The sequence below is a fragment of the Oncorhynchus mykiss genome, chromosome 9 (genome assembly GCF_013265735.2).
Source record: "Oncorhynchus mykiss isolate Arlee chromosome 9, USDA_OmykA_1.1, whole genome shotgun sequence".
In the NCBI taxonomy this organism is placed as follows: Eukaryota; Metazoa; Chordata; class Actinopteri; order Salmoniformes; family Salmonidae; genus Oncorhynchus; species Oncorhynchus mykiss.
The window spans coordinates 49,867,442-49,939,530 of record NC_048573.1 but is presented as its reverse complement, the minus strand read 5'-3'; the positions used below and the strand labels follow the sequence as shown (position 1 = coordinate 49,939,530).

Genomic DNA, 72,089 nt, shown 5'->3' with positions numbered 1-72,089 from the left:
TGACAGACTAACCAGGGTAGGCCCAGCACCACAAGAAACGCAGGAGAGTCAATGAGAAAGAGACTCTCCGTAAGACCCCCCTGCATCACCATACCCAAAGGCGACCTCCCTAATCACTCCTGACCCTAATGGTCGACTATCTAAGGCGCAAATGGGGAATCGCATATCCACAGGAAACATTGTGATTCCTAATCTATGAGCTGACGCTCTATCAGTAAAATTCCAAGCTGCGCCTGAATCTACGAGCGCCTTATGCTGGGAATATGGGGAAAACTCAGGAAAAGTGACAGACACAAACATATGTGCAACAGAGGGCTGTGGTTGAGAATGGTGCCGGCTCACCTGGGGTGACGCCAGAGCACCCTGCCTGCTGCCTCGATTCCCAGGGGAAAAAACCCGGCACCGACCGGCAGTGTGTCCTCTGCGGCCACAGATGGTGCACGAACTGGAACCTCCTCCGGTCTTCCTACGCACCGCCCCTCTCAGCTCCATAGGTTCAGGAGTGGGGGTGCGAGGGGATGGAACCACCAGACCCCAATCTGAATGTCCGCGGGTAGCCAGCAGGTTGTCCAGCCGGATGGACAGGTCCATCAGCTGATCCAACGTGAGAGTGGTGTCTCTGCATGCCAGCTCCAGACCACTTCCTCACACAGACTGCAATGATAATGGTTGATCAGGGCCCGACCTTTCCAACCTGCGCCAGCAGCCAGGTTCCTAAACTCCAGGGTGAACTCCTGGGCGCTCCTCGTCTCCTGCCTCAGATGGTAGAGGCGTTCATCCGCCGCTCTACCCTCGGGCGGATGGTCGAAGACTGCCCGTAAATGGAGGGTGAACTCCTCAAACTGGTCCAATGCCGCATCTCCCTCTCTCCACATGGCGTTGGCCCATTCCAGAGCTCTCCCGATGAGGCACGAGACTAGGGCGGACACCTTCTCATGGTCCGATGGAGCCGGGTGGACGGTGGCCAGATAAAGGTTCAACTGCAACAAAAAACCCTGGCAGGTCGCAGCCCTCCGGTCGAACTCCTAGGGTAAGGAGAGACGGATTCCACTTGGTTCAGGCAGGAAAGGGGCGCTCAAAAGAGACCCCGGTTTGGCTGGTGGAGGCGCTGGAAAAACTCCCTGTCTCTCCCAGCGGTCCATATTTTGGACAACGCGGTCCATGGCGGTGCTAAGTTGGTAAAGCATTACTGCATGCTCCTGGACGCTCTCCTCCAACTCAATGGTCGGGGTATCCTCTCCTGCTGACTCCATAGTGTGGTCAGAGATTCTGTAATGCGGTGCGTGCTGGTGGCAGGGAAGTCAGGCGCAGGAGAATGAACTTGGTAAAAACGGAGCTGTTTAATAAAAAAAAAAATTTAACTCTGAAAAGCAAAGTATACAAAAATAACATAATCGGGTGCAAAACCCGTCGCACACCAGAACAAAATACAAACCTACACACAACAAACAATCTCTGACAAGGACATTAGGGAAAACAGAGGGTTAAATACACAACATGTAATGAATGGTATTGGAACTAGGTGTGTAGGAAGACAACACAAAACCAATGGAAAATGACAAATTGATCAATCATGGCTAGAAGGTCGGTGACGTCGACCGCCGAACACCACCCGAACAAGGAGAGGGACCGACTTCAGCGGAAGTCGTGACACGTTGAGACTTGTGTTTTGTGGGTACTACCACAGTTGCGGAAGAAAACAATATGAAAGTACACATTTACCAGTGTAAACAAAATATTGGTTCATTTTTCAGTTGAAGTCAGTTGAAGTCGAAAGTTTACATACACCTTAGCCAATTACATTTAAACTCAGTTTTTCACAATTCCTGATATTTAATCCTAGTAAAAATTCCCTGGCATATGTCAATTAGAATTACCACTTAACTTTAAGATTGTGAAATGTCAGAATAATAGTAGAGAGAATGATTTATACCAGCTTTTATTTATTCGATCACATTCCCAGTGGGTAAGAAGTTTACATACACTCAATTAGTATTTGGTAGCATTGCCTTTAAATTGTTTAACTTGGGTCAAACGTTTTGGGTAGCCTTCCACAAGCTTCCTACAATAAGTTGGGTGAATTTTAGCCCATTCCTCCTGACAGAGCTGGTGTAACTGAGTCAGGTTTGTAGGCCTCCTTGCTCGCACATGCTTTTTCAGTTCTGCCCACAAATTTTCTATAGAATTGGGGTCAGGGCTTTGTGATGGCCACTCCGATACTTTGACTTTGTTGTCCTTAAGCCATTTTGTCACAACTTTGGTAGTATGCTTGGGGTTATTGTCCATTTGGAAGACCCATTTGCGACCAAGCTTTAACTTCTTGACTGATGTCTTGAGATGTTGCTTCATTATATCCACATAATTGTCCTCCCTCATGATGCCATCTATTTTGTGAAGTGCATCAGTCCCTCCTGCAGCACAGCACCCCCACCTGCCACCCCGTGCTTCATGGTTGGGATGGTGTTCTTCTAATTGCAAGCCTCCCCCTTTTCCGTCCAAACATAACGATGGTCATTATGGCCAAACTGTTCTATTTTTGTTTCATCAGACCAGAGGACATTTCTCCCAAAAGTACGATCTTTGTCCCCATGTGCAGTTGCAAACCGTAGGCTGGCTTTTTTATGGCGGTTTTGGAGCAGTGGCTTCATCCTTGCTGAGCGGCCTTTCAGGTTTTCTCGATATAGGACTCGTTTTACTATGGATATAGATCATTTTGTACCTGTTTCCTCCAGCATCTTCACAAGGTCCTTTGCTGTTGTTCTGGGATTGATTTCCACTTTTTCGCATCCACGTTCATCTCTAGGAAACACAACACGTCTCCTTCCTGAGCGGTATGACAGCTGTGTTGTCCCATGGTGTTTATACTTCCATACTATTGTTTGTACAGATGAATGTGGTACCTTCATGCATTTGGAAATTGCTCCCAAGGATGAACCAATACTTGTGGAGGTCTACAATTTGTTTTCTGAGATCTTGGCTGATTTCTCTTGATTTTCCCATGATGTCAAGCAAAGAGACACCGAGTTTGATGGTAGGCCTTGAAACACATTCACAGGTACACCTCCAATTGACTCAAATTATGTCAATTAGCCTATCAGAAGCTTCTAAATCCATGACATAATTTTCTGGAATTTTCCAAGCTGTTTAAAGTCACATTCAACTTAAGTGTATGTAAACTTCTGACCCACTGGAATTGTGATGCAGTGAATTATAAGTGAAATAATCTGTCTAAACAATTGTTGGAAAAATTACTTGTGTCATGCACAAAGTAGATGTCCTAAACGACATGCCAAAACTATAGTTTGCTAACAAGAAATTTGTGGAGTAGTTGAAAAACGAGTTTTAATGACTCCAACCTAAGTGTATGTACACTTCTGACTTCAACTGTAATTTATACATTCTCATCATTTGGTTGCTAGAGATGCGACACAGTCAATTAGTTAGATATTTACAGACGCAACACAGTCGTTCGTTCTTTGTGTTCCATTGCCATGCTCAGAGGCAACGTTCTTATCTCTTGCTTGCTGCTAGCTAGCCAACTACGGCTACACTGTCACTGCCTCTAATGTAATAGTTTAAGCTGTTTATCAGTGATGTAAAGTACTTAAGTAATAATACTTTAAAGTACTACTTATGTAGGTTTTTGGCGTATCTGTACTTTACTTTCCTATTTATATTTTCTTGCCAACTTTTACTTTTACTTCACTACGTTTCTAAAGAAAATTATGTACTTTTTACTCCAAACATTTTCCCTGACACTGAACAGTACTCGTTACATTTTGACAGCAAAATGGTCCAATTCACACACAAGAGAACATCCATGGTCATTCCTACTGCCTCACTCAACAAAAATTGGCGGACTCACTCAACAAAAATGATTAATTTGTAAATGATGTCTGAGTGTTGGAGTGTGCCCCTGGCAATCCGTCAATACATTTAAAAAAAAAAATTGTGCTGTCTGGTTTGCATAATATAAGGAATTTGAACTGGTTTATACTTTTACTTTTGATACTTAAGTATATTTAAAACCAAATACTTGTATACTTTTACTCAAGTATTATTTTACTAGGTGGCTTTCACTTTTACTTGAGGCATTTAATATTAATGTATCTTTACTTTTACTCAAGAATAACAATTGAGTACTTTTTCCACCAGTGCTGTTTATCCTGCTTATACCACAATTGCCAAAGAAAACAATACTAAGTACATATTTACCGATAGAAAAAAAAAAAAAATGTGTTGATATTTTCATTTATATAAGCTAATTCATACTTGCTCATCTTTTGGTTGCTAGAGACGCGACCCAGTCGTTCATTCGATTAGTTCAATATTTATGGACGCGACCCAGTCGTTCATTCTTTATGTTCTGTTGCCATGCTGTTGCCATGCTCGCTGGCAATATTCTCATCCTTTGCTTGCTAGATAGCCAGCTGGTTATGGCTAACACAATCACAACCTCTGCAGCCAGAATAACAGCAAAGTAGCTGTTTTCTACTAACATTAATTTGGATACATCCATAACAATGAGCTGATAATGCAAGGTTTTGCCTAGCATAGCTAGAAAAGTTATTCTCGTCAGGACACTCGTCAGCACTGACTGTTAATTACGAGGGGATCGCATTGCAAATCAGATGCAAGTATGTCTGCAAAAACAAATCAATGCTAGCTAGCTAAGTTTTTCCACGTTGGACCTGTGTTTACAATGCATTCAATTTCAGTTTGTGTGGTTGTTGGTTTAGATTTCTGTAACTTTGTTGCGCGTATGGTCTTCATGTCTTCATGTGTAGGAGCATATTCCCGATATCTTTTCCAACTTTACCGATATCTTTTCCAACTGTTCTGTTATCTTTTTTTAATGTCCATTCTAGAATGCCCTTCTAGCCAGTCAGAAACGAGTATTCAACCATGTTAGGGTATACATGTGTATTAAAGTAGTAAAAAGTTAAGTATTTGGTCGAATATTCATAGTCCGTTGTTGGATGCATTTGCTGTTTGTTTTGGTTGTGTTTCAGATAATTTCTTGCCCAATAGAAATTAATGGTAAATAAGGTATTGTATCATTTTGGAGACATTTTTTTGTAAATAAGAATAGAATATGTTTCTAAAAATGTCTACATTAATGTGGATGCTACCATGATTAAGGATAATTCTGATTTAATCGTGAATAATGAGGAGTGAGAAAGTTGCAGACACACATTAGTAACTTTCTCACTAATGTTCTTCGGGATCGGTGTCCCATCGGGATGGTTTAGCTAACGTAGGCTAATGAGATTAGCATGAGGTTGTAAGTAACAATAACATTTCCCAGGACATAGACATATCTAATTTTGGCAGAAAGCTTAAATTCTTGTTAATCTAACTGCACTGTCCAATTTACAGTAGCTATTACAGTGAAAGAATAGCATGCAATTGTTTGAGGAGGGTGCATCATTTTGAACATGAAAAGTTATTAATAAACATATTAGGCACATTTGGGCAGTCTTGACACAACATTTTCAACAGAAATGCAATGTTTCATTAGATCAGTCTAAAACTTTCCACATACACTGCTGCCATCTAGTGGCCAAAATCTAAATTGCACCTGGGCTGGAATAATATATTATGGCCTGTCTATTGCATTTCAAAGATGATGGTACAAAATAATGTTTTTTTTTTCATTGTATTATCTTTTACCAGATCTATTGTGTTATATTCTCCTACATTCCTTTCACATTTCCACAACGTTTCCTTTCAAATGGTATAAAGAATATGCATATCCTTTCTTTCTTCTGTCATTTTAGGTGAAAATTGAACAAAAGGGGCATATCCTTAAAAGGTTTTAAAGGTCTTACTCACATCGGCTCCAGAGAGCGTGATCAAACACTCATCTGAAACAGCTGGTAATCTCACACATGGTTCAGTGTTGCTTTCCTCAAATAAAGCATAGAAGGTACAATATTTAGCTTGTCTGGTAGGCTTGCGTCACTGGACAGCTCGCAGCTGGCTTTCCCTTTGTGATAGTTTGCAAGCTGTTTGATGGTTTGTCGGAGGGTGTAGCAGGATTTTTTATAGGCGTCCAGATTATTGCCCCACTCCTTGAAAGCAGCAGCTCTAGCCTTTAGCTTAGTGTGGATATTGCCTGTAATACATGGCTTCTGGTTGGGATATGTACGTACGGTCACTGTGGGGATGATGTCGTCGATGCACTTATTAATGAAGCCGGTGTCTAAATTCCTAAATGCCATCGGATGAATTGTGGCACATATTCCAGTCTGTGCTAGCAAAACAGTCTTATAGCTTAGCATCCGCATCATCGGACCACTTCCGTATTGAGCGTGTCACTGGTACTTCCTGTTTAAGCTTTTGTTTGTAAGCAGGAATCAGGAGGATATATTTATGGTCAGACTTGCCAAATTGGAGGACGAGGGAGAGCTTTGTATGCATATCTGTGTGCGGAGTAAAGGTGACCAAAAGGTTTTTTTTCACCTCCAGTTGCACAGGTTGGTAGAAATGAGGTAAAATGGATTTCAGTTTTCCTGCATTAAAATCACCGGTCACTAGGAGCGCCACCTCTGTGTGAGCATTTTCTTATTTGCTTATGGCCCTATACATCTCGTTTTAATAAAATAAATGGAAAATAATACAAAATAATAACCTTGAACAATGCACAGACAAGAAACAGAAACAGAAAGAATGACGAGCGGGGAAGAAACCAAAGGGAGTGACAAGGGCAGGTAATCAAGGAGGTGATGGAGTTCAGGTAAGTGTCATTATGCACCCAACGCTGGTGAAAGGTGTGCACCCTAACGAGCAGCCTGGTGACCTAGAGGCCGGAGAGGGAGCACACGTGACAGTACAATTTCCCCGACGCACAGCTCCAGCCGCAGGACGATCCCGGGGTACAGGAGCTGACCGGTCACCTCTGCTAAGGCATGGGAACTTGTCGATCCAGCTGAGGCATGGGAGCATGACGACCTAGAGCACCGGAGAGAGAGCATATGTGACAGTACCCCCTCCCTGGCACGTTCGGCTCCAGCCGCAGGATGCCAACCACAGGGACGATCCCGGGGATCCGGAGCGGAACCAGGCTCGGAAACCTGACGAACCGGCTGAGGAGTAAGAGCCCGATGAGCCGGCTGAGACCCCCCCGGTTGCCTCGGCTGAGGCACTGGAACCTGTTCATCCAGCTTAGGCATGGGAGCCTATCCAACCCGCTAAGGCATGGGAGCCTACAAACCGGCTGAGGCCTCCCGGTAGCTCCGCTCCAACACCCGGACCCACATCACCCCCAACACAATTTTTTTTAAATTATTACAAAAAACACTCCCTGATGCTCCCCTTTGTTGAGTCGTCAGTCTGTAACGAGTACGCTAAGAGTCGAGAAGCAAGTTCAGGGAGTGAATACATTTAAAAAATAAATGAACAAAATAAGAAACACAAACAGGGCATCAACATGAAACAGGTACCGAAACAATGCCAACTGGGGAAGAAACCAAGGGAGAGTGACATATAAAGGGCAGGTAATCAAGGAGGTGATTACAGGTGTGCACCATAACGAGCAGCCTGGAGGCCGGAGAGGGAGGACACGTGATAGTCCTCTCCTTCTTCCTCTGAGGAGCCTCCACTGGTACAAAAAAAGTTACAATCAGAGCAACAAAAAAAAAACCAAAATAGCACAATTGGTCAGGAGCCCGTAAAACGGCTGTTATTCCCTCCAGCGTCATTCTGGCCCTCTTTTTTTAATTACATTCTAATTTAAAAATCGTTAAGTTATGGAATTGGAATTTAATTGGAATTAGACTGTTTGGACATTTTGAATAGGAATTTAATTGGAATTGTAAAAATAACAACGGCTGTCGTCAAACCATGTGTTTGGTGTATTTAATACCGTACCACTTATTCCGCTCCAGCCATTACCACGAGTCCGTCCTCCCCAATTAAGGTGCCACCAATCTCCTGTGTTTTACAGTTCCCAGTTGATACAATTAATGCAGATAGAATCAATTTAATGTAGGATTTGTTTCAACCTGTGTTCCTGTATTTCCAGTATAGCTATGCTGTGTGAACAGTAACATGATCAGCCTGAAAGCCTGAGGGAATTTAATTTTAATTAGAATCTTAGGAATTGCTGGGGATAATATTGAATCTGGAATATAATTATTGGAATTCAACTAGCATTGGATTTCAGAGGAATATAATTATCTCTGAATTCAAAGACTGACAGGGAATTTGAATTGAATTAAATTTAATTTACAGGGAGAGAGAATTGAATTAGAATTGAATTTGTGGAATTGACCCAACCCTGACTTGTGAATACCATTTTTATGTCTCTGTACAGTATAAAGGAAGTTAGAGGTCGCTTTGTGAGCCAATGCTAACTAGCATTAGTACAATGACTGGAGGTCTACAGGTACGCTAGTTCATCTGACTGTGAGTAAGTATAAAAAATTGCTTAGCTGCCAGAATCTTGCAGTATTCCTTTAATACCAAGACACAATAATGGCCAATTCATGGCCAGTCAATTTAAATCTCAATCTTTCTGGTCATATTCATTCCTGGTTTTAATGAGTGTAGAATAGGCTAGGTTACAGAGGAAAGCCTGCTGAGAGTGGAGATTGGCTGGTAGTTCAAACCGACTCTCTGTGAAAGGAACTGTGTGTGGCAGTGGCAACAGCAGCTATCTGAGACCATTCTCCTCAGCAGGCTTTGTATTAGATCCAAGGCGAGCAAGTTCACAGAGACAGACCCTGGAGAAGGGGAGGGAAAACTGGTCTGGACAGGGTTTTTTTTCAAAGGCAATTCCAGCATTTGGATGCCCATCGTGATTCACGCATGCAGCAGTGGATTCAAAAGATGCAGAAATGTCTTTTGTTCACCAGCTCTCCTTTAGAACTGATTCCTTTAGTGCAGTTTTAAAACAGCAGTCTCTCTTCTTTATAACGGCAGCCTTTCATTTAGAAATGTTAATGCAACAAAGATGTCTCAAATGAATGTGTAGTTGTACTCTTATAAGATGTTATGCATATTTATGGTGGTTCATCTCAGATAAGAGCCTGGTGCCCATGAGTTCATGTAATTGTATCCTCCTACCCTGTGTTTAGAGGATATGGATTTGTCCCCCCCCCCCCCCCCACCTTCCTTTCCCACTCACTGAGCTATCCGGTTACATAAAACATTTATTGCTATTTCCCTTTCAATAAAAAATAAGTCCTCATAAAATACACATCACATTGGCTAATGCTCCATTTAGCTTTCCCAATAATAAAGACCCTCTTGAAATAGTAACAGAGAGCTGATCCCAGTTTGCATTATCGTCTGGCTTGGTATCATAAGTGTCCCTTATTGAATCTCCTCCATTAGCAGACTGGAAATGGGGGAGCCTTTTCCTCTCACACAGATGCTATTTTGTACACAATTTCAAGCAACTAGAGCCGTACATACTGTATACCAAGATATTGCATCTAAAGTGTTTAATGACCTCCTTGGCATGTTCACTTGTTGCTAATGACTGGTGAAGCATTAAGATTAAGATGGGAAGCATTTACTCCTGCATTCCTCGGTTCTCCATTAATGTCCTAATCAATCACAGGAGCGGCTCTAACAGTCTGCCCTCCTTTCCGTTCCTCAGGCTTGGGTTGGGTTCTGGCTATGTACGCTGCTGACCTTGGGGAAGAAGAGAGAGGAGTCCTCTAGGCACAGTGCTGCTCAGTGGAGCTGATAAAACCTTTGTCTTGTTTCGAGGAAATGCTGATGGACATACTGGGACACTGGCAACACAGGAAGCAGAATGAGGATAATAGAACCAACACGGCTAACCTTTCTTCCACGCTGCCGCTGGGAGGCTGAGGGGCCATGGCTCGCCACTCAACACTCCCCAGTCCCCACTGCCTGGGAGAGGTAGGGGAGGGGCCGTGTGGAGGGTGAGGGGATGGTTCTCATAGCTCTCTTTCTCTCCCTTACAGGATTCCTTTCCTGCCACTTCACTCCCCAATCTTGTTTCACGGCCAGTGGGTCTCAATGGCCGGCTCTGAAGGGGGGTTGAGGGGGGACAAGCAGGGCCACGGGGGACTGTTGCAGAGTGAATAGGTGTATTTGGACTGTAGGTTCTGGGTTTGAGGGGTTCACAGAGAGCTGAGCTACAGGGGGGCTTCATTCTCTTTTCACTCAAAGTGGGTCAGGTGCTCGCTGTGTGAAAGTCTGGGAAAACTAAAAGAAAGTTCAGTGCAAATAAAAAATTTTACGACAATGCTAACTGGATGTAGGAAACAATAACATTGCGGACTATATTGCATGTCTGGTTGCCATGGAGATGGATGAGACGACTTTCTGGATAAAAAATTCAAATGAACGTAACTGTTACAGTCTTATTTATTTAGAACTGTCTTTAAAAAAAATGTTTTATACATTATGTTGATTTCAATTGATTTCTTGAAAAGAGTGTGATTAAGCAGCTTCTGGGATTGGATCCTCAGACCACCATGATTATCCATTACTTCCTACATATTTTATGATTATCTGATGCCTAGAAAGCTCAGTGCTCCAACATGCTGATAGGCCATGCACTCACTGCACTCACATTAGTGCTGATGACCAACCTGCTGCACTACAGCTTCCATCCTTCGTCAAACAAAGGGAAAACCATATTTTTTAAGACAGGCCTTTGAACTCTCCGTCTGCCTAACATTCTGCACTGCTGCCAATGGTCAGAGATTGAAGAGAAAGAGGAATGGGGTCACAGATCATTTAACTGGTCACATTAACTTGAAAAAATGTGTATGTGAAGTGCTTAACCCACAGCTAGCCCTCTGTGGCACCATTCTGTGACATAAATCACCCTTTAGTAGGCATTTGTCAGAGACTGGGCTTATGGACAATGAGCTGGTCTTAATGAGGGTGAAAGGGACAGAGTCAACGGATGACCGGAATATGAAGGAGGGAGATGGTTTTCCTTCTGAGGGGCCCTGCCCTGTCTGTAACGTTTCTTTACATGAGTGAATGTCTAGCAGAGATACAAGGCCCTGTTTGGTTTTGATTATTATCGGAGACTTTGTAAGAATGTTATATAGTTAAGCAAGCATAGAGACACAATCATTTCAAGATGGTGTATGTTATAGTAATTACCGAAATATACTTGTCAGTTGTGAAAAGGAGATAATTGTGAAATTACTGACCAGGGTAGATTATGTTCATTCCATAAGGAATCATGTCTACATATTCGTTTTATAATTTATCAACGTATTGTCTTATTAATGTATATGCTGTATGTTGGGAATAATATTCGACATTTATCAGAATTACTAACACACAAACTACTCCCACAGAGCATTAAAACCAATTTGCTTATCTCCTGTAATCAAATATATTTAATAACAGCATGTGATAAATACAGTACGTTTGTAGCTGCCTCTCATTAATTCATCATTTAATAATTGGGTATGAATTAATAAGAGTATCTGTTAAGTATTTATTTGTGTGCATGTATAAAACATACACCCATGATGTATACGTTTGTCTGGTTGGCAAACTAATGATGATTGTGTTAGACTGTGAGGGGCTCCCAGTCTTCAGTCTTCCGCCATAGTGTGGTCCTGCAGTAGTAATCATGCGGTGTTGCGGTGTTGTAACGAACAGGAAGCAACGGGTATACTCCAGTGGGGGATGGCTACAAACCAGCAGTGGGATGCAGTGTGCTATGTTGGTGGAATGAATCTGCCAAAAATGTGCAACTGGACAAAAGGCAGCGAAAGCAAAGGTCATGGTAACGTAACCATACTGTATATAGGGAAAATGACAGAAAAGAGGCAGGCGTTTTATTTGATTGCGTTATGATAAAAAAAAATGTGTTCACTGAATTATATATATTTTTTTACACCCATTTACAATTCATTTTCTCTCACATAAAAAAATATTGCAATATTTTGTTTTGCTATAAGTACGTTTGAGTTAATGCTTTGTGTAACCGGTGTGAAATGGCTAGCTAGTTAGCGGGGAACACGCTAATAGCGTTTCAATCAAAACTTTCACGTGAGAATCGGATGGGCAGTTTTTCACATGTGGAATTGCAAGTTCACATGTGAAAAACAATCACATGTAAAAAAACTCCCTTTCACACGTGGAATTACAATTTCATGTGAAAAACACTCACTTTAATGTTTTTCAAATATGAATTAGCAAATTGCATTTTATTTTAACATGAGATTGTTTTTCACATGTGAACTTGCAATTCCACATGTGAAAACTGCCCATCCGATTCTCACGTGAAAGTTTTTAAGATGTGAAAACTGCAATTTTCACATGTAAAACTGCAATTCACGTGAGTTGAAAACATGTTATTTTCCTAATGTCAAAAGGTGGTGTTAACATGTGAACTTTAAATATAATACATGTGAAAATATGGTTTCACATGTGAAATTTAAGCTCAACATGTGGAAACAGCTACTTCACATATGAAAATGCGATTTCACATGTGAAACTGGAAATTCAACATATTTTTTTGTACGGGTGTCTGGGCTGAACAGAACAGACCCCATAAACCTCTGGACTCCATTAACCACACAGGTCCATGCTGGTCACCCTGGGGCCTGTAGAGGTGGGGGTAGTAGGGGGCTGGGAGCGGGGATAGGAGAGACACACAAAAAGGCCCTTGAAGAGGCCTTTCCTGTGCTACGTGTCAGATGAGCCTCAGGGTATCACAGTCTGTACACACTCTCATTCAACACTAATCATGTGGATGTGTTGTACACAATGTTGGGCTCTCAATCCGTTTGGTACATTGGAAGTGTTGAGACTGTGTGTGGCTTAGAGCGTTGGGGTGATAGACTGTACTGTACAAACCTCACATTTATATTTGCTAACTTTAACTTCCTGACTGATGTCTTGAGATGTTGCTTCAATATATCCACATAATTGTCCTGCCTCATGATGCCATCTATTTTGTGAAGTGCACCAGTCCCTCCTGCAGCAAAGCACCCCCACAAAATGATGCTGCCACCCCAGTGCTTCAAGGTTGGGATGGTGTTCTTCTAATTGCAAGCCTCCCCCTTTTTCCTCCAAACATTGGGATTGTGTTCTGGGATGGTGTTCTTCGGGTTGCAAGCCTCCCCCTTTTTTCTCCAAAAAGTGCAATCTTTGTCCCCATGTGCAGTTGCGAACCGTAGTCTAGCTTTTTTATGGCGGTTTTAGAGCAGTGGCTTCATCCTTGCTGTGGATATAGATACTTTTGTACCTGTTACCTCCAGCATATTCACAAGGTCCTTTCCTGTTGTTCTGGGATTGATTTGCACTTTTCGCACCAAAGTACGTTCATCTCTAGGAGACAGAATGTTTCTCCTTCCTGAGCGGTATGACGGCTGCGTGGTCCCATGGTGTTTATACTTGCGTACTATTGTTTGTACAGATGAACGTGGTACCTTTCATTCGTTTGGAAATTGCTCCCAAGGATGAAGCAGACTTGTGGAGGTCTACAATTTTTTTCAGAGGTCTTGGCTGATTTCTTTTGATTTTAACATGATGTCAAGCAAAGAGGCACTGAGTTTGAAGGTAGGCCTTGAAATACATCCACAGGTACACCTCCAATAGACTCAAATGATGTCAATTAGCCTATCAGAAGCTTCTAAAGCTATGACATCATTTTCTGGAATTTTCCAAACTGTTTAAAGGCACAGTCAACTTAGTGTGTGTAAACTTCTGACCCACTGGAATTGTGATACTGTGAATTATAAGTTAAATAATCTGTCTGTAAACAATTGTTGGAAAAATACTTTTTTTCTGGGCCTTTACTAGTCCTGTATTAGTGGACCGATATAGCAGTCTATAGCGCTTCAACAAACAATTCTCAGCAATCATACCGACCCCTTAACATCTTCCCGTGGCTATGACTGGAATCCGTATGAAGAACATTTTTCTGGGTATGAGAACAATCTCAGAAAGGCTGTAGAATGTGTAATCTCTTGCTGATGTGTTTGACAGAGTGGCACCTCAGTCTCTGCCTCTGATATCAGCAGGGATTACATTTACAGGTGTGCAGAATGGCAATAACGACATTAAGACGTGCCCTTTGTACGCTCATGTAATTAGCCATGCGTCTACTACTGTTGTATTTGTCCATTTGAACCTGCTCATCTTCTCTATGTTCACCAATCAGCCCAAAGCTCAACGGGTTCACTATCATCCTCCCGTCACAATGCAGGCCTGTTCACCCAGCAACACCTGGTCAAGTCCTACCACAGCCTAACACGCTTCATAGACAACCCAGGTCTACAGTAACATCTCCACACTCAAACACATGTGTTCCTTATCTAATTGAAATTTGGAAAAGAGTAAGTGCATTCATGCCATTTGCCATGATATGTGACTACATCTTACAAAGGTGGAATTCTCTGTGTATTTGGCATACAGTCTGCTATCGCCACTTATCTCTCCAGCCCTGCCTGTCCCAACATGGACCCATCAGGAGATCCCAGGGTGGACGGAGAACAGGTCTCACTCATAGCCCTGTAATTTAATTGTAATTGAATTAGAAATGATGCATGGCGTTAAACCTGGTGTCAGATCTATGGAGCAAAGGAGTGGGTAAGTTACAGTGGGGCAGGCAGGAGCATAGGGAACCGGCTGCCATTTGGGACCCAGCCCTTGTCGTTAATACCCTAGCTACAGAGTCCTGGTCTTCCTGATAGAGGCAGCTGGTCCTGCTGTTACGGAGCTGATCCAGGGAGAGGAGGGGGAGACACACCCCGGTCATTTAAACCCTGCTCAGCTCAGCTCATTTTCAAATACAATTATTGTGGCGTCGTGTTTGATTTGAGTCTAAAGGATTTAATATGACTGTTTGTATGCGTATGGTATGACTGTGGGCTGAGGTTAAGTGTTACTCTCTAGTATTGTGTAGGACCAGGATGTTTGTTTTTAGTGAGAGGATAATGGTTTGTAGATATATCAACAGCAGCAGCAGTTCTAATTCCCCAGATTAGTCATGTGAGAAATGGGAACATGAGGCTCCTCACGAGAGGGTTAATGGGAAGTGCCCTTCACATGATTTTGTAGCCATGGAATGTAGTTGGAGAATCCTGTTGGCAGGTGCAGGGGAATGAGGTTACCATGGAAACCGGTGTTAAGGTACATAGGCGTGTGGGGCACAGTTGTCATCACATCGTTTGAACTGATTGACCTCCTGCTAACTCAGGAAAGGACCTCAATGCCACCAGTTACTCTGTGTGCTCGATTTTGTGTTCAAAGTTCAAGGGACTCAACACACTAAATCCAGTGTTTAAAATGCAGCCATTCCGTTATTTATTCCTGTGTTTTTCTACTTGCTTGGTGGTCTGATGGCTGTCGTCATTTGATCAGCACATCACAGGACTAAAGCAGCAAATCAGTGCCAGACTAAATGTTCCTTAGTTCTATGGCATCAAATCAGTCTCTAAAGTCTATTGCGAGCAAGATGGCACTGTCAAGCGAGATTAGACATCATTGAGCAAGCAAACACGAAGTCGAGAGCGCAGAGGATGGGCCCTGCAAGCAGAGGATGATGCGGCTAGCACACAGACAAGTCGAGAGCACAGAAATTTGGTTGAGAGAGCAGACAGACAGGATGTGTCCAGCGAGCAGACAGGCCAGTGGAGAGAGCAGAGAGTGTGTCCAGCGAGCAGACAGGCCAGTGGCGAGAGCAGAGGATGTGTATAGCGAGCAGACAGGCCGGTGGAGAGAGCAGACAGGCCAGTGGAGAGAGCAAGCAGGCCAGTGGAGAGAGCAGACAGGCCAGTGGAGAGAGCAGAGGATGTGTCAGAGAGCAGACAGGCCGGTGGAGAGAGCAGACAGGCTAGTGGAGAGAGCAAACAGGCCAGTGGAGAGAGCAGACAGGCCAGTGGAGAGAGCAGAGGATGTGTCAGATAGCAGACAGGCCAGTGGAGAGAGCAGACAGGCCAGTGGAGATAGCAGAGGATGTGTCAGAGAGCAGACAGGCCAGTGGAGAGAGCAGACAGGCCAGTGGAGAGAGCAGAGGATGTGTCAGATAGCAGACAGGCCAAACTTGAGAGCTGGCACGTGTGACTTTGGGCGAGCAGAACATCATCGCTGCAAATCAAAAAGCAAAATGTCTTAATCACAAAATGTAGAACCGTAAGCAAAGAACCATGGTTCAAACACGGAAACAATACATTTGAAAGCATCAAGTTGTCCACCAACAATAGTTAAATGTCTTTGTCAAGTTTTCACTCTCAATATCTCAAGTTGCTCTCTCTCAAGTCTGGGCATCTTTAGGTTTCAATTTATGTTTTTTCTCGATTGGATTTCAGGCTGGTGGGGGGTGCGTGTCTATAAACCTTACTTTCACTTTCACTGGGGTGATGGAAAAACTAACAAATGCTTGCCCTTGATCAGTCCAGTGTTGGGTCGTGTGATTGGCTGAGTATTCTTGGTGTCAAACAGATGCGTTTCAGAGATTCAGAGCCGTCTGTTTAGCTTGTTAACTTGTTAAGCTTGAACAGGTAGCACCGAATGACTTGGGAAACCCAGCTTCAACTTGATACATAAGCAAAGTAATTGGGAAATAAATGAAATAGCTATACTATACCTTGAGCTAAGTGGAATCTACTTGCTAAAGTAATTTATTTAATTACTTGTTAGCTAGCAACGTTCGTCTGTAAGATGAAAAGCTGACAGTCGGCTCTAGACAATTGTCTTTCTTCACCTTTCCACAAAGTGTCTGGTGTGTGTTTGCTTGATATGAGCTAGTTAACCCCAATGTACACTACATGACCAAAAGTATGCGTACACCTGCTTTTCGAACATCTCATTCCAAAGTCATGGGCATTAATATGGACTTGGTCCCCCCTTTGCTGCTATAACTGCCTCCACTCTTCTGGGAAGGTTTTCCACTAGATGTTGGAACATTACTGCAGGGACTTGCTTCCATTCAGCCACAAGAGTATTAGTGAGGTCGGGCACTGATGTTGGGCGATTAGGCCTGGCTCACAGTCAGCGTTCCAATTCATCACAAAGGTGTTCGATGCTGTTGAGGTCAGGGCTCTGTGAAGACCAGTCAAGTTCTTCCACACCGATCTCGACAAACCATTTGGGCCTTGCTTTGTCATTGTCATGCTGAAACAGGAAAGGGCCATCCCCAAACTGTTGCCACGAAGTTGGAAGTGCAGAATCGTCTAGAATGAATGTCATTGTATGCTGTCGCGTTAAGATTTCCCTTCACTGAAACTAATGAGTCTGAACCATGAAAAACAGCCCCAGACCACTATTCCTCCTCCACCAAACTTTACAGTTGGCACTATGCATTTGGGCAGGTATCATTCTCCTGGCATCCACCCAACCCAGATTCGTACGTCAGACTGCAAAATGGTGAAGTGTGAGTCATCAAGTGTGAGTCCAATGGCGGCAAGCTTTACACCACTCCAGCCGACGCTTGGCATTGCGCATGGTGATCATAGGCTTGTGTGCATGGTGATCATGAAGCTCCTGACGAACAGTTATTGTGCTGATGTTTGGAACTCGATGCTGAATGTTGCTAAGCGATTCAGCCCTCGCGGTTCTCTTCTGTGAGATTCTGTGGCCTACCGCTTCGCGGCTGAGCCGTTGTTGCTCCTAGATGGTTCCACTTCACAATAACAGCACTTACAGTTGACCGGGGCAGCCCTAGCAGGGCAGAGATTTGACAAACTGACTTGTTGGAAAGGTGGCATCCTATGACGGTGCCATGTTGAAAGTTACTGAGCTCTTCAGTACGGGCAATTCTACTGCCAATGCATGGCTATGTGCTCGATTTTGGCTATGTGTTCGATTTTGTGCTATGTGCTCGATTTTGTACACCTGTCAGCAACTGGTTTTGCATAATTTCCAGTCACAACTTGTAGACTTGTTTACATGTTGCTATGCGGTTAGTTGCAAAACTTACTTTGCTACCTGCCAAACTTACGGTTTTGACTTTTTAGTATTTTGTCCCTGGCTCAACTTTTTTTCTTTTAACTTTTTCACTCCGGTCGCTTTATCTGACTGGGGTCTCACAACTCAATCACCGGTTGAAAACTGTTTTCTGCCCCTCCCAAAAGATAGAATTTGTAGATAACTGGCCCTCTTTCTGGGACTCACCCACAAACAGGACCAAGCCTGGCCTGCTGAGGAGTGACTGACTCCATCCTAGCTGGAGGGGTGCTCTCATCTTATCTACGAACATAGACAGGGCTCTAACTCCCCTAGCTCCACAATGAGATAGGGTCCAGGCCAGGCAGCAGGCTGTTAGCCAGCCTGCCAGCTTAGTGGAGTCTGCCACTAGCACAGTCAGTGTAGTCAGCTCAGCTATCCCCATTGAGACCGTGTCTGTACCTCGACCTAGGTTGGGCAAAACTAAACATGGCGGTGTTCGCCTTAGCAATCTCACTGGAATAAAGACCTCCTCCATTCCTGTCATTATTGAAAGAGATTGTGATATCTCACATCTCAAAATAGGGCTACTTAATGTTAGATCCCTCACTTCCAAGGCAGATATGGTCAATGACTGATCATAATCTTGATGTGATGGGCCTGACTGAAACATGGCTTAAGCCTGATGAATTTACTGTGTTAAATGAGACCTCTCCTCATGGTTACACTAGTGACTGTATCCCCTGCGCATCCCGCAAAGGTGGAGGTTTGCTAACATTTACGATAGCAAATTTAAATGTACAAAAACCACACCGACTGCGTTTTCGTCGGAATCACTTTTTATAGCTACAGTTTACAGGCCTCCTGGGCCATATACAGCATTCCTCACTGAGTTCCCTGAATTCCTATTGGATCTTGTAGTCATGGCAGACAATATTCCAATTTTTGGTGATTTTAATATTCACATGGAAAAGTCCACAGACCCACTCCAAAATGTTGTGGATCTTAATGTTTTTCCTCATAATCCTGGACTATTGGACCACCATTTTATTATGTTTGCAATTGCAACAAATAATCTGCTCAGACCCCAACCAAGGATCATCAAAAGCTGTGTTATAAATTCTCGGACAACCCAAAGATTCCTAGATGCCCTTCCAGACTCACTCCACCGACCCAAGGATGTCAGAGTACAAAAAACAGTTAACCACCTAACTGAGGAACTCAAATGAACCTTGCGTAATACCCTAGATGCAGTCACACCCCTAAAAACTAAAACCTTTGTCATAAAAAGCTACCTGGTATACAGAAAATACCCGAGCCCTGAATCAAGCTTCCAGAAAATTGGAACAGAAATTGCGCTACACTAAACTAGTCTTCCGACTAGCTTGGAAAGACAGTACCGTGCAGTATCGAAACGTGCTTTGGTAAAGTGGATGGGGTTATATCCTGCCTGTTTGGCCCTGGGGTATCGTCGGACGGGCCCACAGTGTCTCCCGACCCCTCCTGTCTCAGCCTCCAGTATTTATGCTGCAATAGTTTATGTGTCGGGGGCTAGGGTCAGTCTGTTATATCTGGAGTATTTCTCCTGTCTTATCCGATGTCCTGTGTGAATTTAAGGATACTCTCTCTAATTCTCTCTCTCTCTTTCTCTCTGAGGACCTGAGCCCTAGGACCATGCCTCAGGACTACCTGGCCTGATGACTCCTTGCTGTCCCCAGTCCACCTGGTCGTGCTGCTGCTCCAGTTTCAACGGTTCTGCCTGCGGCTATGGAACCCTGACCTGCTATCTTGTCCCAGACTGTTGTTTTCAACTCTCTAGAGACAGCAGGTACGGCAGAGATACTCTGAATGATCAGCTATGAAAAGCCAACTGACATTTACTCCTGAGGTGCTGACCTGTTGCACCCTCTACAAACACTGTGATTATTATTATCTGACCCTGCTGGTCAACTATGAACATTTGAACATCTTGGCCATGTTCTCTAATAATCTCCACCCTGCACAGCCAGAAGAGGACTGGCCACCCCTCATAGCCTGGTTCCTCTCTAGGTTTCTTCCTAGGTTCCGGCCTTTCTAGGGAGTTTTTCCTAGCCGCCGTGCTTCTATACCTGCATTGCTTGCTGTTTGGGGTTTTAGGCTGGGTTTCTGTACAGCACTTTGTGTCATCAACTGATGTAAGAAGGGCTTTATAAATACATTTGATTGATTGATTGATTGATTGAGGGGTGGTTGAAAAAGCCAAGTCCACTCATTTGAAGGGGAGTCCACATACTTTGGAGTATGGGCATAATGTGGCTGTGATTTAACAAGTTCATTCATCATACACTTGGTCATGGCCATCATTTAATATAGTTAAACATAATGACTCCATTGTTGGGAATAACATGTAGGGTACACACATAATAATGTCATAAAGCTGATAACATTGAAAAAAATGAAGGACTAGTTGGCTAGTTAAGCGAGTGCAGGAATTGAGGCAAGATTCAATGCTTAGGGTATTTATCAAGCCCAAGGGCACACACACACGCGACACAGGGGGGTTAAGAATTATATGGAGACAGAAAGGGGAGGACCTGCTACATTAACAGTACATAACCAGGGCCAAATAATAGACTGTAAACTGACATGAATATGATTAACCAGCTAAACTCATGTTAACATGTCATAATGGTACACACAACATTCAAAGGAGGACTGAGGACAAAGCAATGTCAAACAGATTTGCTTCATATTTTTTTATTTAGATTCATTTTAATTGTCTGATTGATAACTACCATTGTCTTTCAAATTACAGTGACAAATGATTTCAACTTGGCATTGGACATTTTATTGAGTACAGGAGTCAAAACCCATATGGATTCTCATCAGATCAGACGTTATCAGCAAGCCAGAGCCATCTGTTGAAAGAGCACAAGTAGAACAAAGACATCCGTGCAAACACACAACACATTAATTACATTTTAGTAATTTAGCAGACACTCTTATCCAGAGCAACTAACAGTAGTGAGTGCATACATTTTCATACAGGTCCCACTTGGGAATCAAACCCACAATCCTGGCATTGCAACACCCATGCGCTACCAACTGAGCCATATGGGGCCTGTATCATTCCCATGTATCATTTAACCAAATATTCATGCGCTTGGTCCCAAATGATCTCAGCTCAACTCCTCACTTCCTTTCTACATCCCTTTCAAAACCTATTGGAGGAGGTCTCCTTTGATAGGGGGTTTAGAAGGATGAAAGGAAAGATAATCAAATCAAATCAAATGTTATTGGTCACATACACATGGTTAGCAGATGTTTTTGCGAGTGTAGCGAAATGCTTGTTCTTCTAGTTACGACAGTGCAGCAATATCTAACAAGTAATATCTAACAATTCCACAACAAATACCTAATACACACAAATCTAAGGAAAGGAATGGAATAATAATATATAAATATATGGAGTGGCATAGGTTAAGATGCAATAGATAGTATAGAATACAGTATATACATATGAGATGAGTAATGCAAAATATGTAAACATTATATAAAGTGACATTATTAAAGTGACAAGTGTTCCATTTATTAAAGTGGCCAATGATTTGAAGTCTGTATGGCTGTTTAACAGTCTGATGGCCTTGAGATAGAAGCTGTTTTTCAGTCTCTCGGTCCTAGCTTTGATGCACCTGTACTGACCTCGCCTTCTGGATGGTAGCAGGGTGGTTGTTGTCCTTGATGATCTTTTTGGCCTTGCTGTAGGTGTCCTAGAGGGCAGGTAGTTTGCTCCCGGTGATGCGTTGTGCAGACCCCACCACCCTCTGGAGAGCTCTGCCATTGTCGGTGGTGCAGTTGCCGTACCAGGCGGTGATTCAGCCCGACAGGATGCTCTCAATTGTGCATCTGTAAAAGTTTGTGAGGGTTTTAGGTGACAAGCCACATTTCTTAATCCTCCTGACATTGCACCTTCTTTACCACACTGTCTGTGTGGGTGGACAATTTCAGTTTCTTAGTGATGTGTACACCGAGGAACTTAAAACTTTCCACCTTCTCCACTGCAGTCCTGTTGATGTGGATAGGGAGGTGCTCCCTCTGCTGTTTCCTGAAGTCCACAATCATCTCCTTTGTTTTGTTGACGTTGAGTGAGAGGTTATTTTCCTGACACCACACTCCGAAAGCCCTCACCTCCTCCCTCTAGGCTGTCTCATCATTGTTGGTAATCAAGCCTACTACTGTTGTGTTGTCTGAAAACTTGACACAGAGCTGTTGCACGTTTATCTCAATATGTTATGGCAGAAGTCACTATGTGGGACTAAGCAGAGGTGTAAGTCTTCAACCCACGCCATTCATCAGTATTATTAAGCCATAAGAAACCTCCCTTAGGGATGGTCCACCTCAAGGTGTCATTAAAATAATCCCCTTGTACTGTAAAATAAATTGAACACCCTCCCCCTCATAGAATGAACTCAAAATAAGGTTTACAACCACAAATAACAATAACTCTGTGTTTATAAATTTGGATATCGACATTGCCACTTCAGCATGCTTTTGTGGCACAGTCGATGTCACGCAGGACTACAGGCCAGAAAGTTGAGGGTTCGCCGACAAGCACAGCTCATTCTCCCTGCCTCTTTCATTACACTATGATCAGAGCTGGCTGCAGACAATAATCAGCTAAGGGGAAATCAGATTTTCTACATTTTGAGGTTATTTATAATTTCTAAAATGCATGCAACAAATTTTCCAACAACAGGTTTATGTGCCAATGCACGACACAACCAGTAAAAAAAGATACCGACTTCGGGCACTTCAATATCATGGTTTCCGTTTTCAACACCACCATAAATAGATCATGTCAATCTCGACAAATAGAAAATACATCCCTCCCTACCTTGTAGGCTTACCCAGTATCGAAGGCTTGGCTTGACAATCTCCGAATGTCATTCAACTTTTTGGTGTTTTGTAACAGATTCATCAATTAATTTGCTGCTGCACAGTTTGATTGATTTTATTTGTCAGTTAAAAATAAATATATATAATTTTTGTTAAGTAACCGGGATTGCACAATACATTTGGGGACCTATTTCCATTGTGATCCCTATTTTAAACATAAATATATACACAATTACATAGATACAGACACATTACAGAGATAGATGAAAAATGCTCAACCTCAGATGAGTATGAGGGGTGGTAGCTTATTCTTTAGACGTTTGGGGCTGCTGGTGAACCATGATGTGCAGATGTAATCAAAGTGACACTGGACTAGCACACTTGCCAGAGTCTTTAGGGTGTATGTGGAGTGGGTCTTGACTATGCTCTGGCTGTTCTCCAGACAGCGGTAATGCTGGAACATGTCCCAGGCACGATTGGTGGCCAATTCGCCTCCCTCAGAACCAGTGAAGATATCCATGTTCCTACTGTAATGGGAATTTTAATGTTTGTGCTTTTCTTGTAACTAATTTCTGTGTTCTATTCATGTGCTGTTCTATAAACCAATATCTGTGTTCATTCAAGTGGCTGACTGAACGAATCCTCACTATCAGTAGCTGCAATTTGGCAGTACGCCCAGACCTTGTTTTGAGAACGAAAGATATCTTTGTTTCAAGGTCTCAGCTTAGAGAATAAGCCTCGTGAGATATTGGTCTGTTATGAACCCGTATTGGTCGGTCACATGGATGAAATAAAATGGTAATGATTAATTAATTATGCTAAATCATGCAAATATAACTTGTCCGTTTATAGCCAACTGCTGGGACTGCCCAAGCAGAACATGAACATTGACATGTGTACTATGGTGCATTGAGTTGGTTTGAACCTCTCCATGGCACTGACAAATAAAGGATAATTCATTTAAGATTGTCCCTGTGTAAAAATGTCCAAAACACTACAGTGGGGAATCAGTGCAATCTATAGAGAGCACAGAAAGATACTGTACAGAAGGCTGTAGCTCTACATTTTATTCAAGAGTCATCAATACATAATTTTCTCAAAAGTCTCAGTTGTGTCTAGGTGTGGGTGTGTGGGAACTAACAGAGTCAATGAGTGCGTATGGGGACTGGACATCACTGAGTGATGAGTAAAAGGGCAAGCTCAGAATAACAGTGTAGTCCATCCTATACAGCCAGATCATTTTCACTCCTCATTCACTGTGTATTTATTCCTATTCCACTATTTCAATGTTTTTTTTGTTTTTGTTTACTCTGCATCGTTGGAAAAGGACCCATAAGTAAACATTTCACTGTTAGTCTACACTTGTTGTTTACGAAGCATGTGACAAATAAAATGTGAATTGATCCCTGCCTCGAAAACACTAGTCTGGGAGCACCAAATATCTGAGAGAGAGAATGAGAGAGAGGGATGCCACAAATCGCTGCACTAATTCACGCACAAGAAAAGTGTGTGCAAACAAAACACAGGCATGTAATACAGGGTGTATACAGACTCAGAGTAGACTCATATACACAAAACGTATATATCCTACACTACACACACACACTTGCATATACAGACCTATTACTCACTCTCTCACGCGCAACAAACATACACAGAGAGAGAGACTAGGTGTTTCTTTACAGTGATCCAGGGTGGAGGAATAGCATCTGGTTGTGGTCATCAGGCAGGGTGTTGGCACAGTGACTGTTTGTTGAGATCACACTAGGGTGCATCACTATCATCAACAACTCCTCCCACTGGTCCGGTAACTAAACCAACACAACATGTACATAGACATTGGAGTTTGATACCCCTTGTCAGGACTCCACTGAGGAAGGTGGAGGGATACATATGTGCTGAGTTGTGTAAGGCACAAGATGAGTTAGGGAACTGTCACGAATCCCGTTTCCTGAGTCTGTTTTTTACCTATGTTCTGTCCTGGAGAGTTTTTCCGGCGTCCTGGAACGCACCCTGTCTGGTTGCCGGGCAATGTAGCCAGTTGGGGTTTCTGATTACCCGCACCTGTATCCCATCAGCTATCTGCACACCTGGTCCTGATCATCTCTCCTCTTCATAAGCCCGGACCTGACATCCATCCCCTGCCGGATCGTTAGCCATGAACAGTATGCTGTGCCAGAGTATCAGCCTCAAGTTGGATAGAAGTTGTTTTGTTGTTTGTTACGTATTGCTTGCCTTGAACTTACCTCTGTTTGTTCTGTCTTCAGTTACTCACCCGGATCATTTACCCCATTCCCGCCTGGTCGTCAGAAGATTCCGCTTCCCCATTGGATCCACCTATTTACTCCCATCAACTCATCACCGCTACCCGCTACACCACCTGGATATATCTACCCATTCACTTGTAAATAAATACTCACCTTTTTCCTACTCTCCTTGTCCTGGTCTGCTTCTGGGTTCGACTTTGAAGAATCGTGACAGAACGATCCGGCCAAGAATGAACCCAGCGGACCTGGATTCCGTTTGCCATGCCATTACCCAGCAGGGGAGGACATTGGGACAACACAAGACGGAGCTACAGGAGATAGCGGTTGCAATCCAGAAATTATCTGCTAGCTTGACACAGATCCAGGATCAGCTCAGTTTGCTGGCGATTCATTCACCACCTATTTCACCCCTATTTCACCCATCTTACCTGCCGTGCCTGATGCGTTTTCCTTCCGTGAACCCAAGGTACCGACGCCTGATAAATATGAAGGGGATTTGGGAAGATGCCGTTCGTTTCTTATGCAGTGTGGGTTAGTGTTTGATCTGCAGCCCCATTCCTACGCCACTGACAAGGCTAGGGTAGCCTTTGTTATTGAACTGCTGCGTGGAAGAGCTCTGGAATGGGCTTCAGCCGTTTGGGAACGACAGGGGACCTGCATGTCTTCATACCAGGAATTCACGGGAGAGCTGAGAAGGCTTTTTGATCATCCAGTCCGAGGTAAGGACGCAGCTAAACGTTTGTTCACTCTTCGCCAAGGAGCTCGCAGTGTGGCAGACTTTATGATCGAGTTCAGGACATTGTCTGTGGAGAATGGTTGGAATGAGGAGTCACTACAAGCGGCTTTTTACCAGGGGTTGTCGGAGCAACTCAAGGATGAGCTGATATCCTATCCAGAGCCTAGTGATCTAGACAGCTTGGTCACTTTATCTATTCGGGTAGATAATAGAGTCCGAGAGAGAAGGAGGGAGAAGCAGTGGGGCCCATCCAATCAATCAGCAACTCGGTTACCATTCGGTTCAGGAAGTCAACCAGAACGTATTGATCGTTATTCCCCACACGGGATTAGTGGAGGGGTCTTGCCACCAGATCCTGAACCAATGCAAGTGGGGCGACACGCGCTAACTAAGGAGGAGCGCCAACGTAGACGTGAGACCAACAGCTGTTTCTACTGTGGTAGCTCAGGACATTACATCTCCACTTGTCCAAAGCGCTCGTTAAACTGCCCGGCTCGCTAGTTTTGGGAGGAATTTTAGCGAGCCAGATTCAACCTCTCCAGAATCCTGTCAGACCCCGTTTTCCTGCGACCCTTATGAATAAGGATCAGAGCTTAGAGATTAACGCTTTTATCGATTCAGGTGCCGATGGCAGCTTTATTGATGCCGACTTGGTGGAACAGCTGGGGCTTTCTAAGGAGCAATTGCCGGAAGCCATTGAAGCAACCACTCTGAACGGCAGTAGTCTGGCACGGATCACTATGAGGACTGAACCGGTTAAGATGTTGTTGTCGGGGAATCATTCAGAGTTTATCTCCTTCTTCATTCTGTCCTCACCCCATGTTCCTCTGGTTATTGGTTACCCCTGGCTGAAGGAACACAATCCCTCGTTTGATTGGATGACGGGTAAGGTAACTAGTTGGAGCATTGATTGTCATGCTAACTGTCTTAGGACTGCCTGTTCTCCTGCCATTTCCAGTCAGATCAGTGACTCTGTTCCTCCTGATTTGTCCCTGGTTCCAGAAACTTATCACGAGTTGGGTGAAGTATTCAGTAAACAGAAGGCTCAGTCCCTTCCTCCCCACCGACCTTATGACTGTGCGATTAATCTGTTTCCGGGAGCTTCCTTACCCAAGGGACGGTTATACAGTATCTCTCGACCTGAACGTGAGGCCTTGGAGACCTACATCAAGGAGTCTCTAGCTGCAGGTCTCATTCGGCCCTCGTCATCACCTCTGGGAGCAGGATTTTTTTTTTGTGAGCAAGAAGGATGGCTCTCTTCGACCGTGTATTGATTATCGGGGTTTGAATGATATTACGGTCAAGAACAAGTATCCCCTGCCCTTGATGAGCTCGGCTTTCGATTCTTTACAAGGTGCTACGGTTTTTACGAAGCTTGATTTACGTAATGCTTATCATTTGGTTCGGATCAAGGAGGGAGACGAGTGGTTGACTGGGTTCAATACTCCGATGGGACATTTCGAGTACCAGGTGATGCCGTTTGGACTGACCAACGCTCCTGCTGTGTTCCAAAGTATGGTGAATGACGTTCTGAGAGATATGATTGGTATTTTTGTGTTTGTTTACCTGGATGATATCCTCATCTTCTCAAAGGAGCTTTCTAGCCACGTTCAGCATGTCAAGCAGGTCCTGCAGCGGTTATTGGAGAACCGTCTGTTCGTGAAGGCTGAGAAGTGTGATTTTCACGCCCACACGACGTCCTTCCTCGGTTACATCATCTCCAGGGGAGAGCTCAAGATGGACCAAGAGAAGGTTCGGGCGGTTCGGGATTGGGTCCAGCCCGGTTCGAGATTGCAGCTCCAGAGATTCCTGGGGTTTGCAAATTTTTATCGGAGGTTTATCCGTGATTACAGCCGGGTGGCCGCCCCTTTAACTGTACTGACGTCTTGCACCAGAAAATTCTGTTGGTCTCCTGAGGCAGACCGAGCATTTCTAGATTTGAAGAGCCGATTCACCAACGCCCCGATTCTCTCTCAACCTGACACTTCCCGTCAGTTCGTTGTGGAGGTGGATGCGTCTGATGTGGGGGTGGGCGCCATCCTGTCCCAGCGTAGCTCCACTGACGGTAAACTCCATCCCTGCGCCTTCTACTCTTGTCGTCTTTCTCCAGCTGAAAGAAACTGCGATGTGGGTAACCGGGAGCTTCTCGCTGTGAAGCTTGCCTTGGAGGAGTGGCGTCACTGGTTGGAGGGAGCGGAGCAACCGTTTGTGGTCTGGACTGACCACAAGAATCTGGCTTACGCGCAATCGGCTAAACGTCTCAACTCTCGTCAGGCCCGATGGGCTTTGTTTTTTGGACGCTTCAATTTTTCCCTGACGTTCCGACCTGGGTCGAAGAACGGGAAGGCGGACGCCCTGTCCCGGATGTTCTCCAAGACGGAGGAGAGTGAGGCCAAGACTGAGACGATTCTTCCCCAGAATGTTGTCATGGGAGCCGTTACATGGAGGATTGAGGAGGAGGTGATGGCGGCTCTTCGGACACAGCCCGGGCCCGGTAACGGTCCACCCGGTCGGTTGTTCGTGCCTGAGTCGGTTCGTTCTGCTGTCCTTCAGTGGTCCCACGCCAGCAAGATAGCTTGTCACCCTGGTGTTGCTCGGACTATGGCGCTACTGCGCAGACGATTTTGGTGGCCTGCCATGGGAGAAGATACTCTGAGGTTTGTTGCCGCTTGTCCTGTTTGTGCGCAGAATAAGAGTACCAATCGGGCCAGCTCTGGGCTTCTTCACCCCCTACCTATTCCCCGGTGACCTTGGTCGCATCTGGCTCTGGATTTTGTCACGGGGTTGCCCTCTTCTGTTGGTAACACGGTTATTCTGACCATTGTAGATAGATTCAGCAAGTTTGCCCACTTTGTTCCCCTCTCCAAGCTGCCTTCTGCCACTGAGACGTCCGAGATCCTGGTTAGGGAGGTGTTCAGGGTCCACGGGTTACCCTGTGACATTGTTTCTGACCGTGGTCCTCAGTTTACCTCTGCTGTCTGGAAATCCTTCTGTTTGGCCATTGGAGCTACAGTCAGTCTCACATCTGGATTTCACCCCCAATCTAATGGTCAGGCGGAGAGAGCCAACCAGAAGATGGAGTCCACGCTGCGTTGTCTTGTCTCCTCTGATCCCACCTCTTGGTCAACTCAATTACCCTGGGTCGAGTATGCCCATAATACCCTTCCTTCATCTGCCACTGGGATGTCCCCCTTCCAATGCCTGTACGGATACCAACCTCCCTTGTTTCCTTCTCAGGAGAGGGATCTTTCGGTCCCTTCTGTCCAGGCCCACATTCGTCGTTGCCACCGGACCTGGCATCGGGCCAGGAAGGTCCTCCTTAGAGTTTCTGACCGGTATCAGATCCAGGCGAATCGTCGCTGTATTCCTGCTCCCGCTTATACCATCGGAGATAAGGTGTGGTTGGCTACACGGGATCTTCCTCTACGGACTGAGTCGAGGAAACTGTCACCAAAGTTCATTGGTCCGTTCGTGGTGGAGAGAATCATTAACCCTGCTGTGGTCCGACTCAAATTGCCGGCAACGCTTCGAGTACACCCCACCTTTCATGTCTCCTGCCTCAAGCCGGTTCACCTCAGTCCTCTGTTACCCCCTCCTCGTCCTCCTCCTCCTCGGATGATCGGAGGTGGTCCTGTCTACACGGTGCACCGCATCATGGACTCCAGACGGCGGGGTCGAGGGTTCCAGTATTTAGTGGATTGGGAAGGATATGGTCCTGAGGAGAGGAGTTGGATTCCTCGGCGTCAGATCCTTGACGATGACCTGCTTCGTGACTTTTACCGCCTCCACCCTGGCGCTCCGGGTAGTCCGCCCGGTGGCGTTCGTCGGAGGGGGGGACTGTCATGAATCCCGTTTCCTGAGTCTGTTTTTTACCTATGTTCTGTCCTGGAGAGTTTTTCCGGCGTCCTGGAACGCACCCTGTCTGGTTGCCGGGCAATGTAGCCAGTTGGGGTTTCTGATTACCCGCACCTGTATCCCATCAGCTATCTGCACACCTGGTCCTGATCATCTCTCCTCTTCATAAGCCCGGACCTGACATCCATTCCCTGCCGGATCGTTAGCCATGAACAGTATGTTGTGCCAGAGTATCAGCCTCAAGTTGGATAGAAGTTGTTTTGTTGTTTGTTACGTATTGCTTGCCTTGAACTTACCTCTGTTTGTTCTGTCTTCAGTTACTCACCCGGATCATTTACCCCATTCCCGCCTGGTCGTCAGAAGATTCCGCTTCCCCATTGGATCCACTTATTTACTCCCATCAACTCATCACCGCTACCCGCTACACCACCTGGATATATCTACCCATTCACTTGTAAATAAATACTCACCTTTTTCCTACTCTCCTTGTCCTGGTCTGCTTCTGGGTTCGACTTTGAAGAATCGTAACAGGAACACCAAAATCCGCTGAAGAAAGTTATATCAAGGTCAAAGTGGACTCACAGGTCCAAATTTGGCGTCCTCTGCCTCGTAGGTGTAGTGGTCCAGGGCGATGAAGTAGAAGCCTGATTCCACCTTGTCAGACATATGTTCTCTACACACACAGTGCAGTGCTGATATCAGGAAATGACCCTTATTTGACACCCATGTCATAATACATCATAACATCTGACATAACTTGTCATAACACTATCATGACCACATATTTACACCTGTTGTGACATATATTGCGTTCTTTTATGGCTGATTATGACACCTACATAATAGTGGCAAAACCCACATTTATTCAAATTCATGTTTTCCCTGACAAGAAGTTTCCTTTCATTTGAAAGTTTGTTTCTTAAATCCTTTTAAAACCTAATAAAAATGTTTCTCGTCCAGGAGTCTACGCAGACAGTGCAACAGCCAATCAGAGCTAGAATAGGCCTTTATGCAAATAAGCCATTTGCCATACGGGCCTGCCATCATTCACTTTGGACCTTACTGTGTGTTTACAGGCTGTTGGGGCATCAGCATGACTTTAGTTCATTAGAACGCATTCGCCAAAAGCCACAAAATACACCTGAATGGATTTGTGCAAACATGTAAATACCACGGGAGTCCTCTTAAATTTGGGAACTTTACAGTCCTACTGATCAAACAACCATGAAAAGGTAGGCGCTCTCTCCCTCAGTTATGCACATCAACAACAACAAGGTCAACAACTAATGCTAGCGAGAGCAAGATGAGCTAAAATCTAATGAAGGAACTTTAGATAAACCTCAAACTTTTTCAGGTAGTTTGGCTTTCAAAATTGCACTGATAAACAACGGGGGAATTGAAGCCTACTTGTCCCAACCAAGCACCCAAGCTAACTGGTTAAAGTTGGTTAGCTTGCTAGCTTGCTACTTCCAGAAACAAATTAGAGAACTCAATCTGACCATTTCACTCACCCTAGCAGAGCTGGTTAGGTTGTTTACATGTTATCTAGAGCGTTTGTGACAAACTATTTGGCCAACATTTGCTGACACTGGTCATATTAAGCGGGTGTTGTGCGTTCATAAATTAATCTGTTATTCTGCGCTCTGGCAGACTCCGACGTGACTGCTCTGCTCTGAAGTAGATAGCCAGAGTGAATTTGCAAACTGGATAACAGTCGTTCATGTTCTTGCTAGCTAACCAAATGACACCTGCATCTCTAGCTGTGTATAGCCACTGAAAAATAATATGAGGGTAATAAGTCAGTGACTCACCTACTCCAATGACATTACATTCTCCTAGCAGCTAGCTAGCTATCTAGCTAAGGTTAGGCTCCGTGTTTGAAGCATGCTACATAAAAAGATACGGTAGCCTATTAGCCACGTTATGACTGACTTGTGATCATTCCCCTTGATTATTTGATTGTATTGATATTCACAGTCCTACATTTGTTTGTTTTTTCCAAAATATTGAATAATTGAAACTGAAACAGTGCATCCCGAATTGAAGCAGGAAACCACGTACCACGCCAGCTTTGATTTACAACCTGATAACAATATTTTTTGGACTACCAAGAAATGTATTGTTGAATTATATTAATCACGCCTTGAACTGCATCCATCTATTCTGCCAACAACGCCTTTGTGTACATCATGGAATGTTGGGTGAAATAAGGTACAAATCTGTCGTTCTGCCCCTGAACAGACAGTTAACCCACTGTTCCTAGGCCGGCATTGAAAATAAGAATTTGTTCTTAACTGACTTGCCTAGTTAAATAAAGGTAAAAAAAAATATATATATATATATATATATATATATATATTTATAACACATTTTTTAAAGTTGGTTTTGTAGCATAAACTGTCAACGTGATATTGTTGACTGTTTGTTTCAGATCTTCAAAGTAGTTAAAATGCTGTCAATTCCACTTAAAAAAAATACACTTTATGACACTGTCAAGAAGCATTATGCCCATCATGATCATATAAGCCAGATAGCCCTATCACGTACATGCCCTGATATCAGTCATCAGTCAAAAAGAGGGTGTCTTGTCCTGCTCCTGAAATCTGCTCCTGCATTCATCCAAGTCGTCAGCAACAGAGCATTGGGGTAGGTTCATGTCTGACATCAATGTGTGCGCAATTACAATGATAATTTAAGATGGTCAATAAAAAAAATTAAAAGACACCTAAAAAATTTAAAAGACACCTAGGCTATAGTGTAATGGAATGTTTTTCCCTGTGTGGTGGTTTTGTGGGTTTTGACACTCTTATGTAGGTGTCATAAAAAGCCATAAAATAACACAATATGTGTCACAACAGGTCTAAATATATGTGTCCTGACAGTGTTATGACCATATTATGACAGGTTATGCCAGGTCATGTCAGCTGTTATGACATATTATGACATGATATGACTGTGTCATAATGTGTTATCACACTGAGTGTCAAGTAAAGTGTTACTGGAAATGCCATAGACAGTACAATAGGAGTTTAAACAAATGATATGTTAGTGTTGCATTCAAGGTCCGTTTGAAGACTGCTGCTGTTTCAAAAGAGGCAACTATGGATAATCAATTAGTCAAATAAGTAATAACCTACTATGTTGGACTAATGCAAGCTTTACCTATCCATACCAGCATTGAGCAGCCTGCTGTCATTTCATTCCCAGCCCTCGTTGTGGAGAGCAATCGTCCTATAGGTTTTCACTTTATCCCTTACCTACTTCTTCACATTAAGTATAGAACCATCCTCTGTATAGAACCATCTTTCAACCAAATAGACAGCAGTTGGTCAAAGTCAATAACATATAACATGTCTCTACATGACAAATGTCCAAATAACAATGCCTCCACACAGCGTCAAAGCAATTAGAGGAACTCTCAGTACCACTAATGACTAAGTAACGGGGTGATTCGTAGAAGTCATGGTTACCTGTAGGAATTCCCCAGAGTGCTGTGCATAGAGGAGAGCCAAGGTCCTTGGAACACAGTGGGCTCTTGTATCTCCTGTCTCTGTCAGCTAAGCATAGAACAACTTCCCCAGCACATAGTGAAAGTGGGCCTGCATGGAGAGAGATGAAGAGCGAGAAGACGGTTAGAGGTCATTCTCTTTTATTGTAACTGCACAAAAACTGCCAGAGTCAAATGAATTACATCTGTATTTCAAATAGACTGTATCCCAAATAAAATGCAGTTAGCGGTTTACAATATTGGCTATTTAGTTTGGAGTTTGATCTCTTTTGGCTCCCCCTGAGGCCCATCTCATCCACAGAGAGGGCCTTCCCTGCCTGTTCTCACCCTACCTCTCCCTTCTCTGCCACTCCCTCCCAGTTATGCTGGCCTTCCAAGTCCTCCTTCTCTACTGAACCCTCATTAACTTACCAAGCTAGAGACGATGCTCTTGGTTAAACCAAAGATACTGGTAACTTTTATATGTGGTTAAACGTTAACGTTAGCTAGCTTTGCGGTGGCAGTTAGCCTAGTGGTTAGAGCATTGGGCCAGTAACTAAAAGGTTCCTGGATCGAATCCCTGAGCTGACAAGGTTTGTCATTCTGCCCCTGAACAAGGCAGTTAACCCACTATTCCCCAGCAGGCCGTCATTATTGTAAATAAGAATTTGTTCTTAACTTACTTGCCTAGTTAAATAAAAAATGTAATAACTAGCTAGATAGTGAGATTTCTAGCTAGCTGCTAGCTGACTCTTGCCTGCTTTAATAACAGAATACCAAATAACTTCCTACTTTAATTTCAATATTGAAATCTAGCTTGATGATTAGTTGGTTTTGGTTCTCTACTGAAAAACTATAGAGCTTAATGTTTCCTTTTTATCGTCAGCCATCATCCCTACTTCTCCATCAAAAGTCGGTTTCCACTAGATATCACAGCTACAAAGTCATAATTAGTCTGTATCGTGAAAATTTATGAAAACAAAAATGTGCTTTTGGTGATCATTTAAGATCAAGGTTAGGAATAAGGTTAGCAGTGTGGATAAGGTTACGGTTCAGTAAAGACATCGTAGAAAGACATAATACTTATTACTTTGTGGCTGGGTTAACTAGTGATGGTCATGTTAACTGGCTATAATTTTTCACCTGTAATTAAATTATAGTAAAATATTGCAATTGCGAGAGTACGACTCCATGTTTGCTAGCTTAATTATGTTTCATCTTTCTCAACAGTGCCATCTCAAATGTAATGTACTTTAAAGGTTGATTTGACACCATATTATTGTTCCACGTGATCTTGTCAAAGCCCACAGGATCCACGAGTCACTCATGCCACTCACCCTCATTCCTGTCATTCCAGTCGAGCATCCCCCCACCTCCACAGGCCTGGGGTTGCTGCTGGCTCTGCTCTGACCACAAAATTCCTGGCTCGCTTGGTGCCTCCTCTTCAAAACCATATAAGGAACTCTCTCATTCATGTTAATCACATTATTATTAGTAAGTCTGGTTTCCCAGTAAGGGAAAATAGATTGGAGATATTCTCTTCACTCAGCATTATGGGTAAAGACCAAGATAAACTGTTTTGGTCTGACAAGCACATTCAATAAGATGCATGCAAAACTGGACATGTGATATGATTGGAAATAGATACTGATGTCATGTGCTAGAAATTCTTGGCTAATGATGCCATGTGTTGATATGTGTCAGAGTCTAGGTGGTGTGGGTAAGGCAGAGTCAGGCGCTGGACACAGAGATGAGTAATAATAGTACTTTACTCAAAAATAATTTTCCAACAAGGAGAACGAAAATCCAGAATCACATAAACGAGACAACTGACAACAATAAACACGCACAAAACCATGGTGGCTCCAGAGGGTTAAATAGGGAAATAATTAAAACGTAATGGGAACAAGGTGTGTACAATACAGACAAAACAAATGGAAAAAGAAATGTAGATCAGTGAACCACCGAACAACGCCCGAACACCGAACAACGCCCGAACAAGGAGAGGCACCAACTTCGGAGGAAGTCGTGACAATATGATAGGCTAGATGTCAGAATTCAATAAATATCAAATAAATTCATCAAAGTCACGATAGGAATTCAATGATGTGATGGCAACCCAGATTTTATTTCTGGCTTCACAGTTTCAGATCATGTAGAACGTAGTTGTGTGTGTCGTGTGGATCTCCATTCAAACCCCTGGGGGCCCCCGGTTATGCCTGGTTTGGAGTCACCCTGCATGTTGTAAGGCAGAGCAGCTGCTCCCCCGTCTCATGCAGCCAAAGATGTAATCTCTCCCTGTGTGGAGAGCCAAGCTGAGCCACTGCACTGTACTGAAACCTGACCTAACACTTACAGTGAACAGCTGTCCATGCTTAGGCCATGTTACCCTGGGAAAGCATAGCTATACATAACGTGGTGAGGTATACCCGAAACTGGGTGATATTTTTAACAACGGTGGAGTCTCACTTCCCTGATTGCAGCTGCATAGGATCTCATGTAGGTGAGATGCCCAGAAATGTCAGATATTACTTTGCTTAATAAAACATTTACACGCCCTGGAAATATTGTGAGTATAGTGGAGGTGGTTCTCTTGTCAATAATTCAGGGGAGGTGTAACTGAACACCATTGCTGTGAGTGATGAGAGGGAATCCCAAGCGCTCTGTGAGTCGTGTGTGTGTGTGTGTGTGTGTGTGTGTGTGTGTGTGTGTGTGTGTGTGTGTGTGTGTGTGTGTGTGTGTGTGTGTGTGTGTGTGTGTGTGTGTGTGTGTGTGTGTGTGTGTGTGTGTGTGTGTGTGTGCGTGTGTGTGAGTGAGTGTGTACACGCAGGGGAGCCCCCTCCCTCTCTGCCTGTTTCTGCAGCAGACCTCACCCATCCGCCAGCCAATGACAGCAGGATGAGATCTTCACTTACTGGGAACTAACGTAATCGTGGATTCCTGAAGTGTGTGTGTGTTTATGTATGTGTGTGTGCATATGCTCGTGCTTGCGTGTGTGCGTCTGTGTGCCTGTGAGCACAGTATCTTCAGCAACTGTTTGTCCAATGAAAGAGTAGAGGCTGATAACTGAAGAAAAGATCATGGAGCTCACTTCAGTCTAAAACTAAACCCTAGACAGCCTCATTCTAGCTGGTAAATGTGGAACACAAACAGTCTGCTGTTTGCACAATGTTATGGAATTTAAATAACCAATTAAATTAAATCAATTAAATAACCAATTAATCAAAGTTATTGATCAGTCCTCCTCACCTTTCCCTCACTTATGGAAATACCCAGATGCAATTGTCAATATATTGCAATTAAAATGCATCCAAAGTATCACGATATCGACAATGGAATGGGAATTTAAATTATCATACGAAAACCAACAGCAGCATGCGTCCTAGGGGACTTTTTTTTATCAGGTATCAAGGTAAGACACAAATGCAGACTGTGAAGTAACAATGTTTATTGTAACAGTGGCAGGGAAATGACAGGTCAAGGCAGGCAGGGGTGGATAATCCAGAGTAGGAGCAAAGGTACCGGACGTCAGGCAGGCTCAGGGTCAGGATAGGCAGAGTGGTCAGGTGGGCGGGTACAGAGTCAGGACAGGCAAGGGTCAAAAACCAGGTGGATGAGAAAAAGATAGGCTGGGAAAAGACAGGACCTGACAGGACAAATGCTTGTAAGCTTGACAAACAAGAAAAACTGGCCAAGACAGCCAACACAGGTATAAATACCCAGAGGATAATTAGGGAAGATGGGCGACACCTGGGGGGGTGGAGACAAGCACAAGGACAGGTGAAACAGATCAGGGCGTGACAGTACCCCTCCCCCCCTTCCCCTCTAGGGACGCCACCTGGCGTTCCACCTGGGCGGGTACCTGGTTGACTGGGGTGCCGGCGGTGAAAGTCGGCGATGAGGGCCGGGTCCAAGATGTCTTTAGCGGGAACCAAGCACTTCTCCTCCGGACCATCAACCAGGTACGGGAAACCCCTGCCTCGTGGTCGAACCCTCAGGAGACGTCTCATCATGTACGCTGGCTGGCCATCGATGACACAGGGGGAGGGATGGGCCTAGAAACAGAAGACAAGGGGCAGTCAGACATGGTTTTGACTCTAGACACAGAAAAGGTCAAAAAATATGGAGGGTTCGTGGCAACAGAGGACGGACAGCAGAGGGGCTAATGATCTTGGAGCGGGGGGAAAGGTCTCGGCCTCCGGGGGTGTAGCCGTGGCACTATAGCGGTGTGTCAGCGCCTCAGGCTTGACCTTCTTGGATACCGGTCGGTGCTACGGAAGCGAAGTGGCCCGAGCCTTACTGAACCCCTCCTGGAGGTCCTGGGACTCTGCGGAGCTGGCGGAGAGGTCCGTGGCAATTTCCAAGCCCCCAGGAAGACGTCCCGGGGCAGGCAGAGCTGACTTCAGGCAATGAGTGTGGCAGGACGGGCTCCAGCCCACAATGGCACCAGTAGCCCAGTCAATGGAGGGATTGTGTCACTGAAGTCAATAGAATCCCAATTCCACAGGAACCTGAGGAGACTCAACCAGAAGGAATTAGATCATTTCACTGTGGTTCCCTGACATTCGTAGGTTGACAAGGGTGGTTTGGTGGGTGACCCGGCCTATAAAGACCCATCCAGCGCTCTAACAGCCATGGGAATGTGGGGTTGAGTGTGGATGCCCAACTCGGATGCCAGGGTAACGTCCATCGGCCCTCGAGGTGATGAGTACCTGGAGAGACTTGGACTGGTGGCATGGAGAGGGGGGCGAGTAAGGGGAGAAGTACAATAAGACCCACCAGTGTACTCACTTCAACAAATGAGCTAGGTCTCTTGAAGGGACAGGTAGACACAAAATGACCGGCAGTACCGCAATACAGACAAAACTGGGTCTCAAGTCTGTGTACGTGTTCGGCTGGAGACAGTCTAGCCCTACCGAGCTGCATCTGCTCAGGAAGAGGTGAATCGGCAGTCTCCGGAGGCTCTTGGAGGGACTCGGGTAAGCTCAGATCCATTGGTAATTCTTGGGCTGCCAGCTCACCCTTTACCTCCTCCGATAATCCGTGCAGGAATATGTCGAACAGCGCTTCCGGGTTCCTGGTACCCTCCGTTGCTAGTGTGCGGAAATCCACCACATAGTCTGCCACACTGAGGGTGTCCTGCCGAAGCTGGAGTAACTTCTGGGCAGCCTCTCTCCCGGACACCGGAGCCTCGAAAAACGTTCTCACCTCCACCACGAATATCTCCAGACTGAGGCAGACAGCGGATTGTTGCTCCCACACCGCTATGGCCCAGGCGAGTGCCCTCCCGGACATCAGCGTAATAATGTACTCTATCTTCGAGCGGTCCGAGGGGAACGAAGAAGGCTGTAGCCTGAAAACAAGGGAGCACTGGGAGAGAAAAGCCCGGGAGGTTCTGGAATCTCCATCATAGCGTTCCGGGGGAGGTAAGAGGGGTTCCCGGGAAACCGGGGTGACGCCGCTGCTACCAGCTCGGTTACAGAGGGGCAGGGAGGTTACGGTCGTGGTAGGCTGCCTAGTAGGCAACCCCCGGAATTGCTCCCGCAATGCATCCAAGGTTAGGTTGTGACGTTCGTCCACAGCCTTGAACCCTTCCATCAGACCACGAAGCAACTCCTCGTGCCTACCAGTGGTGAATCCTTGGGAGGAGATGGCATTGCGGAGCTGGTCCAAGTCTGCTGGGTCAGCCATGGCCAGTTTGTACTATCAGGTATCAAGGTGAGACACATGTGCAGACTGTGTGAAATAACAATGTTTATTGTAACAACAGGGGCAGGGATATGACAGGTCAAGGCAGGCAGGGGTCGATAATCCAGAGACTGAGCAAAGGTACCGGACGGCAGGCAGGCTCAGGGTCAGGATAGGTAGAGGTCAATAATCCAGAGGTGGGGCAAAGGTACAGGACGGCAGGGTGGTCAGGCAGAGTGGTCAGGCGGGAAGGTACAGGGCAAGGGTCAAAAACCAGGAGGACGAGAAAAATAGAGGCTGGAAAAGATCAGAGCTGAAAGGACAAATGCTGGTAAGCTTGACAAACAAGACGAACTGGCCCAGACATACAGAAAACACAGGTATAAATACCCAGAGGATAGGTGGGGAAGATGAGTGACATCTGGGGGTGACACCTGGGGGCGACACAAGGACAGGTGAAATTTATCCTTCTAGAATTTATCCTGCTTGCCCTCTGAGAAATCTTCAAATTCCAGCCAGCTTGCCTGCCTGCCTGCCTGTTATTATGGGGGATGGGCAGCAGTGCCAATTGTCAGCCTGTGATTCAGGGCCCGATTCAATCAGCTCAGCTTTCTCCGACATCCGTGTGGCTGATGTTTTGACTGTGTCGGAGGTGGAACTGCGTTAGAGCTGTCAAATTCACAAGCTACTCACAGCATTATACCTAAAGTGGACATTGGCATTGGCTGCACAGAGTTGCATTAAGAGGAATCCCATTCAGCCTTGTTCGAACACTAGGATGTGCGATGTAATCTAACGATTAGGCTGATTGAAATCCTCATTATTTGGTTGAATGATTTTCAATTTCTAGGTCATTATTTAAAAAAAAACGTATTAGAAGATTTTATTTTATATTTGATAAACAATACAAAACATACACATACAAACGACTACATCATACAAACATCACTACATCACACCTGCCTAGACCCACTAGCCCCCACCAATATCTCCAGCACCCTTATCACTTTCTGCCACATGGCCTCAAACTGCACCATTTTGTTTCTCTCCATCGCCCACACTCTTTAAATTTATAGACAATAAAGAATTTAGCCTTTCCATTGTGTGAACGACGGAAGATTGGCTGATTTCCAGTTTTTGAGTATACATTTTTTTAAGATAATTGATGAGAAGAGTATTGTTCAACCCATCGGGTATCTACTGCACCCTTGTCTGTCATGTCTTGAAATATACAGGAAGATGAATTAAAAGTACATTTACATTGCAGTACCTCTGACTTCCATCTTTCCAACTCCGCCCATAACTTTTTAATTTTGTAACATTCCTCAAAGGCATGAAGTATTGAGTCATTAGTAGTTTTTCACTTCAGACATGTCTCTGCCATTGTGCTGTAGAATTTGTCAATTTTGTCTCTTGTAAAATAAATAGCTCCATTATTTCTATATAGCCTAAACTTTATAGTTCTGAACTTCTAGCGCGGGTTGGACAAGTGTGGCTGGCTTCGTGACAATAGCGCTGGGAAGTTCATCTCTTCTTACTGAATCTGATCTTTTCGACTACTTCAGTCAAAAGAACAAATCTTTCGACTAATTTCATTCATTTGAGTCAGTAATGCCCAGAGTATGCAGGTACTGTCACGCCCTGGTCTTAGTATTTTGTGTTTTCTTTATTATTTTGGTTAGGCCAGGGTGTGACATGGGTTTATTATGTGGTGTGTTTTGTCTTGGGGTTTTTGTAGGTATTAGGATTGTGGCTTAGTGGGGTTTTCTAGTATAGTCTATGGCTGTCTGGTGTGGTTCTCAATCAGAGGCAGGTGTTTATCGTTGTCTCTGATTGGGAACCATATTTAGGCAGCCATATTCTTTGAGTGTTTTGTGGGTGATTGTTCCTGTCTCTGTGTTTGCACCAGATAGGGCTGTTTTAGGGTTTCTCACGTTTGTTGTTTTGTTAGTTTATTCATGTGTAGAGTCTTTATTAAAGAACCATGAATAGAAACCACGTTGCATTTTGGTCCGCCTCTCCTTCATCGGAAGAAAACCGTTACAGAAACACCCACCATAACAGGACCAAGCGGCGTGGTGACAGGCAGCGGAAGCAGGAGCAGCGAAATCCGGATTTCTGGACATGGGAGGAGATATTGGATGGAAAAGGACCCTGGGCACAGCCTGGAGAAACTGGAGGCGGCGAAAGCGGAGAGGCGCTGGTATGAGGAGGCAGCACGGCGATGCGGATGGAAGCCCGAGAGTCAGCCCCAAAAATGTATTGGGGGGGGGCTCACAGGGAGTATGGCTACGCCAGGTAGGAGACCTGCGCAAACTTCCTGTGCTTTACCGGGGGGCTAGAGAGACCGGGCAGGCACCGTGTTATGCTGTAGTGCGCACGGTGTCTCCAGTGCGGTTGCATAGCCCGGTGCGGTACAGTATCGGCCGGGCTAGAGTAAGCATCGAGCCAAGTGTCATGAAGCCGGCTCTACGCATCTGGTCTCCAGTGCGTCTCCTTGGGCCGGCTTACATGGCACCAGCCTTGCGCTCGGTGTCTCCGGTTCGCCTGCATAGCCCAGTGCGGGCTATTGCACCTCGCCGCACTGGCAGGGCGACCGGGAGTATTCAACCAGGTAAGGTTGGGCAGGCTCGGTGCTCAAGAGCTCCAGTGCGCCTGCACGGTCCGGTCTATCCAGTACCACCTCCACGCATCAGCCCTCCGGTGGCAGCTCCCCACACCAGGCTTCCTGTGCGTGTCCTCAGCCCAGTACCACCAGTGCCAGCACCACGCACCAGGCCTACAGTGCACTTTGCCTGTCCAGCGCTGCCAGAGCCTTCCTCTTCTCCAGTGCTGCCGGAGTCTCCCGCCTGTTCAGCGCTGCCAGAGCCTTCCTCCTCTCCAGCGCTGCCGGAGTCTCCCGCCCGTTTAGCGCTGCCAGAGCCTTCCTCCTCTACAGTGCTGCCGGAGTCTCCCGCCTGTTCAGCGCTGCCAGAGCTGCCAGTCTGTAAAGAGCAGCCAGAACTGCCAGTCTGCAAGGAGCTGCCATTCTGCAAGGAGCTGCCATTCTGCAAGGAGCTGCCAGTCTGTAAAGAGCAGCCAGAACTGCCAGTCTGCAAGGAGCTGCCAGTCTGCAAGGAGCTGCCAGTCTGCAAGGAGCTGCCAGTCTGCAAGGAGCTGCCAGTCTGCAAGGAGCTGCCAGTCTGCATGGAGCAGCCAGAGCCGCCAGTCAGCATGGAGCAGCCAGAGCCGCCTGTCAGCATGGCACAGCCAGAGCCGCCAGTCAGCATGGAGCAGCCAGAGCCGCCAGTCAGCATGGAGCAGCCAGAGCCGCCTGTCAGCATGGAGCAGCCAGAGCCGCCAGTCAGCATGGAGCAGCCAGAGCCGCCAGTCAGCATGGAGCAGCCAGAGCCGCCAGTCAGCATGGAGCAGCCAGAGCCGCCAGTCAGCATGGAGCAGCCAGAGCCGCCAGTCAGCATGGAGCAGCCAGAGCCGCCAGTCAGCATGGAGCAGCCAGAGCCGCCAGTCAGCATGGAGCAGCCAGAGCCGCCAGTCTGCATGGATCCGCCAGTCAGGCAGGATCTTCCAGATCCGCCATTCAGCCAGGATCTGCCATTCAGCCAGGATCTGCCAGTCAGCCAGAACTGCCAGTCAGCCAGGATCTGCCAGAACTGCCAGTCAGCCAGGATCTGCCAGTGCCATTTACCTGCCTGAGCTTCCCCTCAGTCCCGAGCTTCCCCTCAGTCCCGAGCTTCCCCTCAGTCCCGAGCTTCCCCTCAGTCCCGAGCTGCCCCTCAGTCCCGAGCTGCCCCTCAGTCCAGTGGGGTCCTTGGTGAGGGTTGCTAGGCCAAGGTCGGCGGCGAGGGTCGCCAATCAAAGGACGCGATACAAGGGGACTAAGACTTTGTTGGAGTGGGGTCCACGTCCCGCGCCGGAGCCGCCACCGTGGACAGACGCCCACCCGGACCCTCCCCTATGGGTTTAGGCGTGCGGCCGGGAGTCCGCACCTTGGGGGGGGGGGGGGGGGGGGGGGGGGTGGTTCTGTCACGCCCTGGTCTTAGTATTTTGTGTTTTCTTTATTATTTTGGTTAGGCCAGGGTGTGACATGGGTTTATTATGTGGTGTGTTTTGTCTTGGGGTTTTTGTAGGTATTAGGATTGTGGCTTAGTGGGGTTTTCTAGTATAGTCTATGGCTGTCTGGAGTGGTTCTCAATCAGAGGCAGGTGTTTATCGTTGTCTCTGATTGGGAACCATATTTAGGCAGCCATATTCTTTGAGTGTTTCGTGGGTGATTGTTCCTGTCTCTGTGTTTGCAGCAGATAGGGCTGTTTTAGGTTTTCTCACGTTTATTGTTTTGTTAGTTTATTCATGTGTAGAGTCTTTATTAAAGAACCATGAATAGAAACCACGCTGCATTTTGGTCCCCCTCTCCTTCATCGGAAGAAAACCGTTACAGGTACGGCGAATGATGATGCAAAAACTATTGGCTCTGTCATTTGTGCTTCAAATAATGTACATGATTGATAGGCATATAAATAAGATTATTTCTTGCTACATTTGAAGCAAGGCCTAGATGTGACCACAACCGGACTAGATGGTGAACGACTCTTGGCGGAATGCATTGCTTGACTGCGGTTGTTTGAGAATGTTGTTTGAGAACTGTAGCCCCTCAAACAATTAGTTATTGAGTTTGAGTTTGTTGACCAAAGGCTATGTATGTTTGGTCCTACAAAGCTGTGTCCATCATAACATTCAATTATCAATTGTATTCATTCTTGCACCATCCGATCAACTATCAGCTCTTAAACATTTATTTTTTTTCTCTACGCTCACAATCTATTTTCCTGCTCCTATTACGACAGACAGTTGATGGTCGGAGCACGTCTCTGAGGCTGGAGAAGCTGAGCCAGAGGAGCCGGTATTAATCCTGCTGTAGGACCCACGGCGGCCAGCACTATCAGGTCAAACGAACAACTAAAATGAACGAGTCACTCAGAAAAACTCTCAAATCAGTGAAAGAGTTGTTCAAAAATAACGACTTGTTCGCAAACCGCACATCAGTGCGTCACAACAAGAGCAGCTGCTCACGGATTTGACAGCTCCAACGCAGTTCCACCTCAGACACGCCCAAAACATCAGCCATGCGGGTGTTGGCTATCGCCAGTTAACACTTGATCTGATTGAATCTAGGCCTAAGTCCTTATTATGTAGGAGTGGCGCCCATCTCTCTCTCTCTCTCTCTCTCTCTCTCTCTCTCTCTCTCTCTCTCTCTCATATCTCTCTCCCTCTCTTGCGCTTTCTCTATCTCTCTCTCTCTATCTATCCCTCCCTCTCTCTCTTTCTCTCTCGCGCTCAATCTCTCTCTCACTCACTCACTCACTCTCTCATGCCCAGCCTGAGTGCATGGGAACTGGAATGGGGCTAGTCATTTAGGATAACTAACGATCTGCCTGTGTAGAATTACATGACATAGGATTTAGCACATGGAGAATGATTTAGATGTTTAATGCATTTTCTTTTTCAACAGCAAAATTATAGAGCGTGAATTGATTTGAACAAAGTTAGCCTAAACAAGCACATTTTCATTACACTGTCAGCATATAATGTACACTAAGTATACCAAATATTACAGTTGTGTCAAGTTGGCTGGATGTCCTTTGGGTGGGGGACGCTTCTTGACACGCATGGGAAACTGTTGAGTGTTTAACCTGTCTCCTCCCCCTTAATCTACACTGATCGAAGTGGATTTAACAAGTGATATCAATAAAGAATCGTATCTTTCACCTGGATTCGTCTTGTCAGTCTATGTCATGGAAAGAGCAGGTGTTCCTAATGTTGTGTACACTCAGTGTATATACCTTACACCATTGTTGTAAAACCCTTCATGGTTCTGTCTGCTTTATCTTTGTTATTTCAGAACTCTCCACCACGTAGACACACGTAGGGCCATGAATGTGAATGATGAGAACGTTCAGCAGGAATAAAAGTCAGCGTCTGCGTCATCATTCTGCTCAAAAACAGAAGCATCTGCGTCACCACCCCTCAGACTGGGAGGCCCTGGCCTTTCCCTGTGATTCAGGTACCTTTTATAACCAAACAGAGTGGCTGTTCCCATGTCTGCTGTGCCTCCTTCTGCAGCTCCACAGAGTCAACCAGTGGGGCTGTTCCACAGTGTAGCCTGCTCTCTCTCTCCGCACCCTCTGTACTGCATCAGCACCACGCGCTCTGACGAAAGCAGCTCTCATCCTCTCATCTCTCATCCTCTCTCCACACGAGTCCCGTGGCTACAGGCAGGCAGGGTTGCCACATGCCCCTCTGTTCATCCTCCCCAAACGATAGTAGTTTTTTTGCAGGGTGTTGTTGTGATGAGCTGTAGTCTGCAGTAACCTCAACATGCACTGAGTGCAGCATAATCACACATAATCAACTTTTTTCTATCACAGTGGAAATGCCTCTTTTTTTCCACACATCCTCATCGAGCGAGCACACAACAGGGAGTCACGACTCTTTCATCTCTCTCACTTGATGCTTTCTGCAGACTGTGTTCTCTCACTTAGAAAAAGAGATTGACAAGCAATTCTGAAAGCACCCAGGAGCCAAACGTGGTCCCCAAAAATTGCGCACTACTTCACAAATGTGTAGATATGTGCACCACGTCATAGCTCTCTCTCGCTCTGTTGCATGTGATTCTTGCTAGTTGTCACTAAAATGGTGAGGTGCTGAATCTCATTGGTTGGAACTCGATTGCTAGAGGCCTGGCCCACATGGGGGGAAATGTAGGGAAAATTGCACAGCATAGCTTACAGAAAACAGCTGCTTTCAAACTAGGGATTTTGTGGCTAAATGAGGTGAGACAGTAATTCTGCTAATAGATTATGCAAGTTTGAACTACACATTGACACATCCAGCCCACAGTAGGAGGTTTAAAACGTACTTATTAGTTGCCAAAGTACTGGAGCATGTCTTTAATTTAAGTTTCTTTATTGTAACCGCCTTGGAACGCAGTCCCCCAGCTAGTTGGTTGACTGAGGGGCAGATCATTGAATAAGTATCACGCTGTATGCCGTGCCATGTGAAGCTGTGCTGTGCACATCTTCAGTGCCTTCAGAAAGTAGTCATACCCCTTGACTTATTCCACATTTTGTCTACACACAATACCTCATAATGACCAAATTAAAACATGTTTTTAGACATTTTTTAAAATGTATTTAAATGAAATACCCCACTCATAACCTTGAGTCAATACATGTTAGAATCACATTTGGCAGCGATTACAAGCTGTGAGAGTTTCTGGGTAAGTCTTTAAGAACTTTGCACACCTGGATTGCACAATATTTGTCGTGAAGAGGACACGACAAAACCTTTTCACCCTCAGGAGACTGAAAAGATTCAGCATGGGTCCCCAGATTCTCAAAGTTCTACAGCTGCACAATCGAGAGCATCCTGACCGGTTGCATCACCACCTGGAATGGCAACTGCTCGGCATCTGACCGTAAGGCACAACAGAGGGTAGTTGTCACGACTTCCACCGAAGGTCATACAGTATGGTTGAAGAATGCCCCAGCCGTCTTTCAATCCTTTGTAGACGAGATTCTCAGGGACCTGCACGGGCGGTGTGTGGTGGTGTATATAGATGACATTCTGATCTATTCCGCCACACACGCTGTGCATGTGTCTCTGGTGCGCAAGGTACTTGGGCGACTGGTGGAGCATTACCTGTACGTCAAGGCTGAGAAATGTGTGTTCTCCAAAAAAGCAGTTTCCTTCCTGGGGTATCGCATTTCCACATCTGGGGTGGTGATGGAGTGTGACCACGTTGCAGCCGTGCGTAATTGGCCGACTCCGACCACGGTAAAGGAGGTGCAGCGGTTTTTAGGGTTTGCCAATTACTACAGGAGGTTTGGGGTTTTGGCCAGGTGGCTGCTCCCATTACCTCACTGCTGAAGGCGGGGGGGGGGGGGGGGGGGGGGGGTGCATTTGCAGAGGTGAACGGAGTGATGTAGAGCTTTTAGTCATCTGAAGGCACTGTTTACCGATGCCCCCGTATTGGCTCATCCGGGCCCCTCTTTGGCATTCATAGTGGAGGTGGATGAGTCCGAGGATGGGGTTGGAGCCGTGCTATCACAGCGCTCGGCTACGCCACCGAAGCTCCGCCCCTGTGTTTTTTTTCAAAGAAGCTCGGTCCGGCGGAGCAAAACTATATATAACGTGAGGGACCGGGAGTTGCTGGCTGTGGTAAAAGCTCTGAAGGTGTGGAGACTTTGGCTTGAGGGGGCTAAACACCCTTTTCTCATCTGGACTGACCACCGTAATCTGGAGTACATCCGGGCAGCGAGGAGACTGAATCCTCGTCAGGCAAGGTGGACTATGTTTTTCACCAGATTTAGGTTCACCATCTCCTATAGACCGGGTTACCTTAACACTAAGGCTGATGCGCTGTCCCGTCTCTATGACACCGAGGAGCAGTCCATCGATTCTATTCCCATACTCCCGGAAGCCCCAAAATTGCCCTCGCTAGAAGCATGTGTTTCAGACATAAGGAAGTGGATGGCTGCAAACTTTCTACTTTTAAACTCGGACAAAACAGAGATGTTCGTTCTAGGTCCCAAGAAACAAAGAGATCTTCTGTTGAATCTGACAATTAATCTTAATGGTTGTACAGTCATCTCAAGTAAAACTGTGAAGGACCTCGGCGTTACTCTGGACCCTGATCTCTCTTTTGAAGAACGTATCAAGACTGTTTCAAGGACAGCTTTTTTCCATCTACGAAACATTGCAAAAATCAGAAACTTTCTGTCCAAAAATTATGCAGAAAAATTAATCCATGCTTTTGTCACTTCTAGGTTAGACTAATGCAATGCTCTACTTTCCGGATACCCGGATAAAGCACTAAATAAACTTCAGTTAGTGCTAAATACGGCTGCTAGAATCCTGACTAGAACCAAAGAAATGGATCATATTACTCCAGTGCTAGCCTCCCTACACTGGCTTTCTGTCAAGGCAAGGGCTGATTTCAAGGTTTTACTGCTAACCTACAAAGCATTACATGGGCTTGCTCCTACCTATCTCTCTGATTTGGTCCTGCCGTACATACCTACACGTACGCTATGGTCACAAGACGCAGGCCTCCTAATTGTCCCTAGAATTTCTAAGCAAACAGCTGGAGGCAGGGCTTTCTCCAATAGAGCTCCATTTTTAAGGAATGGTCTGCCTACCCATGTGAGAGACAAACTCAGTCTCAACCTTTAAGTCTTTACTGAAGACTCATCTCTTTAATCATATGATTGAATGTAGTCTGTTCCCAGGAGTGTGAAGGTGAACGGAAAGGCTCTGGAGCAACGAACCGCCCTTGCTGTCTCTGCCTGGCCGGTTCTCCTTTTTCCACTGGGATTCTCTGTCTCTAACCCTATTACAGGGGCTGAGTCACTGGCATACTAGGGCTCTTTCATACCGTCCCTAGGAGGGGTGCGTCACTTGAGTGGGTTGAGTCACTGATGTGATCTTCCTGCCTGGGTTGGCGCCCCCCCTTGGGTTGTGCCGTGGCGGAGATCTTTGTGGGCTGTACTCGGCCTTGTCTCAGGATGGTGAGTTGGTGGTTGAAGATATCCCTCTAGTGGTGTGGGCTGTGCTTTGGCAAAGTGGGTGGGGTTATATCCTTCCTGTTTGGCCCTGTCCGGGGGTGTCATCGGATGGGACCACAGTGTCTCCTGACCCCTCCTGTCTCAGCCTCCAGTATTTATGCTGCAGTAGTTTATGTGTCGGGGGGCTAGGGTCAGTTTGTTATATCTGGAGTACTTCTCCTGTCCTATCCGGTGTCCTGTGTGAATTTAAGTATACTCTCTCTAATTCTCTCTTTCTCTCTTTCTTTCTCTCTCTCGGAGGACCTGAGCCCTAGGACCATGCCTCAGGACTACCTGACATGATGACTCCTTGCTGTCCCCAGTCCTCCTGGCCGTGCTGCTGCTCCAGTTTCAACTGTTCTGCCTGTGATTATTATTATTTGACCATGCTGGTCATTTATGAACATTTGAACATCTTGGCCATGTTCTGTTATAATCTCCACCCGGCACAGCCAGAAGAGGACTGACCACCCCACATAGCGTGGTTCCTCTCTAGGTTTCTTCCTAGGTTTTGGCCTTTCTAGGGAGTTTTTCCTAGCCACCGTGCTTCTACACCTGCATTGCTTGCTGTTTGGGGTTTTAGGCTGGGTTTCTGTACAGCACTTTGAGATATCAGCTGATGTACAAAGGGCTATATAAATACATTTGATTTGATTTTTGATTTGAGGGGGAAGTACTGGTGGCCCACTTTAGCGAGGGACATGAGGTTTTATTTCTCCTCCTGTTTCAGTGTGCGCTCAGAGTAAGGCTCCTAGACACCTGCCTAGATGGAAGTTACATCCCCTCCCCATTCCACAACGGCCTTGGTCACATCTCACCAACCTTCCCCCGTCTCAGGGGAACACGACAATCCTGGTCGTTGTGGATCGGTTTTCGAAGTCCTGCTGTCTCCTCCCGTTGCCCGGTCTCCCTACGGCCCTGTTTACTGCAGAGGCCCTGTTCACCCACGTCTTCCAGCACTACGGGGTGCCTGAGGACATCGTTTCTGATTGGGGTCCCCAGTTCACGTCCCGAGTTTGGACGTGTATAGTTGGCCGTGTTTTCGGTAATTGTCCTGATGGAAAGTGTATTTATCTCCCAGTTTCTGGTGGAAATCAGACTGAACCAGGTTTTCCTCTGTGCTTAGCTCCATTCCATGTATTTTTTATCCTGAAAAACTCTGCAGTCCTTAATGATTACAAGCATACCCATAACATGATGCAGCCACCACTATGTTGAAAATGTGGAGAGTGGTACTCAGTGTTGTATTGGATTTCCCCCAAACATGATACTTTGTATTTAGGACAAAAAGTTAATCGCTTTGCCAAATGTTTTGCAGTATTACTTTAGTGCCATGTTGCAAATAGGATGCATGTTTTGGATTTTTTACATTTTATACAGGCTTCCTTCTATTCACTCTGTCAATTACAGTAGGTTAGTATTGTGGAGTAACTACAATGTTCATGATCCATCCTCAGTTTTCTCCTATCACAGCCATTAAACTGTAACTGTTTTAAAGTTACTGTTTCCTTCCTCCCCGGCAATTGAGTTAGGAAGGATGCCTGTCTCTTTGTAGTGACTGGGTGTATTGATACACCATCCCATGTGTAATTAATATATTATTTTTACCCATCTACCAATAGGTGCCCTACTTTGCGAGACATTGGAAAAATTCCCAGGTCTTTGTGGTTGAATCTGCGTTTGAAATTCACTGCTCGACTGAGGGACCTTACAGATAATTGTATATGTGAGGTTCAGAGATGAGGTAGTCATTCAAAAATCATGTCCATGCAACTTATTGTTACTTAATTTACTCCTGACCTTATTTAGGCTTACTTGCTGTATTGACTCAAGACATTTCAGTTTTTCATAATTTTCAAAAAATATAATTCCACTTTGACATTCAAATCAAATAAAATAAAATTGTATTAGTCACATGCACCGAATACAACAGGTGTAGACCTTACAGGGAAAGGCTTACTTACGAGCCCCTAATCAACAATGCAGTTTAAAAAATAATATGGATAAGAATAAGAGATAGAAGTAACAAGTAATTAAAGAGCAGCAGTAAAATAACAACAGCGAGACTATATGCAGGGTGGGTACCGATACTGAGTCAATGTGTTGGGGCACCGGTTAGTTGAGGTAGTATGTACATGTAGGTAGAGTTATTAAAGTGACTATGTATAGATGATAACAGAGAGTAGCAGTGGTGTAAAGAGGGGGTGAGGGGGGAGCATTGCAAATAGTCTGAGTAGCCATTTGACTAAATGTTCAGGAGTCTTATGGCTTGGGGTAGAAGCCATTTCGAAGCCTCTTGGACCTAGACTTGGCGCTCTGGTACCGCCTGCCATGTGGTATTAGAGATAACAGTCCATGACTAGGGTGGCTGGAGTCTTTGATCATTTTTAGTGCCTTGCGGTCGGAGGCCGAGCAGTTGCCATACCAGGCAGTGATGCAACCAGTCAGGATGCTCTCAATGGTGCAACTGTAGAACCTTTTGAGGATCTGTGGACCCATGCCAAATCTTTTCAGTCTCCTGAGGGTGGAAAAGGTTTGGTCGTGCCCTCTTCACGACTGTCTTGGTGTGCTTGGACCATGTTAGTTTGTTGGTGATGTGGACACCAAGGAACTTGAAGCTCTCAACCTGCTCCACTGCAGCCCCGTCGATGAGAATGGAGGCGTGATCGGGTTCTCTTTTTCCTGTAGTCCACAATCATCTCCTTTATGGGCATTGTGTGTTGGCAAGTGACAAAAAAACTACATTTAATCATTTATAAATTCAGGCTGGAACACAACAAAATGTGGAAAAAGTCAAAGGGTGTGAATACTTTCTGAAGGCACTGTATGTTCTTCATGTACGGTACAAGGTATTCTGTCTGTGTGACTGTGCTGAAGGCTGATCGATCAGCCACATCAGTCCCCTCAGAGAGAGCTGTGGCTCGGGATAGACAGGACAGACAAGAGAAAGAGGAGGATCAGATCAGCACTAACCATACAGCACAGGATGTTCCCATGATGCTGCCTCTCTCCGGCCCCGCGTAACTCTTGGGGTCATGGAGCACTTTCATGGCTGGGCCTTCTGGCCATTTGTGTGAATTCCTAATGAAGCAGGGGTTGGGGAGTGCTTCCTGTAGGGTCTGAGGGAGGGAGAACTACAGATCTGTCCTGTGGGGTGAGGAGAGAGATAGGAAGTGTGGCATCTTCTGCTGACCTCTGGGCTCCCAGCTGAAGGTCAGAACTGAGAGCTGAGAACTATACACATCTCTACAGAGGCTGCAAACACAGCAGGCAGAGTGAACAGATTATGCTGTCCATCCCAATGAGGACCAATCACAGAGGGACAGGACACCATAGTGCTGCATGGACAGAAAGGAGATGTAATAGAATGCAAAGAAACAACCAATCATGCCAGAGGCAAAGATGTGATGTGGTCGCTGAAGTCTGTCATAAACCTGTGTATGACTAACATCATCTTCATATCAATGTTTAACTTGCAGCAGAAACAGCGAGGCTTTATTAACTCACCTACATTTAAGATGAATAAAATAATGATTGATTCACACAAAAGCAAAGCATTCGTTTTTGACGCTAATAATGAATGCTTTCTGCGTGCGTGTGTGCGTGCGTGCGTGCGTGCGTGTGTGTGTGTGTGTCTTGGAGTAGTATTTGTGAGTGTATTTGTGTGTATTCATGTGTGATTTTTTTCTCCTACTATGGGTATGCAATCACATTCACATGTCTGACACCTATATGCCCAAGCAGCATGGCTCAATCCCGGAGGACAGGAGCATCAGAGAGGAACAGGGTGGATTCACTACAGTGTCTTCATCTATCTATGGCCATTGTGACTGAATACTTTAACTTGTTGTTTGATGTGTTTCCAAAAGACAAATCAGATGAACCCTTTGCCCGACTTGAACCCAAGTCATGTGGGCCATGGCTGACGTGAGCTGAAGTGCTTTAATCAGAGGTGTGTTTTCACTGGATACCTTCCCCCTCTGTCTGTCTTTTCTCTTTAATCCGTCCCAGCAGCTGACAGTGGAGCAGCAGACTCGTTTCTCTCTCGTCCTGGCTCTTAATATGCTTCAGCTGCTGTGTGATAATGGACACACTCCCCAGTGTGGGCTTCCTCTGTCACACCACTGATGTTATTAAACCACCAGGCTTTGAAGCCTGACTGAATGTCAGCTAAAACCATCCCTGCACGGGGACATACTTTCAGACAGATAATAAAAGGTATCTTAACCGTTATGATTGTTTTTGTCTGAGAAAAATGGGGGGAGATCCCTCATCTCAAATTACTCTGTCTGAAATTGCAGCGTTCAAAGCCTCTGATGCTCTCCTTTTCTCTCTGTCCTTTGGTGTGCCCTGAGCCAGGGGATAGTGTTACATGCATGGGGCGGCTGCCAGATAGAGCAGGGGAAGGCAGGCAGGGATAAGGACGCCTATGGATGGTGTGGAGATAACGCAGAGGGGTCCTGCCTCCCTCCGTCAACGTCAACGAACACAAGCGTACACAGTGCTATTGTCATGTTCGAGGAGATATGGTTCAAAGAGCATTCTCCATTCTCAGTTGGGTAGTGACAATGCCATGAAATCCTTGTTTATTTTTCAGAAAATTCCATTTTGTGGTCTTCTTGTCCTCTCAGGCTCGATGCAGGCACCTGTCTCACTTCCTCCCTGTGTGACAAGGCATCTCGTTAAATCCACTCCTGAGGGAGTGCTCTTGATATCTGTTAGTAGTGAGAGGTCTTAGCCCGTTCTGCTGAGATGATGGGTCCATGAAGATACTGTATGGGTGGTCAGCTCCCCTAGCACTCTGGTCCTGGCCATGTTAAATGGATATTGGTTCAGGAAGTGCATCTATTGATTGTAGAGGTTTTCATGGTTATTAATAGCCCAGAGGAGATCCTAATGGGACTTATACTTCCTGGGGTTGGTTTATTCATGATACTTTCATTAGATCCATAATCATCCTCTGCCTGCCTGCCTGCCTGCCTGCCTGCCTGCCTGCCTGCCTGCCTGCCTGCCTGCCTGCCTGCCTGCCTGCCTGCCTGCCTGCCTGCCTGCCTGCCTGCCTGCCTGCCTGCCTGCCTGCCTGCCTGCCTGCAGGCATATAAATCTTAAACAGAAATCAATATGTTGTACAATGCATCCTTGTACAACAGTGAACTGCCTGCCTGCCTGCCTGCCTGCGACTGTTTTTGTGAGAGTGATGCCACCGCATATCCTGCCAGCAAGCTGAGGTCGGGGAACAATACTCTGATCTGGCAGCTCATGCAATGTCAAATAATTCATAAGCCATTTTTCATCTTACAAATTTGCTTTTAAAAAGCTTTTTCTTGTCTGCGGTTTCAGTGTGTTAAGGGTTAACGCATGCACCTCATCTGCTCTGTTTCCTCAGAGATCAGGCTGGCCCAGAGCACGGCCCCGGGCACAGATCCAGTGGTACCATACACTGCTGTGTGTTACGCCCTGCTGGTTAGGGCTCCTAGCTGCCTGCCATAGCCTACTGCCCTACAACTCCCCGCTGCCCAAATGAAACAGCAGCCAGAGCCTCCTTCATTTCACACCCAGGAATCTCATCTCCTTCCTCCTGCCCTAGTGTCCCTCAATGCCCACCCACGCATCTTACTGCCTCAGACAGCGTTCTACCCTGGAGCTCAATTCTCACAGAACTTGCTACGGCTTAATGGAGGGTGAATTTACATTGCATCGGCTCTTTATTGTTTCTGGGTTATTTATTTTGTGCTGGCATGGTTGAAAACAGCAAGTAATAGAATATAATAGAATAGAATATGGAAATGTTCCTGTGAATGTGTTGTGATGACACATAATTAGGACATATCATTACCCTATTATGATAAGCTAGAGAGAGTGTGTTGCCTCTTCGGCTCTTCTAGCTATATCCGGTACACTGGGAGGCAAAGGAAGACTAATGTTGCTGAGGGGAGCGTTCTTTGTTTAAAGTGAGTGTCCCATCTCACCCTGCCTATATAACAGGCAGCAGCTGGAAAAGGAAATGTGACTTGTTTTTCCTACATTCTTTGGCTTTGTGCTCCCCAGGAGCCTTCCTGACTAACACAGTCAACACGCCTTGGTTATTTTTAATGTTAATTTGAGCAAGCCACTCATTTCCTTTCAGCCTGCGGAAGTGAGACATGGTTTTACTGTGCATGAAGATATTGTAAACACCAGCTTATTCTCTAATCGGTCATCATACTGTGCCCCCACTGTCTTTATCCACATAACAACAATTTTGTGGCAAATGCAATTTTATGCACAGCACACCAATTTTCTGATTCATTTCTATTGGAGGGTTGTAAACTGATCTAATGAATAGTCTCTCTGCTGAACAGATTTCCTCTGTCTCCCTCCACTGTTTTTTCCTCTTCGGGCCCCCCATTGTGGAATATTACTACTATGGCACAGTGCAGGGCCAGTGTGTAACATACCGCTGACATCTTCTTGATTCAACCCCTGACTCCCTCACCTGGATCTCTGAAGACCAAGCTGGGAGGGGAGGGTCTCAGAGTCCATGAAGCCACAGAGGAAAGGAAAGGAGATGGAGCGCAGACTGTGTCTATTTTTAGCAGGCCCTGGCAGGCGACTATATATAGAGATGGGGAGTGAGTATGGCTGGCTGGCTGCAGGTTGGGGAGGGCTGGGTATAGAGTCATGGAGACGGACAGGCTGACTCTGACTCTGCCCTGGGTCCTGGCCTGGAACACTTACTCTATCTGGCTGTTGGGCTTCAGACGCTGTATAGCTGTTGTCATGGTCACCCTGGTGCAATACACTGCAACATAAAACAACAGAATGCAACGCAATCATAGGATGGCTGTGAACAGTCTCATCAGTACTATCCTGACACTTCAACACTTTGTTGAGATCACTACTGAGTGAAGGGACAATACAGATAAGAGATTTGAACCCTTTACAATGTTTGTCTTTTTTGAAGGGTGGTAAGTGAACTTAATCATGGTCTGTTACAGTTCTGGACTTAGTTTCTGCACAGGTTCCTTTGTTGACATACCAACCGTTGCTGAGCCGGGTTTGTTATGATTCAGCGTGCTGTCTGACTCAAATCACGAGGGGCTGTTTGAGGTTTTGTTGCTGGTTTTTATAACTATGACACCCCGCTGCTGTAATGCCAGTCTCAGCCACGCTGGTGGTTTTCAGTCCGCTGGTGTGATCATCTGTTGTTTCAGGTGCCACATTGTGAGCGCAGGAGTGGACAGCTGCACACTTGCCCAGTTAAATCAACGCTCAGACGTCACCGGGCTCCATTTGGAGTCTCTCCTACAGCAGGGATATGTGCTCAGAGGGACAGCCCCATCTGGATGGTTTACAACATGGAAAGAGTACCACTTATGGTATCATGAAATCATTCCAGCAGGGAGCAGCGTCTATTACACTACTATACTTGTTATCACATGTTCCAAGGTATTCTAACCATTTGAGAATGTAACGCTGCATTGTATATGCAGAACTCCCCACTGATCATACTGAAAAGGATGATCTCATGAATCCCCTTGGAGCACACAGACAGTCACACTTTGAGTTCCACTGGAAGAACAAAGCAAAGTAGCAGCGGTAATAACAGCCTTTACCTGATCTTTAGAAGCCTACTCTACAGATAGACACCTTGAATTATTCAGCAGATGGGCTGTGTGCGTGTGCGTGTGCGTGTGTGAGTGCGTGTGTGTGTGTGTGTGTGTGTGTGTGTGTGCGTGTGTGTGCAGGGAAAATGCCATGGCTGAATATCAAATAACTCTCCTCATGAGTCCTGCCCCCGGCCTTTTTACATGTGCGCCAAAGGTCTTGTCCTTTTGCATTATGGCACATTCGTAATTTATTAATGAGTTATTTTGGAATAGGAAACCTTCCAACCTGCTCTTGACTTTCGCCCTCGTGCATCATGTTTTAAATGCCACATTTATAAGAATTTGTTTTAAAGTTGATGTCTCCACTACATGGTTACACTATTCTGGAGTGGATATTGACTGAAATAAGTCATTTACGTAAACTCAAGGAATCGCCTACAAATTTGTTGAGGAATACCGGAGGACTGATAGCTGTTCTCTTAGAAACGGAACAGAAAACTGTTATTATCAGCTTTACTGCCTCATAATATCAGATTCTATGGTCATCTTCCTGTAACATATTTTTGAATTCATACTGTTCAGACCATTCCACCATGAAGTAGAAATGCAACTCTGCTGTTCCACCTGCACTGTATCCACACGCACGCACACAGACACACGCACGCATGCACGCACACACACAAGCACACACACACACACACACACACAGACAATCTGCAAAAGGTAGATAAGGACACTGCTGTGCTCAGACTGCAGACCATCCCCCACCCTCAAAATACCTGCTAGTTTGGAATCCACACATGCCTCTCCCTCTCAAACTGTAGCAGATAATAAACAAGCATTCTTTTTTTTAGACAGCCGATTCATGTTGCCAGTGGCATTTAGCCTCACAGTGTTTGCTATAGATTCAGTCATCCATGAAGTGCATGCCCACAGACTGGCACGGGCGCTCTGACACATACTGGCATGCACACATTTACAATAACTGCCCATAAAATCACTTAAGGATGCACGCTAGCTTCCTGGCATCCACACACAGAGATGCATTGAAGAGTGTTTGCACACATGCCCTCACCCCGTGCTCTATTTTCTCTACATGCATCCACACACTCCAATGTGTGTCCAAGTCTCAAGGCCTCACCCTGCTCTCCTTTTAATAAAGGCACTATTCTCCCAAACACAATCAAAAAGCACAAAACACTCACTTGTTGTTTTGCTCCAGCAGCTTATTAGAGGAGGATAGGTTTTACACACAAAATAAGTGAGTGGCTTTTTGTTAATTTCATCTGACGCCTGCCAGATCTTACCTCGCCTGGATAGGTATTTTACGTATCAGCTAACCGCATCAAATGTTAAAGCAATCTGTCAGTCGATGTTGATGTATTGCCATGCAACCATTGGTTGATGCATGCAATGTCTGAGTAGGGAGACACAACCAATGAGTGGGAGTGGAGCATCATAGCTGGAGTGAGTGGGGTTGATTGCGGGAGGGGCGGAATGATGGGGGAGGGGACTGGTAGAGCAGCTGCTCCTCAGATATAATTGCCTCAATTAGTTCATAGGGCTGCTACAGCGACAGTGTTTTCCATGTAGCCATGGAAACCAGGCTACGGCGGCTCTCATGGGGAAGCCAGTCTGATGGATTTATGAGTTGGAGGGAATATAGCAGTGTGGCGGTGGGGGTTGTTATGGTTCTAGGGGTCAGACTGTAGGGTTGAACTCATCTTCACGTGGATTGGTTAGTTGAGGCTGGTGACCACTTGACTAAAGACTGGAGTGTAATTAATCTGTAACTTTCCCTGATCTCTGAGATGGATGAGGCTGGCCAGACAGCATCTCTGTGTGTGTGTGTGTGTGTGTGTGTGTGTGTGTGTGTGTGTGTGTGTGTGTGTGTGTGTGTGTGTGTGTGTGTGTGTGTGTGTGTGTGTGAGAGAGAGTGTGTCCACTCAGAAGCTGCCGCTGCCATCACTCTTTAAACCTGTCACTTTCTCGTCACGGGCCCAGAGGAAACACCTGAAACAGAGAGGTCCCCCTATATTCATGAAATGTTGTCGTTTACAGGGCATTATTGAGGTGTGGGATTTATTTGTCATCCACGCTGTGGAGTAAATATATGAGGCTGAGAGGAGCAGAAAGCGCTGAGAGAGCGGAGCGGGCTGAGATGAGATGCTGTACACGCCGGTGACAGAAGCCTTCACCATGCCTAGATGAGAGACTCATCTATAGCCTTCGCCCCTGACAGATCCAGTATATGTCATTCAGCTGTAATATCCTCCCTCGTGGAGAGGTGCTATTCAGCTGATGAAAAACAGGGCATCGCCCACAGTTATAAAGATAAGGACAAGGTATGGGTGTGTGCATATGTTTGTGTTTGTGTGTGTGTGTTTGTGTGAGTGTGTGAGCGTGCATGTGGGTGCCGTGTGTATGTGTTACTGGAGAGAGATACTGAAGATAGTGACAGGTGATGTGATGCAGACCTGGTGATGGTATGTATAAAGGCCTGTCAAGAGAGTCCAACCTATTGAATGCAGTCTCGTGCAGATATGAGGCCCTGTTTCATTCCTTCATAAAATGTCATCTGATGCTGAAAGGTCTCAATCACTGTAACACCACACACGTTTGCACTCACCAGTGCCAGACACACATAACTCTTGAGATGATTTCATACCAGACCTCCTGAAGGTCTTCAACCATGAGTCTTCCAAGATTGGAGATATAAGACTGCTCGCAGGGCAAAAACTGGTTGAATCGATGTTGTTTCCACGTCATTCCACAGCAAAAACTATATCAAGACGTTGAATCAACGTGGGAAACTGATTGGATTTGCAAAAAGACGTCATCATGAGGGAATTTCATATTTTTTTCACCCAACTTAGCCTAAATCCAATGACATGGTGACAGTAGTTGTTGATTTCATATTCTATTCACATTTGTTGAGAACTCAACCAAATGTAAATCAAGACGTTGAACTGACTAGACGTTGAACTGACGGGTGGGTACTGAGAATATTGAGTGAGTTGTTACTGTAGATTTAGTGCTTTATGAGAATTTAATGGCCACAAATGATCAATACACAGCTCATATTTTTTGCAATGTGAGTACCAAGATCAGATAAAGATCAGAAACTGAAGAATAGCCTTGAAATATAAGTGCATGGGCATCATAAGCCATTTAAAGCTGTAATCATTCATTGGTGAAACAGCCATGTCCATTTGAGATGTTCAACAAAAAATAAGTTACTGCAAACAGCGAACACTGTTTTTTGCCTCTGGAGTCATTGCACATCCGATAAGAAAGACAAATATTTACTGCAAAAAAATGTTTACCACGCTACCGGACGCTCCTCACCTCCATTTCATCAACAAAACAAAAACAATAACAAAGGCGTTGGGGGGCGAACAGTGGCACTCTTGCCCCTAATGTGGATTCAATCTTTAAAGGTCCAATACAAGTTTTTATCTCAATATCAAATCATTTCTGGGCAACAATTAAGTACATTACTGCAATTGTTTTCAATTAAAATGGTAAAGAATTAAGAACAGCTTCTCAAGCAAGAATTTTTGCTGCTAGGACCATCTTGGAGTGGACTTAGTGGGGAGGGGAAAGCTGAAATCTACCTCATTTGGGCAGAGAGGTTTGGAACTCTCTTTCTTATTGGTCTATTGACTAATTTACCGCTGGGTGATGTCAGCAGGCAGGCCAGAACTCCATCCCACCAAAACAGGCTGAAGTTTCAGGCAGTTTTTTAAAACTGCTCTTACACTAAAAGGGCATTTTCATCATTTTCACAATTTCACAGTATTATTCCAACCTCATAGTGTGGAAATATACACTGCTCAAAAAAATAAAGGGAACACTTAAACAACACAATGTAACTCCAAGTCAATCACACTTCTGTGAAATCAAACTGTCCACTTAGGAAGCAACACTGATTGACAGTCAATTTCACATGCTGTTGTGCAAATGGAATAGACAACAGGTGGAAATTATAGGCAATTAGCAAGACACCCCGAATAAAGGAGTGGTTCTGCAGGTGATGACCACAGACCACTTCTCAGTTCCTATGCTTCCTGGCTAATGTTTTGGTCACTGGCGGTGCTTTCACTCTAGTGGTAGCATGAGACGTAGTCTACAACCCACACAAGTGGCTCAGGTAGTGCAGCTCATCCAGGATGGCACATCAATGCACATCAATTTCTTTGGGGGGCCGCCAGAGGTAGCCTGACTGCCATTAGGTACCGAGATGAGATCCTCAGACCCCTTGTGAGACCATATGCTGGTGCGGTTGGCCCTGGGTTCCTCCTAATGCAAGACAATGCTATACCTCATGTGGCTGGAGTGTGTCAGCAGTTCCTGCAAGAGGAAGGCATTGATGCTATGGACTGGCCCGCCCGTTCCCCAGACCTGAATCCAATTGAGCACATCTGGGACATCATGTCTCGCTCCATCCACCAACAGACTGTCCAGGAGTTGGCGGATGCTTTAGTCCAGGTCTGGGAGGAGATCCCTCTAGAGACCATCCGCCACCTCATCAGGAGCATGCCCAGGCATTGTAGGGAGGCCACACACACTACTGAGCCTCATTTTGACTTGTTTTAAGGACATTACATCAAAGTTGGATCAGCCGGTAGTGTGGTTTTCCACTTTAATTTTGAGTGTGACTCCAAATCCAGACCTCCATGGGTTGATAAATTAGATTTCCAGTGATAATTTTTGTGTGATTTTGTTGTCAGCACATTCAACTATGTAAAGAAAAAAGTATTTAATAAGAATATTTAATTCATTCAGATCTAGGATGTGTTATTTTAGTGTTCCCTTTATTTTTTTGAACAGTGTATATAACACACAGGGAAAAATCATGTTTTGACTGCACTGGTCCTTTAAGTAAAGTCGAATTTGTATTCCTGAGTGGATGTATCTTTTATAGGCTAGCTAATCTCTCTGTCCTCTCTCCCTAGGATCATGATGCTCCTGCTCTGAGAGAGAGGGAGTAATGGAACTATATGAAACCAGGGACACATTTTGTTCTATCACAACTGCCCTCATTTTTATCACCACCCGCTTCTCCCTGTTCCCGTAAAGAATGTAACACCTCATCAAATAGGTATTTTTAGTGAGGAGGTCAATAGACGGACTGCAACACATGAACAAAAGGTCCCTCAGATAGCGTACATTATAAGCAAGCACTGACTGTGGTAGATTGTGTTGAAACTACTGTAGGAAAATCTAGAGCTGAATCCCCAGGAACGGCTATTTTTCTGGTGTTTCCATCTTCAGAGTGTTACTAAATAGAGCATATTATCCCTGAATCATTGCCTTGTTCCATTAATTATGATCAATAATGCTTCTCTGACCATTAATCACTCACATGCCCATTTCTCACATCATCCCCCATCCAACCACCCTCTTCCATAGCCTTCACCCAACCCCCATTCCTCTTATTATAAGCACCCCAACCCACAGAATTACCTATATGCCCCAACCCCCATGTCTCCCATACATACACCTTCCTCAATCTTTCTCCTCACTCCTCTCAAGGACTCTCCATTCATCGCTCATCACTCCCCATTGCATGCATTTGTATCAAAGTCTATCTGACTAATCTTGCGTTGTGTTCCTACTCAGATTCAGATTGCTTTGACATGAAATGCAATTTGTAGACATTGCCAATACTACTCAATCCAAAACTACGATGCTACTCTCTAGCGTATGTTAGAATATCCTTGCACGGTTTTCATTGAGTCCTGTCTCAAAAGGCCTTATAATTTCCTTAATGCATTTGGTTGAGTTTAGTTGATTGATGGACTCAGCTTATTTATTTCCCCCAAAAGTAATTACATTAAACAGGGGTTCCTTTCTCTCCCGCCTGCACGGAGGACATGGGAACCTCTTCATTTGTCAATTTCAAGGCTTTAAAATGACAAGTCACTCCAACATTTCAATTAACAATCTCAATAATGACCAAAGCAGCTGACATGCCTCTCTCAGTCTATCAGTTGTAGTTGGAATGCATGGTGTTATGCCACAGAAGAACTGACCATATTTTTAGTTTATGAAATGTTTTGCTTCTGATTCATTAGCCAGATTGCTGGGTTGAGATGTGAAGTTTAGAAAAATGACATGCTAGGGCTTCTGTAAAATTAAGTGAGTTTTGTTGAAAAAATGTGTCTTATCAGCAAACACATCATGCACTTGTGTGTCAGTTTCCATTCAGTTGGAGATAACATTTCCCTGTGAATATTCAAAAATGACTTGGTGCACATAAAAATGACTGTTGTGGTTAAATTCCCATATAGTGAATAATTATTTTCAACTCCACTGATGGTTTTGTCACAAAAATAATATGTTATATAGCGAATGTGCAGACTCTGCTCTTGGCAAATGCGCTCTAGCCAACAGTTCGACAATAAAGTGCGGGTATTGTAACGATCTGGGTGTAGTGGGTGCGAAGTCAGGCACAGGAAGCAGATAGTTGAGGGTAGTGCTATTTAATGCACAAATGGCGAACATAAGCCACCCCACGAAACACAGGGCGCACACAAAACAAATGCCCCAAACACGGGGATTAAAACAGTCCAGCAAAAACCCACGAACAGGAAACACGTTAACCTCAAACGTGCACACTAGTCACACAAACAATCCCACACAAAGCATGGACTTGTAGATGACCTGGAGCCAGTGGGTCTGGCGACGAATATGTAGCGAGGGCCAGCCGACTAGAGCATAAAGGTTGCAGTGGTGGGTAGTATAAGGTGCTTTAGTAACAAAACGGATGGCACTGTGATAAACTGCATCCAGTTTGCTGAGTAGGGTATTGGAAGCTATTTTGTAGATGACATCGCCGAAGTCGAGGATCGGTAGGATAGTCAGTTTAACTAGGGTAAGTTTGGCGGCGTGAGTGAAGGAGGCTTTGTTGCGGAATAGAAAGCCGACTCTAGATTTGATTTTAGATTGGAGATGTTTGATATGAGTCTGGAAGGAGAGTTTACAGTCTAGCCAGACACCTAGGTACTTATAGATGTCCACATATTCTAGGTCGGAACCATCCAGGGTGGTGATGCTAGTCGGGTGTGCGGGTGCAGGCAGCAAACGGTTGAAAAGCATGCATTTAGTTTTTACTAGCATTTAAGAGCAGTTGGAGGCCACGGAAAGAGTGTTGTATGGCATTGAACTGAACCCCACCATGATGGTATTTAGACCGCTATAATCAATGCACTGGAGGGCCCTCCATTTCACCCCTTTCCTCAAGTTTATTTTTTGTGAAGAAAAAGGAGGGAGGTTTGCGTCCGTGCATTGATTATAGAGGTCTAAATACCATCATGGTGGGGTTCAGTTCAATGCCATTCAACACATGCACCCCTGTCCCAGAGATTCCGTGACGTATGTCTCCATAGCCAACCTCTCCTCCTGTGACAATGGGTACACGTGACTCTTGGGAAGCGCAGCGTTTACCTGGAGATTTATCGCACAATCCCCCTGTCGATGAGGTGGTAATTTAGTCGCCCTCTTCTTACAGAAAGCGAAAGCCAAATCGGCATATTCAGGGGGAATGCGCACAGTGGAAACGTGGCACGGATGGAAACTCCCATACACTCCTCTGAAGGGGAACCACCTTCAGTAGGAGTCGTGACAGGTATAGCCTACATGATGAGATTATAATTTAAAAAAGAGCGCAAATCGATCTTCGTCATGTCATCAGAAATAGACCCTCGATCCTTATTGTAAAGGGGCATCAAGCTCATCACCGTGCGCTTTCACCACCCTGTGAAGTTCATCATAATTTATTTAATCTGTAGCCTAATAAACTGCATGTTTTCTCCCAAGTTTACTTCGATATTATTATTATATCAATATTGGCTCATAAAAGCGTTTCCACCACCATTTCTCGCACAACTAATTTTGCAAACACTGGTTACAGAGCATGATGGAGCCCAGTTCATTTATTCCAGAAAATAACCTAACATTTTACAACAGAATATAAATAATAATTCAAAGCATACACTGGATAATGACTATATTTGGGGAATATCCACTTGATTATATATTCTGAGACATGTGTGTGTAACAATTATATTGAAAATATTATATTGACAACATAACATTGCAAATGAATAACCGAAAGTTCATGATTAAAAAATATATACTCTATATATCTAAATTCCAAATCTGCATACTGTAACTAGACTCCATTTTTCTACAACTCCTCCAGAGTGTCATGAATGAAGTATGATGTTGTGGGTGGTTGGGCAGGTGAATTCTCTATATGACTGCCACAGTTGCTGACACCAACAGTCTCCATCCACTCCCTGTCCCTGGTATACCTGCTGGGCATGCTGCACTCGCTTCATTATCCCCTGGTCCGGAACAGGCTGCTCTGCTCTGAGTTGTGCTGTGGTGGCAGTCAGAGAGCACACAGGGGACTGGGGAGGGTACAGGCCAGGGCCTGCCCTGCTCTGAGGGAGGACCGTGGTCTAATCGGAGAAGAGCGTGACAGTGGTCATTGCTGAATGAGAGAAGGCAGGTAGAGTTTCCCAGCGGAGCTGACGACAGGAGAAAAAAGCACTGCCGCAGCCCCCTCCTACCTGCTGGGAAGAGCGTGCACCCACTTCAGAGGCAAGCTGTCTCTCTCTCTGACATTCACACTCCGCCTCTGGGCGCACTGCTGTGTACTGATTTCACCGCTGTCAATTCACATTGCATCGTTCCTTTCAGCCTCACAGAAAGAGCCTCCCATAACATTGTCCTGGTGATTTACAGTATATAAAATCTGAGACAGGGCATTTATTCAACCCCCACCCCCACTCCTCCCTGATAGACCATTCTACATATACAAGATAATATGCTGCTCTATTCACCAGCAGCTAAAGATTAGCCTTGAGGCTAGCGTTAGGCATGGCTGTGTGTTTTACCTAGATTAGTCTCCTCTGCCAACTGGTACATGGCATGTTACGTAGGAAATAACACTGTCAGATTGGACAGCTCAAGTGGTATGAGTTGAGGAGATTAAAAAGAAGAGGAAGAGTACAGGTACCTAGTCATGCCTGTCTCTTACTGTAGGTGAATGCCACATCTGCACTCATACTGCTTTTCCCCAGGGCTGGATATGTTTGATGTATATTATTTTTCACATATTCATGGGAAATCCGATGTTCCAGATGAGTTACAAGGATGATCAACACTCTCTCATACCCCAAAAAGATAACAGGGGTGATGCACTGACAACATGTACAACAGCAACCGTAGTACAAATTAAAGCTGCTGGGGTCTAAGGGATTTCCTGGAAGCAGGTGTGTTGTTCTGGTAACTAGCTGCTTGGTTGGTTGCTGGAGAGTTGCTGAAGAGCAAGTCGCCACCTGAGGCCAGATGCATACGGCTCACCCATCCCTCTGTTCTTTCCACAACACAGTACATCAGCTGACCAGGAAAAGCCTTTTATCCTTTCTTTCTTATCAACCCGTTGCTCCTCTCAGTAGGAATACTATCAATACACCCATACAGAATATCGCCAGAGCGACAATTTGTTGACTGTTTCTTAGCTTGTGTACAAGATACCACTCATGATAGTTATAACTGCCTTTTCCTCCCTATTGTGGCCCTTATGCCCTGGTCCATGTCTGCCAGTTAATATACCTTGCTGCTTTGACACAACACGTCTGACTACCTATAATTTATGGCAGAGAAGAAGCTTGATCTCTAAGAGATGCAGAGTGCACTAGGTCATAAACGTCCCTCCATTTAAATGGCAGCTTTAACTCGGTCTCAAAAAGAAACAAAAGGCAAAGTCGGTGTGCTCAGCCTTCTCAGCCCCCTGGTTCATTTAACCCCTATGAAGAGACTCCGGAGCCCAGCAGAGCTGCACCATGCTGATAACGACAGACAGGGCGTGTGCTGCCTCTGTGCGTGCGTGCGTGTGTGTGTGTGGCTATGGATCTGTGTCTAGGTGGTTAGTTGGAGTCTGAATGAGAATCCTAGCATGTATCAGTCATGAGAAGGACAATGAGAAGGACAAGGCCAGGAGGGAGCTTCTGACGCCATGGCTGTTGTAAAGAGCACCTCTTGCTGATGTAACAGGCTATTCATTTTTTCACTGTACAGAAAGAGCACAGACTAGATATGTCCTACTCCTACCCACACACCATATACAAGGTGATCCGGGAGAGCTTTCCTTGGTCCTGAAGCATGAACATTGCTGTGATATAAAGGACTGTTTTATTGAGCTATTAAAATAGTGTTTTTTATTTAAAGTCAGATTCCTAGAAAATTACATGACTACAACACACACACACACAAACACACGCACTTGCACACACACACACTTGCACACACACACACACACACACACACACACACACACACACACACACACACACACACACACACACACACACACACACACACACACACACACACGCACACACACACACACACACACACACACACAAACAAATAAACAAACATGCATTTTACTCCAATACACTAATTATATTTGTTAAGTTCAGAGGAATTTGTGTCATCTTAAACATTTCTTCCTGCTACATTATTCAAACCATGCGCAATCCACCAAATATGGTCATTGGATAAGAAAACGTCCTCAGGCTAAACTGGCCTCTTTTGAATTCAACTGTGTTTTTAAAATGGAACGGGGAAGATGACATCAAATCACACCATACTAGCTACACAAATCACATTATGAGGTTCCTATTATCAGGTGGGATAGTTTGAGCTCTGTAATGCTTTCATATGTAATACCATTGCTTTAAAACAAGATCAAATCAGACAAAATATGGACTATGGGAAACTCTCATGAGAGATTGACATGTAGAAGCAGTTTCATGCATGGTGGGTCTAAACATTCTGCCTTGGTGTTTTAATCATCTCTCCTAGTACTATGATCGATTATGTTGGAACATGTGTTTTCCATGATAACTGGTTGCAGTCAGGCTGATCCAGTGAAATCTGATCTCAATACATGAAATATGCTCGCTAAATCACCTTAGATAGTGTTAGTGTGAACCCCATGATGCATGGAGATGTAACTGTGTTGTTGATTGCTAAACGACTGGTGGAGGCTTCAAGTTACCGCCTCGTCCATCTACAGTCTACAGCACATGGAAGCTGACGTAGAGTCTTGAGGAGCTGTGAATGAACAGCTGTGTGAGGGGCATCCCTGCATGTGTTAATTAACAATTGGAATCGCCTGTCTGCCAGAATCTCAATCAGTCAGCCAGGCATGCTGTGCTCTCCGTCCTCTTCTCCCTCCATCATCACTGATGAGATTAAAGGCCTCACGTCTATCTCTTTATCACTGCTCACATGAAAAAAGAATATGTAGTATACTAACGTATAAATATGATAGTATTCACTGTAGTGTTTTTGCCGACTTTACTGTAGAATTCTCTGCAATTTTTTTCTGGACAAGACTGTAGTATACTGTAGTATTTACAGTTTACTATAATTTAAATACTTTAGTAAAACCATTGTAGTATATACTATAGTAATTACTCTTGTGTTTTTGCTGACTGTAGTATATCCTATATTAATTACTATAGTGTTTTTGCGGACGGTAGTATATACTGTAGTAATTACTGTAATGTTTTGTAGACTGTAGTATATTTACTTTAGTGTTTTGCGGACTGTAGTATACTGTAATATTTACTGTAGTGTTTAAGCAGACTGTAGTATACTGTAGTGTTTTTGCAGACTGTAGTATATACTACAGAAATGAATGTAGTGTTTTTGCAGACTGTAGTACTTTTACTGTCGTGTTTTTGCAGACTGAAGTATACTGTAGTATTTACTGTAGTGTTTTTGCAGGTAGGTAGGACTGGGGTCTGAATGGATAGTTCAGCGTTTCTGCTTTTTTTTCTATAACCTGTAGGGAACACAATATGTGGTATATACTTGGCATGTAAGTTTCTCACTTATGGATGGCACCAATTGGGATATGGGGGAGGAGAATGGGCAGGGTATATGCAAATGAAATACTGTAGTATTAATATAGTAAATAAAAACATTTGTGTTTTTGTGGACATTAGTGTAGTATTTACTACAGTGTTTTTTACAGATAATACTGTGTTTTTACTATAACATGCTATTGTAAGTACTACACATGATCAAGGGATGCTACAGTATACTACAGTTTACTACAGAATTCTAGAGTAAGTACTGAAGTATTCTATAGTAAAAAAAATAATAATAATGTGGTGGTGAGTTCTTGTCAACAGGTAGGATTAAATTATGGTCCCCAGTCAAAGTTCATTCGATTTCAATCCAACATGGTTGCTGATGATATTGCTTTGGGATCAACACACCTCATCATCTATTCTAGACATTTCAGTGAATGCAAGTGTTGCACTTTCACTCGCAACATTTACCTTGTGTGGGAAAATGGGATTCTGGTTATTACAGACTCTGAACTAGGGGATTGCAGAGGGGGTTGTTTGCATGCATATAGGCTATGTACAGTATGCGTTGTTGGCCTGTGATTGCATTGGGGGGTTATTTGGCATGGGTCCCCAGATCCTCAAAAATATCTAAAGCTGCATCCTGGTTGCATCACCGCCTGGTACGGGAACTGCTTGGCATCTGACCGTAAGGCCCTACAGAGGGTAGTGTGGTCGGCCCAGTACATCACTGGGGCCAAGCTTCCTGACATCAATGACCTATATACTAGGCGGTGTCAGAGGAAGGCCCCAAAGACTCCAGTCACCCAAGTCATAGACTGTTCTCTCTGCTATCACACGGCAAGCGGCACCGGAGCTCCAAGTCTAGGTCCAAAATGCTCCTTAACAGCTTCTACCCCAAAGCCATAAGACCGTTGAACAATTAATCAAATTGCCACCTAGACTATATACTTTGCTGCTACTTGCTGTTTATTATCTATGCATAGTCCCTTTACAAATTACCTTGACTAACCTGTACCCCCGCACATTGACTGGGTACCGGTACTCCCTGTATATAACCTTGTTATTGTTATGTACATTTTTTATTTTTTTTAAACTTTAGTTTATTTAGTAAATGTTTTCTTAACTCTATTTCTTGAACAGCATTGTTGGTTAAGGGCTTGTAAGTAAGTATTTCACGGCGCATGTGACAAATAACATTTGATTTGATTTGATTTGGTGCTGCACAATACATGGCGAATCACAGTCCCAGGTGCTGCTGAGATTTAATTAATTATTAGACGCGTTTGGCTATGAGGCAATTATGATGAAGCAGCCATGTCTTTGATGTGTTCAATGCAGGTTAGAGATTCTTTACAGGCCCAGCAGCTGCCAGCTGCACTATGCCTGGTGTTTTCACTGAATGGGTATGTGCACACGTAGGCAGCTAGGCATTTATTGTCACATTCTGGTCTTATCACCTCTGCACAGAGAGGAGATTTCTTCGTATGCAGTAGAGAGTAGATTATGCTAGACTCATGTCGACATATTAACCACTCGTACCACTGATTGTCCCCATCATATCAATATCTTAAGAGGAAGCCATACCCACATAAAAAAATAGCACACTTTACTATAGAATACTACAGTACCTGTAGTACCACCGTTTACTAAAGTATTCTATAGTAGACTGTAGTATACCGTTGAACACTGTACTTGTCACGCCCTGACCTTAGTTATCTTTGTTTTCTTTATTATTTTGGTTAGGTTAGAGTGTGACGAGTGTGGTATGTGTGTTTTTGTCTTGTCTAGTTTTTTTTGTATATCTATGTGGTTTTGGAATTGTCTAGGTAAATGTAGGTCTATGGTGGCCTGAATTGGTTACCAATCAGAGACAGTTGTTTATCGTTGTCTCTGATTGGGGATCCTATTTAGGTTGCCATTTTCCATTTTGGTTTTGTGGGTTATTGTCTATGTGTAGTTGCATGTCAGCACTCGTTATTATTAGCGGGACGTTCATTATGTTAGTTTGTTTCGTGTTCTTCGTGCAAATAAAGAAGAATGTATTCAAATCACGCTGCGCCTTGGTCTCATTGTTACGACGAACGTGACAGCACTACACACTGTAGTATCCCTCGATCATGTGTAGTACTTAGTATAGAATGTTGTAGAACACTATAGTAAACAGTAAAAAAAAAACACTGTATAAAAACTACAGAAATGTCTGCAAAAACACTACATTTTTTAAACTAGTAAATACTTCAGTATTTGCATATACTCTGCCCATTCCCCTCACAATGTGTGTCACCCATGAGTGCGAAACCTAAATGCTATGTATAGACCATATTGTGTTTCCTACAGGTTATTTAAAAGAGCAGAAGCTCTGAACTCTCTGTTCAGAACCCAGTCCTACCTACGTACAGGTTGTGTTAAAATGCGCTCTTTTAGTTTTTCTCAAGTAGGTTACCTAAAGGAGAAAGCCCCACACTAGCCACACTAGATACATTTTTTATAAAAACTTTAGTAAATACTACAGTAATGTCCCCATAAACACTACAGTAAATACTACAGTATACTACAGTCTTCAAAAACTACAGTAATTACTATAGTATATACCACTCTTTTTTTTAAACTTCAGCATTTATACTATAGTAAACTGTAAATACTACAGTCCGCATAAATAGTACAGTCCGCAAAAACACTACAGTGAATACAATAGTATTCCTACCATAGTATACACTACAGTATACCATATATGAAACACAGTTGACATTATTGTAGACAGGGTACCTATTCAAATTCTTAGCGTTGGTTGTGAGGAAATAAAAGTGCTGTATATTTGGATTAATAGTGGATATACTGTATGCATATTACTTTGGGTATGGTGAAGAACGTATAACTATAAAGGACCTGCTTTTGTGGCTTTACCGGGACATGTCCGTGCTGACACAACAATTGCACTTTCCATCTGGAGGAGTCGACTACAGAAACCCCAGTAACACTTGACTTCACATGTTGATTTTTTTTTCCAATGAAAGTGATACATACTGTATGATGAATGTAATGTCCACCCCCTGACTTGTCCCTCCCAACCCATCCGTCCCCTGGGAGGCTAGCTTTTGGCGGGGGAGAGTCATAGACAGCCAGGGTGTGTGACGAGACTTCCAGTAAAGTCCACTGAGTAACCGAGCAAGACAGCTCCAGCTACCCAAACAACACTACTGCACTGAGACAAGACTGACCACAGAAATAAGGACTGTCCTCCTTGCAATTCAGTGGCTCAACTACAGTACAAAGTATAGCCGATGATGATGGATGACATGACTGGAGTCTATTTCCATCAGATATCACTGATTTATATTGTCTATCTCCATTGTATCTGCCACCATTGGATATTGGTACTGATGCATAACAAACCTAACTGAACCAAAACACTAAACACTGTCTTTTGAGTTGTAATATACCTCTCAGAGGTGAAAGGAGGCTCAACTAAGGATATCACAACTGTGTCAGTCAGTCAGGCTAGCCAGCTCCTAGACTTCTTTAGCATCTCTACAGACACAAATACTACAGCTCCACATGTTTATGATTACAAAGAAGGAGAAGTCAAATCAAATCAAATGTTGTTGGTCACATACACATGGTTAACAGATGTTATTGGGTAGCGAAATGCTTGTGCATAGTTTCCTAAGGACTAGAAGCGAGGCAGCCCTCTCTGTCGGCGCCATCTTGAATGCTACAACAGAGCAGTTAATCACTGTGGTAGAATGCCATTTCTGGCCCAAGTTTATTGTTAGACACTCTCATTTACAACACATTTGTTCCAAAGCCTTGTAGTCTACGCAAGATACTTGTGGTTAACAGCCTAGACAGCACATCATTCACAATGGTTTCTGTCTGAAACCATGTCTGGGCCAGCCATTTGCCCTACATTCAGGTTCCTCATCACAGTGCTATTCCTCTTTCTCCTTCCTGTCTGGGAGTGTTTTATAGGGGAATGAATGACATCTCCGACCACAAGACAATACCTCACTGCCTCTCTGAATCACAGAGTGAGTGGAAGAGTCCAATCTCACCCAGTGGAGCAGCTGTGGCCTTGTGTTAGGTGGGCCAACTAATCAGAGTTGTTCTGACAGGTTCCCTGTCTCCCACAGAGCTGACCAGCTCCTCCTGTGGGTTGATATAATTAACAGGAATGGAATCTGCCGGTGGCAGACAAGGGAGCTCTCACACCTGTGCATCCGCTGCTACTTACATATCTGCA

General features: G+C 44.8%; 1 long non-coding RNA gene across 2 annotated transcripts; it reads right to left on the bottom strand.

The window, feature by feature from the left end:
* Nucleotides 1–21,673: 21,673 nt before the first annotated feature.
* On the bottom strand, nucleotides 21,674–57,375 carry LOC118966067. 2 transcript variants are annotated; one of them, XR_005053276.1, is made up of 4 exons: nucleotides 57,149–57,375; nucleotides 36,930–37,122; nucleotides 33,051–33,179; nucleotides 21,674–21,732 (listed from the first exon to the last, which is right to left on the bottom strand). It is a non-coding gene; the product is annotated as an uncharacterized LOC118966067 (long non-coding RNA). The 2 variants fall into 2 exon arrangements; XR_005053277.1 differs by having other exon boundaries at nucleotides 57,251–57,375.
* Between the last annotated feature and the right edge of the window lie 14,714 nt (nucleotides 57,376–72,089).